The sequence below is a fragment of the Peromyscus eremicus genome, chromosome 1 (assembly GCF_949786415.1).
Source record: "Peromyscus eremicus chromosome 1, PerEre_H2_v1, whole genome shotgun sequence".
Lineage (NCBI taxonomy): Eukaryota > Metazoa > Chordata > Mammalia > Rodentia > Cricetidae > Peromyscus > Peromyscus eremicus.
The window spans coordinates 164913281-164985369 of NC_081416.1; the positions used below are offsets into that span (position 1 = coordinate 164913281).

The 72089-nt window shown below is 40.7% G+C and overlaps 1 protein-coding gene across 4 annotated transcripts; it reads right to left on the reverse strand.

Annotated features, from left to right (window-relative positions):
- Positions 1 to 19454: 19454 nt before the first annotated feature.
- On the reverse strand, positions 19455 to 52902 carry LOC131924101 (zinc finger protein 60-like). 4 transcript variants are annotated; one of them, XM_059279340.1, is made up of 6 exons: positions 52824 to 52902; positions 44315 to 44363; positions 41508 to 41634; positions 39356 to 39454; positions 21544 to 21629; positions 19455 to 21318 (listed from the first exon to the last, which is right to left on the reverse strand). In XM_059279340.1, the coding sequence occupies exons 2-6, from the start codon at positions 44345 to 44347 to the stop codon at positions 19765 to 19767; spliced, it is 1899 nt and encodes a 632-aa protein (XP_059135323.1). In that variant the 5' UTR covers positions 44348 to 44363; positions 52824 to 52902; the 3' UTR covers positions 19455 to 19764. The 4 variants fall into 4 exon arrangements, with proteins under 4 accessions (XP_059135323.1, XP_059135311.1, XP_059135328.1 ...); XM_059279328.1 differs by having other exon boundaries at positions 19455 to 21629; positions 52824 to 52901; XM_059279345.1 differs by lacking the exons at positions 39356 to 39454; positions 41508 to 41634; positions 44315 to 44363; positions 52824 to 52902 and adding an exon at positions 22635 to 22741.
- Positions 52903 to 72089: the final 19187 nt, after the last annotated feature.

The following is a 72089-nucleotide window of genomic DNA, read 5'->3' on the forward strand; positions in this document are numbered from 1 at the left end:
TCCAGAGGGTAACAACTTGTAACTCTTTAGATGATTAGAATTTCTGCTTGGAATAAATATATGTATTAATGGTAAAACATGCAGTTGAGGAGTTTTAAAGATGAGGAATTTCAAAGAGAAAACTTTTCCTCTTAGGGGTACCTATGGAATGTTAAATGCATGGTTTTAGCAGATGAGAGAAGGGGATTTTAGGTCAGGGAGAGGGAAGGTTCCCCTCTCCCACAGAGGAAAAAAAAAGAAAATTTGTAAGTGGGAGATATAAACTGTAGTCAGGTTACGATCCTCCTGGTCCTTCTTGGTTTGTGAGCACTGACGAATTTTGATCTCCTGAAGCTTATAAGAACCTTCTTAAAAGACAAAATCTTTAGACATATTAACAATATGATAACAGTGGTGAATTGTCAGAGCAAAATTATGAAACCTTGGAGTCTCAACAAAACAGCAGGATAGTCAGAGAATGAAATCTGAAATGTTTCATTTATATATATATGTGTGTGTGTGTGTGTGTGTGTGTGTGTGTGCGCGCATGCGTGCGTGTGTGTGTGTGTGTGTGTATGTGTGTATCAAATCTTGTTCATCTTTTGATCAGAATTAATAAAAATACATTTAGAATAGAATTATTATTCATAATTATATTCCTATAAGTTTTGATATCATTGATGACAGAGTTCATCAAAAGGATCTGGAATTATATCAATTCATTCATAAAGTCAATATTAAGAATCTATGAGTAATTAACAGCCTGTAATCAGACTGACAGCTATAGAGCACCTTTGTCCTGCAGCAGCCTAGTATATGATGTGACCAGGCAATCTAGGATTCATAAAGGCAGATTAGTGTCCTGTGAAGACATGTAAGCATATCTTCTTTCAGATGTTATGAAAACATCAGGACTTTTTCAAATACCAGTGAGGCTTAGGTTTAACTTTGTGGCTTGGCCTGGGGATAATAAGAATGCCTGTAGTGGGAGATATGAAAATTTAAGCATCAGTACTTAAGAGCTCTTGAAGTATATGTAAAGCTTTTCTCCAATTATGAGCTTTAGGCCTTCCTAAAATTGGAAAGCAGTGACAAAATATTGTATTACCTCTTATAACATGGCCATAAATCATAAGGTCCTGTAGACCTATCTGCCAATCTAGACTCATAAGTTTTATAGTTTGATATAAATATAATATCACCTATGCAATAAATGTATTGCAATATGTACATATGTACATATATATACACATGTATATTATTATTGGGTTGGGGGACTATGAGGGAGCTGCAATTGACAGTTAGTTCTGATTGTCTGATTGTTAATCTAAACATACACTGAGGAACTCTGCCCAATAAAATAAGTCCTGGATAAATAGAACTTGCAACTCCTACTCTGTATGTCAGCTTTTGATTTCCATTGTGTCAGGGTTAAAAGGCAAGCTAAAAGCGAAATGCTGACAATCTTTAGGGTAAGGAGGTATGGTAAAGAAGTAATCTTGTAATTTATGACAATTATTTTTTGATTTTTAGGGATGGCCATTGGAGATGGCAAGCCAGGCTGTGAGATTCCCCTTGGCTTCAATAAATTTTATTTAATTTCTTAAGTTCTTATGATAGTCTATAACCCTGATTTTTCTAAATAAAAATTATTGAGGTGATTTAAGTGTAGCTGAAGTTATCCTGTTCCTGCCCAGCTCCTGCAGCCCTCAGACCCAAGCAAAACACAGAGACTTATATTATTTATAAACTATATGGCCTAATGGCTCAGGCTTCTTGCTAGCTGTTCTTATATCTTAAATTAACCCATTTCTATTAATCTATAAGTTGCCACGTGGCTCGTGGCTTACCAGTATCTTAACATGTTGCTTCTCATCACGGCAGCTGGCAGCGTCTCTCTGACTCAGCCTTCTTCCACTCAGCATTCTCCTCTCTCTCTGTCCCACCTATCCTATACTTCCTGCCTGGCTACCGGCCAATCAGCATTTTATTTATCAATCAATCATAGCAACATATATTTACAGCATACAGAACATCCCACAGCATTTAAGGGCTGGTGGGGGGCTTTATATGCCCAATATTTAGGTTTTTTTTTCCACCAGACAGGTAGCAGTTACAATTCTCTCAGTATTTAAAGGTCATTGCTTAACCTAGATAAGAAGAACATCAGATCTCCAAGTAATGGGGTCAGCTTTGGACAGTGGCCCCTAGGATAAATTTTGATATCCAAGGCCATGTCTGTCACTTACAATTTCTGGAATAATGGGCTCAATTATGCCTTGGGCTTATATACTCAAGTTCTTTTAAGTTTAAAACCCATCTATAGCATTTGAGCTGATATTAGTTCATAGCAGAGTTTAATGATACATCCGATTGTTACAGTATGACTTTTTCTCACAGTGTGTTAGGTATGGAGGATGACATATGGGCAGAATATACCATAATTTTCTCCATCTGACCATCTTAATATTCTTGGGCTTCTGGCTATATTATTAGCTTGACCTAGGCCTATAAGAGATGAAGAAGTAGTAGCCATTTCAATTATTTGGCCAATCTTTTCCTGAAACATAAGAAATGTCCATGCTTATGTCTAGCAATTTAATTATTTTTTCCCTGTATTTTAAGCATTTAGTTAGTCTGGAATATTTAATTTCTGAACCCAGAAAGCCATAACACTTTAATCCAAACAGGCAGCTCCTAAGGGAGCTATATGGATCTGAATGGTTTTTGTAGGAGGTTTGCAATAATCTTAATTTTCGCAGTAAAGTCAGGATCAACCATTCCTGGGACAATTTTTATACCTTGTTCAACAGAGGAGCTATGGCCTATTATTAGCCCCAGTGTTTCTTCTGGGGGAGGTCTGTAGACTCTGTATTAAGGCATATATACGTCCATTCTTAAAAACTATATATGTCAGACCTCAATAAAAACTTTATCCATACATCTAATTTAGGCATACATTCTCAGTATCTCTAGGTTATTTATTGAGATTTGTGTATCAGTTATAACATATCTGGATGTTTATATGTTTATCTATCCCAATAATTGGCAATTTATATATCAAAAGTTATATTTTAAGTTTCCTAAATCTTCTCTATATCTAAGCTTTCATATCCTTAAAAACTTACATCTAGAAGCATTTGTACATTTGATTCCTCAGGAGACATAGGGGACTGGTTATTGATAACAGCCAAAGTAAAGTGAATCCCTTTACTCAAAGGGACAGTAAAAGATCATTTAGAAATCTGTTTGGTGAGCTATCTTTTATTTGAAGTTAGATAGCAAGGCAAATTATCTTTAGACCTGGTAAATGGGGATATAATCTAAATGATCTCAAACTACAATTTGGGCAAAACCCTGGCAGTAGAGGCATGGCAGTTTTGTCTAAAGTGGGAAGCTTAAACATTTTAAATGCCAGGGGCTAAGAAGTGAATTGAGAGCTTGCCCCCGACCCCATCCCTGGGCACCAGCCACTCCGGGGAAGACCTGCCCAACTTGGCCCCAGGTTCTGGTCCCCGGGCAGGTGCCCTTCTAGCCCCACCGGGAAGGATCCCCTTCTCCAAGACCCCTGGCAGACCCTGCAGTCTCCACGCCCTGCCCCCACGCCCATCCGCCTGAGCCCCAAGCCTCTTCCTGAGACTTAGAGGCCGGCCCCTCAGCTCCCATCTTGCCCCGGACTTCCCTTCTGAAGCACAGGTGAGTGCCCTAGCTTGCCCCCGACCCCATCCCTGGGCACCAGCCACTCCGGGGAAGACCTGCCCAACTTGGCCCCAGGTTCTGGTCCCCGGGCAGGTGCCCTTCTACCCCAACCGGGAAGGATCCCCTTCCCCAAGACCCTTGGCAGACCCTGCAGTCTCCACGCCCTGCCCCCACGCCCATCTGCCTGAGCCCCAAGCCTCTTCCTGAGACTTAGAGGCCGGCCCCCAGCTCCGATCTTGCCCCGGCCTTCCCTTCTGAAGCACAGGTGAATGCCCTAGCTTGCCCCCGACCCCATCCCTGGGCACCAGCCACTCCGGAGAAGACCTGCCCAACTTGGCCCCAGGTTCTGGTACCCGGGCAGGTGCCCTTCTACCCCAACCGGGAAGGATCCCCTTCCCCAAGACCCTTGGCAGACCCTGCAGTCTCCACGCCCTGCCCCCACGCCCATCTGCCTGAGCCCCAAGCCTCTTCCTGAGACTTAGAGGCCGGCCCCTCAGCTCCCATCTTGCCCCGGACTTCCCTTCTGAAGCACAGGTGAGTGCCCTAGCTTGCCCCCGACCCCATCCCTGGGCACCAACCACTCCGGGGAAGACCTGCCCAACTTGGCCCCAGGTTCTGGTACCCGGGCAGGTGCCCTTCTACCCCAACCGGGAAGGATCCCCTTCCCCAAGACCCTTGGCAGACCCTGCAGTCTCCACGCCCTGCCCCCACGCCCATCTGCCTGAGCCCCAAGCCTCTTCTTGAGACTTAGAGGCTGGCCCCCAGCTCCCATCTTGCCCTGGATTTTCCATCTGGAGGAGAGAGAGAGAGAGAGAGAGAGAGAGAGAGAGAGAGAGAGGAGAGGACCCATCCTCCCCCGGACTTCCCTTCTGAACAAGAATTCCCATCCTGCCCCGGACTTCCAATTTGGACAAGAGAGCTCCCATCTGGACAAGAGAGAGAGACTTCCTGAATCTGTCAGCTCTGTCTGAACCAAGTGTGCGGATAAGGCCAGGAACGAACCACAAGGAGATGGGCAGACGTCAAGGCAGAAACACATACAACAAAATGAATAGTAATACACCATCACCAGGCCCTAGCCCTCCTCCAACACCTAGACCTGAACATCAGAAATTGGAAGAAGCAGAAGAAAATAGCCTTATGAATGTCATCATGAAGAAGCTAGAGGCTCGTGTAGAGGAAAAGACAAAAAAATGTGAAGAACGCTGTAAACAACTAGAGGAAAGGGCAAACAAATTAGAAGAAATCAAAAAAGTCCTGGAAGAGAACAATAAAATACTGAAAGAAAATCAAGAAAAATCAATGAAACAAATGAAGGAAACAGTCCAAGACCTGAAAAGGGAAATAGAAAAAATGAAGAAGACACAAACAGAGGGAATGCTGGAAATAGAAAATCTGAGAAAACGATTGGGAACTTCAGATGCAAGTATAATCAACAGAATGCAAGAGATGGAAGAGAGGATCTCTAGCGTTGAAGATACAATAGAAGAAATAGATTCATCAGTCAAAGAAAACACTAAAGTCAACAAAGTCATGAACCAAAATGTCCAAGAAATTTGGGACACCATGAAAAGACCAAACCTACGAATAATAGGGGTAGAAGAAGGAGAAGAATACCAACTCAAGGGCACAGAAAATATATTCAACAAGATCATAGAAGAAAACTTTCCCAACTTAAAGAAGGAAATGCCTATGAAGATACAGGAAGCCTATAGAACACCAAACAGACTAGACCCCCCAAAAAAGTCCCCTCGCCACATAATAATTAAACAATTAAACGTACAGAATAAAGAAAGAATATTAAGAGCAGCAAAGGAAAAAGGCCAAGTGACATATAAAGGCAAACCTATCAGAATAACACCCGACTTCTCAATGGAGACTTTGAAAGCCAGAAGGTCCTGGACAGATGTAATGCAGACATTAAGAGACCATGGATGTCAGCCTAGACTAATATACCCAGCAAAACTTTCAATCCTCATAGATGGAGTGAACAAGACATTCCATGACAAAGCCAGATTTAAACAATATTTATCCACAAACCCAGGCCTACAGAAAGCACTAGAAGGAAAATTCCAACCTAAGGAAGTCAGATACAACCTCGAAAACACAGGCAATAGATAAAGCCACAGCAGTAGACCCCAACGAAGAAAAGTACACACACATCACCACCAAAAAATAACAGGAATGAACAATCACTGGACATTAATATCTCTCAATATCAATGGACTTAATTCACCTATAAAAAGACATAGGCTTACAGAATGGATACGAAAGCAGGACCCATCTTTCTGCTGCATACAAGAAACACATCTCAAATTCAAAGATAGACACTACCTAAAAATAAAAGGCTGGGAAAAGACTTTCCAATCAAACGGTCTTAAGAAACAAGCGGGTGTAGCCATCCTGATATCCAGCAAAATAGACTTCAAACTAAAATCAATCAAAAGAGATCAAGAAGGGCATTACATACTCATCACAGGAAAGATCCACCAAGATGAAGTCTCAATTCTGAACATTTATGCCCCAAACACAAGGGCACCCACATATGTAAAAAAAACATTATTAAAGCTTAAATCACATATAAAACCCCACACATTAATAGTGGGAGACCTCAACACCCCACTTTCACCACTGGACAGATCCCCCAAATCGAAACTTAACAGAGAAATAAAGGACTTAACTGATGTCATGACTCAAATGGACTTAATCGACATCTACAGAACATTCCATCCTAACAAAAAAGAATATACCTTCTTCTCAGCACCCCATGGAACCTTCTCTAAAATCGACCACATACTTGGTCACAAAGCAAATCTAAACAGATACAAAACAATTAGAATAACCTCCTGTGTTCTATCAGACCACCATGGTCTAAAGTTGGATTTCAACAACAACAAAAACTACAGAAAACCTACAATCTCATGGAAACTGAACAATATCCACCTGAATCACCAATGGGTTAAGGAAGAAATAAAGAAAGAAATTAAAGACTTCCTAGAGATCAACGAAAATGAAGACACCACATATCCAAACCTATGGGACACTATGAAAGCAGTACTAAGAGGGAAATTCATAGCACTAAACGCCCACATAAATAAGCTGGAGAAATCTCACACTAGTGACTTAACAGCACACCTGAAAGTTCTAGAACAGGAAGAAGCAAAGTCTCCCAGGAAAAATAGATGCCAGGAAATTATCAAAGTGAGAGCTGAAATCAATAAAATAGAAACAAAGAGAACAATACAAAAAATTAATGAAACAAAGAGTTGGTTCTTTGAGAAAATCAACAAGATAGACAAGCCCTTATCCAAACTAACCAAAAGACAGAGAGAGAGCATCCAAATCAACAAAATCAGAAATGAAAAGGGGGACATAACAACAGACATTGAGGAAATCCAGAGAATCATCAGGTCATACTTCAAAAACCTCTATTCCACAAAACTGGAAAACCTAAAAGAAATGAATAATTTTCTGAATAGGTACCACATACCTAAATTAAATCAAGACCAGATAAACTATTTAAATAGTCCAATAACCCCTAACGAAATAGAAACAGTCATTAAAAGTCTCCCAACCAAAAAAAGCCCAGGACCAGATGGTTTCAGTGCAGAATTCTACCAGATCTTCAAAGAAGAGTTAATACCAATACTCTCTAAATTGTTCCATACAATAGAAACAGAAGGAACATTACCAAACTCCTTCTATGAGGCTACAATTACCCTGATTCCCAAACCAAACAAGGATACAACAAAGAAAGAGAACTACAGACCGATCTCCCTCATGAACATTGATGCAAAAATACTCAATAAAATACTGGCAAACAGACTCCAAGAACACATCAAAACAATTATCCACCATGATCAAGTAGGATTCATTCCAGGGATGCAAGGATGGTTCAACATACGAAAGTCTGTCAATGTGATACACCATATAAACAAACTCAAAGAAAAAAACCACATGATCATCTCACTAGATGCTGAAAAGGCATTTGACAAAATCCAACACCCCTTCATGATAAAGGTCTTGGAGCGATCAGGAATACAGGGAACATACCTAAACATAATAAAGGCAATTTACAGCAAGCCAACAGCCAACATCAAATTAAATGGAGAGAAACTCAAAGCGATTCCACTAAAATCAGGAACGAGGCAAGGCTGTCCACTCTCCCCATACTTATTCAATATAGTACTTGAAGTTCTAGCCAGAGCAATAAGACAACATAAGGAGATTAAGGGGATACAAATTGGAAAGGAAGAAGTCAAGCTTTCCCTATTTGCAGATGACATGATAGTATACTTGAGCAACCCCAAAGATTCCACCAAGGAACTGATACAGCTTATAAACACCTTCAGCAACATAGCAGGATACAAGATCAACTCCAAAAAATCAGTAGCCCTCCTATATACAATGGACAAAAAAGCGGAGAAGGAAATCAGAGATACATCACCCTTTACTATAGCCACAAATGACATAAAATACCTTGGGGTAATACTAACCAAGCAAGTGAAGGACCTATATGACAAGAACTTTAAGTCCCTGAAAAAAGAAATTGAAGAAGATGTCAGAAAATGGAAAGATCTCCCATGCTCATGGATAGGCAGAACTAACATAGTAAAAATGGCAATCTTACCAAAAGCAATCTACAGATTCAATGCAATCCCCATCAAAATACCAACACAATTCTTCACAGACCTGGAAAGAATAATACTCAACTTCATATGGAAAAACAAAAAACCCAGGATAGCCAAAAGAATCCTGTACAATAAAACAACCTCTGGAGGCATCACGATCCCTGACTTCAAGCTCTACTATAGAGCTACAGTAATAAAAACAGCTTGGTACTGGCATAAAAACCGACATGTGGACCAATGGAATCGAATTGAAGACCCTGACATTAATCCGCACACCTATGAACAAATAATTTTTGACAAAGAAGCCAAAAGTGCACAATGGAAAAAAGAAAGCATCTTCAACAAATGGTGCTGGCAAAACTGGATATCAACATGTAGAAGGCTGCAAATAGATCCATATCTATCACCGTGCACAAAACTTAAGTCGAAGTGGATCAAGGACCTCAACATAAATCCAGCTACTCTGAACCTGCTAGAAGAGAAAGTAGGAAGTAGTCTTGAACACATTGGCATAGGAGACCACTTTCTAAATAGAACACCAGTAGCAGAGACACTGAGAGAAACAATCAATCAATGGGACCTCTTGAAACTGAGAAGCTTTTGTAGGGCAAAGGATACGGTCAACAAAGCAAAGCGACAGCCTACAGAATGGGAAAAGATCTTCACCAACCCCACATCTGACAGAGGACTGATATCCAGAATATATAAGGAACTCAAGAAATTAGACATCAAAATGCCCAACAGTCCAATTAAGAAATGGGCTATAGAACTAAACAGAGAATTCTCAACAGAGGAAACTCAAATGGCTGAAAGACATTTAAGGAATTGCTCAACATCCCTAATCATCAGGGAAATGCAAATCAAAACAACTCTGAGATACCACCTTACGCCTGTCAGAATGGCTAAGATCAAAAACACTGAAGACACCTGATGCTGGAGAGGATGTGGAGCTAGGGGAACTCTCCTCCACTGCTGGTGGGAATGCAAGCTTGTACAACCACTTTGGAAATCAATATGGCGCTTTCTTAGAAAGTTGGGAATCCATCTCCCCCAAGATCCAGCTATACCACTCTTGGGCATATACCCAAGGAATGCTCAACCACACCACAAGAGCACTTGTTCAGCTATGTTCATATCAGCGTTGTTTGTAATAGCCAGAACATGGAAACAACCTAGATGCCCTTCAACTGAAGAATGGATAAACAAAATGTGGTACATATACACAATGGAATACTACTCAGCAGAGAAAAACAATGACATCATGAGGTTTGCAGAAAAATGGATGGATCTAGAAAAAATCATCCTGAGTGAGGTATCCCAGACTCAGAAAGACAAACATGGTATGTACTCACTCATAACAGGATACTAGATGTGGAACAAGGATGACTGGACTGCTACTCACATCACCAGGCAGGCTACCTGGAAAACAGGACCCCAAGAAAGACACAGGGATCGCCCAACGACAGAGAAATGGAATGAGATCTACATGAACAGCCTGGACATGAGTGGGGGTAGTGAAGGGCGAGGGTCGAGGGAAAGAGAGCTTGGGTGAGTGGGAGATCCCAGCTGGATCAACAACAGAGAGGGAGAACAAGGAATAGGAGACCATGGTAAATGAAGACCACATGAGAACAGGAAGAAACAAAGTGCTAGAGAGGCCCACAGAAATCCACAAAGATACCCCCACAACAGACTGCTGGCAATGGTCGAGAGACAGTCCGAACTGACCTACTCTGGTGATGGGATGGCCAAACACCCTAATTGTCGTGCTAGAAACCTCATCCAACTACTGAGGGATCTGGATGCAGAGATCCATGACTAGGCCCCAGGTGGATCTCTGGGAGTCCAATTAGCGAGAATGAGGAGGGTTTATATGAGCGAGAATTGTTGAGACCAAGGTCGGATAAAGCACAGAGACAAATAGCCAAACAAACGGAAACACATGAAATATGAACCAATGGCTGAGGGGTCACCAACTGGATCAGGCCCTCTGAGTGGGTGAGACAGTTGATTGGCCTGATCTGTTTGGGAGGCATCCAGGCAGTGGGACCGGGTCCTGTGCTCATTGCATGAGTTGGCTGTTTGAAACCTGGGGCCTATGCAGGGTCCCTTGGCTCGGCATGGGAGGAGGGGACTGGACCTACCTGGACTGAGTCCACCAGGTTGATCCCAGTCTGTGGGGAAGGCTTTGCCCTGGAGGAGATTGGAATGGGGGGCGGGCTGGGGGGAAGGTGAGGGGGGCGGGAGGGGGGAGAACAAGGGAATCTGTGGCTGATATGTAGAACTGAATTGTATTGCAAAATAAAAATTAAAAAAAAAAAGAAGTGAATTGATTATATTCAGCATACTTAGCACATATATAATTATGATTTTATATACATTAGAGAATTTGATCATTACTAAGATGATCAAGTTTTAATTTGGATCTTAATGATTATCTTCAATAGTTTATAATTTAAGTCCAATTGATCCTTAATAGTTTACAGTTAAGTTGAGCAATAAGCAATAAGTTGTATTTCTTAATTATCTTTAATAGTTTATTAACATTTATTCTTAACAGTTTATAAGTTAGTTGTCCTTATAAACTTAGAACTTTAAGTTTTCTACCTGCAGGTTAGCCTTTAAAATACTAAGTTTGCTCGGAAGTTACTTTAATACAGAAACAAGAGCTCTTATACAGAAACATAGCATATAAGGAGAGTAACAATTTAATAAATCCTTTCTGGTGTATCATGAATTAAGATAAGCACGGTAAAAAACAAAATAATTGTTATATGAATTTTTAAAAAGGGAAGAGGGTCCCTTTCTTTTGTATTTTTATTTTATGTGCACTGGTGTCCTGCCTGCATGTATGTCTGTGTGGAATGTCGTATCTCTTGGAACTGGAGTTACAGACAGTTGTGAGCTGTCATATGGGTGCTGGGAATAGAACTCTTATATTTTTGGTTGTCAGCCTAACCTTTAACAGCTGAGCCATCTCTCCAGCCCCAAGAGGATCCATTAGTAAATGCTGCAGCCTGAATAACATTCACTGCCAGTCACCAGGAATGGCAAGTTCAGGGGAGGTGTGGAGATGTAGGCTGAAGTGAGCAGAGACATATACAGTGGGCGGTTAGATTCAGGGAGAAAAAGGAGGCAGATATTCAAAAAGAAATAAGCATTTATTTAGGTAGGAGTTCCCAGTTCCAGGCATCTCTGGATGTCCAAGGAAACCCGTAAGAATAGTGGGAAGGTGTCCCTTCCTACATATCTGATAGTGAGATAGAGGTTCTTAGACTTGGCCAAGACTTTTTGTAACTAAGAACTTTGTAAATACAGTCAACCAAAGGAAGAGGAAGAGGGAGAAAAGGACGGTTTTTTTTTTCTAAAGATTTATTTATTATGTATACAGTGCTCTGTCTGTATGTCTGTCTGCAGGCCAGAAGAGGACACCATATCTCATTACAGATGGCTGTGAGCCACCATGTGGTTACTGGGAATTGAACTCAGGACCTCTGGAAGAACAATCACTGCTCTTAACCGCTGAGCCATCTCTCCAGCCCCAAGGACGGTTTTTTAATACAGCGACAGGAGATGGCTGAAGAAAGTTCGCCATTAGTTTAAAACTGGCTTTGGTGGGGAGGCTTTTTTGTTATTTTAAAAGGTAGCCTGCAAGAGTACTCAGCAGGGAAAATTTCTCAGAGGTGGGTTTAAGCCAATAGAAATTCTATTAGCTCAACAACGACTACACTGGTGTTCAGGATCCAAGTGTAGCCCCGAGTCTTTCTCAGTGTGAGTTTTAAGCACCAAAACCATATCCAGTTAACAAGAACAGTTAGCCAGAAACAGAACTGCAGAAGCCAAAAGGCAAGGTTAGTCCATTTAGAGACTTTCCTAGAACTATGGACTTTGATGGATTAGGTCTTTGTTTTGGCAGGTTGTTCTGAGTTTTATGGCATGAATGGTCCTTCCATTATAGGGTCAGTTGTGCTAAGTTGGGGGCCTGTTACAATAATCACTTAGGGTTTTTTTTCCTACATCTGAGCCAAGGAGGTTTGTTTATCAGATGCAGCTGAAGAAGGGGGCGGTCAGAAAATCTCAGACATTGGTCTCTGTTGGGGCTCAGGCTGCAAACATCCAGGAGGAAGCTGAGGTCGACATTTTCTGTACACACTGTCAGTATCCACATATGGACCAGGGAAAGGCATTTCCCAGAGCCTAACCCAGAGAAGGCCCTGCCATTCCCATCGGTTTGAAGTACTGGGGTCCTTGAAGGGGCCATGCCCATGCTCATACCAACAGCAAACATTCATTAAAGATTGCATCTACTCCTTACACACTCACTTAAGGCTTCCTATACTCCTCACATTCAACACAGTTGGTAAAACTGAACTGCCTCTAGTGAGAGCACTTGTCTCCCTAAGACAACTCAAAGAGGGTTAAACAACCAACTGTCCTAACGCAGGGCCAGGTTTGTGGCTTTGCATTTGACTGTATTATCTCTCCTCCTCCTTACATCCCTGTACCTACACAACACATCCAATGCTACCCTACAGTGTTATTTATGAAAGTCTTTAGGAGAAATAAATAAATCAGGAGCTGAGATGGTACCATGATTAAGAGCACATGCCATTCTTGTGGCGGACCCGAGTTCACTTCCCAGTACATACATTAAATGACTCACAATTGCCTATAACTCAAGCTCCAGGGTGTCCAACAACCTCTTCTGAACTGCACAGGTACCTGCAATCATATGCACATATCCTCACACAGATTTACATGTGTACACATAATCAAAATAAAAATAGATCTTAAATCAGTAAACTTTACCTCATGTTTTTAACTTTACTTAAATATGCTTCACCTTTAGACCTTGTTGTAAACTGCATTATTTGAGCAATGTTTTATGTGTGTGTATATATATATATACACACACACACTGTCTTCCCCTCTCCTTTAACTTAATAAACTATTTTGCTTTATTCTAGCTCATCCTGAAAACCTTCTGTGGTGGAAACAAGGACTCAGCTTTATTTAGAGGTTCCTAAGGGAGAATGGATTCCTCTGGCTACTGGCAGTGTGGAGGGTTATCTCCCCAATACTGACGACAAAATGAAGCTTTTTAAACTTACAGAAAATTTAGAAAAGAGGTTTTGTTGTTGTTATGATTTTTTTAAAAAACACCTTTGACCCAGATTTTACAAATACTAAGCCATGTTAAAGAAAGTGTTCTAAAATTGGCAAAATACCTCCCATTGGCTGGCTATACCCAGCAGAACCTTAGAGGAACATATCTAATCAACTTCTGATAGCCATAGCCAACTGATAAATATTACTATTTTTGTAACTATGTAAGCAGAGTGTAATGAATATGGGGGAGAGCTCCTGGAAAAATAACAGTATTCACTGGGGAACCAAGGAGATCGTTTTCACTATGACTGATGCAAAGTAACTACAAGAGAAACCTAAAGACCATAACTGGTGCAGGAGATTGACTGACATGGAATGTGGTCCTGAGGATGAAAAGCACGGGTGCCTCACACCCCAAACCTGATGAGCACATGTGGAGAACAACTGGGCTGGCTTATGGTTGCTCTGAATTGTATGGAATATCAGCTTTCTGCCTACCATTGAATGGCTCTGTTTTAGAAAGCAAGAACCGTGACTGAATTACTCTATCTTGAGTTGTAAGTGCCATGAAGAAATGACTCTACACCTTACTGATATAAGTGAATAACCATCTGCCAGCACACCAGGAGGTACAAATTGATAATTTATTTGTACCAGTAATGACACTTGAAAATCTATCAAATTAGGTCAAACACATGAGCTTACCTAGGACCATAAAAGGACTACCTCACGACCAAAATGTGGCAGACATACTGACTAGTTACCTTGTCACTCATCATGAGCCCTATTCTCAGGAAATTACTACAATGAAAAACACCTGCCTCTACCACTCTAGGTTGAGTGCAGTTTCTCCTGTCCTTAACACTCAGCTCACTATAGACTGACCCTCAGGCAACCTGCCATATGGACTTGCATTTCACCTCTCTACTGAACAGCATCTGCACTCCCTAACATTTTTTCTGGTCTCTCCAGACTCTTTCATGGGCCTATATCATCTGTGTCTGGACTTCAGCACAGCCTCTTTAAACTCTGAAACCTCTCTATCCCTTTCTGAGACACTCTGTAACCTGCATATTTGTATATTATTGTGTGACATGTTAATGTGCAACTGAAGACTTCAAATTGACTTCAAGATTGGAATAAAATAACCTCTGGTTGCCAGTAAACAGCTATCAAGAAAAACTTGGATTACTTGATAAATTGTAACCAGCAAGACTGACAAAGGTTGTAAATTTATTGCTTATTCAATAACTCCTGACACTATGGTGTAGTGATATTTTATTTGTGCTCTGACAAATAAAGCTTGCCTGGAGATCAGAGGACAAAGCCAGCCACTATATTAAATATAGAGGTCAGGCAGTGGAAGCACAATCCTTTAATCCTAGCATTTGGGAGGCAGAGATTCATCTGGAATTCTGTGAGTTCAAGGCCACAATGGGAATAGAACCAGACGTGGTGGCACATGTCTTTAATCCAAGCACTAGTTAACCATAGAGGTCTGGAGGTCTGTACAGACAGGAAGTGATAGAGCTGAGCAGAAAGAGGAAGTGATGTAGCTGGGTGGAGAAAGGAAGTAAGATGGCAGTAAGGTATATAGGTGCGAGTATACAGGAAGTAGCTCTGGAGGCTGAGGAGTTGGTAAGGGGAGGTTGGATGTGGCTTGTTCTGCTTCTATGATCTTTCATCATTGACCCCAATATCTGGCTCTGGGTTTTTTATTAATAAGACCACTTAGCAATTTGTGTTACACTATGGGAACACATACACATCTATTTCCACATTGCACAGATGACCCACAGCAATCTGTATCATTATGTCCACCTATGCTTCTACATAACAGAAGCATGATCATACAGTGTCTTGCAAGGTGACAGATACCTTCTCTCCAGTCTTTTTGGTGGAAACAATAAAATGCTCAATATTACCCATTACTGAATTTTCTACTAGAAAAATCTCTTCACAATGATGAACTAGGAACATAGCAAACTCTCCCAAAGGGATCATTCACATGAAAATATTCCAGATAGGTGTTATTAAATAGGAGGAATTTTCCAGATGAAACCATAACAATATACTTTAGAATCCAGCAAAATACCAAATTCAAATGATAATAGAAACATAAATGGAGAAAAATCAATGTAAACTTATGATCTTGAAAAAATATTTTCTTTTTACATTACAATTATCATCATCAGGCCCGGAGAGATGGCTCAGCAGGTAAGAGCACTTGCTGTATTTTCTGGCAGAGGACCCATGTTCAGTCTCCATCACCCAAAGGGTGGTTCACAACTATTTTAACTCCAGTTCCATGGGGATATGGTGTCCTCTTCTGGGCACCTCAGGCACCAAGCACACAGCAAGTGCACTAACATACATGCAGGCAAGACACACATACACATAAAAGTCTTAAAACATGAAAATATTTACTATTAATCCTCACTTACTGCTGATGGCATCTTTATGTTGGTTTAGGGTTTATTCTGTTTCTTCTGTAGGTTCTTTACTTTAATGCTAAACTTTTTCAACTTTGTCAATTGCTCACATACTAGGGATAGGTGCAAGTACTTGTGACTAAAGTGCCAACAAAATCAAGGTTCCAGTCAAGTCTTGGCTTCCTGCTTCAACTGAATGGTACCAACTTTGTGCCGAGTCCAGCAATGGCTATACCACACGGCTTGAATTATGTTAATATTATTATGCTATTCATTCAGATTGATTTCAATTTTTAGTTATAGTTTACCTATGATTAGAATATCCATATCTATAAATACTTGGAAGTAATAGTCTCTCCACTAATTACTTACCCACAACAAACTAGACCATTGGAAGCTCTAGAAGCCATCATCTTACCCAAATGACCAAGCTTAATTTCATCAATACTACAATAGCTAACACCTGAGTGTTTCTGGACATGTTGCAACATGTTAGAGAATCTGCAATGTGCTCTTACCCAAAATGTTCCATCTGAACCTAACTTCTCTTAGACAGAAGATGCAATGGCTAAGGGCTGGGAGTGTAGCTTGGTGACTGAGCACATCTGTACCATGCACAGGGCACTGGGACCAATCAGCACTGAAAATTTAATAAAGAACAGAGCAAGGCTGAATCATATATATTAGATTTTCCTTAGGATACATACATTTGTAAAAAGTACAGTTTGAAGGCCAATGACAAATTTCTGAATGTTGGAAAATTCTGGATCATTTCCTCAATAATTATGGTACCATGGATAGTTGAGATTCCATCTTGGCTGATGTAGTAAGGGGTAAAATGTCATGTCTTCAGCTTTTTATTTTTATTTTTTTACTTCTTTTGAAAAAGGGTCTATGTACAGCCAAAAGTGGACATGAAGTCACTATGTAGCTAGGCTTGCCTCCAACTCTTGATCCTCTTGTCTCAGCTTTCCAATTACTGGGATTCATTCATGTAGTACTATGCCCAATGCTAAAACATATTCTTATTGATATAGCCCCAAATACCCATGTATACAGAAAAACTGGATCAACATTGTAAATTGTTAACAATTTTGATGATACAGAAGTGAGGATACAGAAGTGTGTTGTTGACTAGTCCAACTTTTCCATAAGTATGAAAAAATTCACACATGTATTTTTATAAGTGGCTTCAATTTGTCTATCTTTAATGTGTTATGACAAAACCACCAGAGAACACCACTCAGATACAGTTGATAATTAAAGTCCTTATTCCAGTTGGCTGGGACTACACTCAGGTATTCAGGACTTAACTGTAGCCTCAAGCTTTTAGAGCAAGGGGCTTTAAAAGCAAAAACCAGTTAGCTTGCTCAGCAGCTGCAGGGGGAGCTTTTACTCAAGCAGGCAGTTTAACAGAAGCCAAGATAAGCAGTTATCTGAAGATGTTTGTATATAAAGGCAGTTTAACAGGAGCCATATTAAATTATCAGGGACATCTTGACCTCAGGTTCCTAGAATAGAGTTGGGTAATTTCACACAAGATTCTCTATCAGAAGTCAAATTCTAGTCAAGCCAGAAATGGCCTTGAAAAAAACCGAAGATGGCGGAGATTCTATAATGTCTTGCCCTGTTGCAAATGCTTAGTTTATCTTAATGTCTTGGCAGAGGGCATAAATTATAGGTTTACCTTTTGAATTTTATGGGTTTAATCATTTAAAAAAGTACTTACTCATCTGAGTTTTTAACATCTCCACACAAAAAAACTTAAGGAATGGATTCTGAATGAGAATCCTTTCAAGTACTTCTCATCTGATTGTATACAGAATGAAGTTATTTAAAATTTAATAGTGGATGAATGCATGAGGTTATTCCAAACTATCTGTAATACAATTTGCTATTCATATTGGTTACAGTAATGCTAGTAAAAGTGAAAGCAAAGTAAAAGGTATTTTAAAGAACACAGGCATGGACCAAATACTTTCTCAAGAATTTTATTATCTATTACAACTCTGTGCCCACAGCTTTGGCTTGTATTGTGCTGGTGACAAATGAATTATCCAAAAGAAAGTAAACAGTCTAATGTCACAGGATCCATGGGATAAAAAAACAGTAAAATGGAAGGTTCCTTGTTCTAAGTTGACTGTACTGAGTGAGTAGTGTTTGGGGAATTATGTTTATAGAATCAACAAGATGAGAGTAAATGAAGAACATGATGGCTACCCAATTATTTCTGACATTCATAGACATTGCCAACAGAGTATCACCTATGAATAATAGACTTCTCACATTCTCATTCCCAAAGGATGTAATGGCTGCTTTTGTGTGTCAACTTGAGACAAGCTGGAGTTATCGGAGAGGAAGTAGCCTTATTTGAGGAAATGCCTCCATGAGATCCAGCTGGAAGGCATTCTCTCAATTAGTGATTAATGAGGAAGGCCCTGTTTTGGAATATTATTTTAACTAGGTAAAGATGTGTTACATTTTTAAACTGGGGATTATTACTTTAACTGTGTAAAGGTGTGTTACAGTTGTTTGTGCTGCATTTATTTAACAATGTAAGGATATGTGTTATATACAGATGTGTTGCATCTGTTTCACCTTGCCTAAGGAATCTAACTGGTCTAATAAAAAGCTGAACAGCCAATAGCTAGGCAGGAGAGGGACAGATGGGGCTGGCATGCAGAGAGATAAATAGGAGGAGAAATCTAGGCTCTAGAGAAGAGAGGAACAAGAGGAAGAAGAGAGGAGAGAATGAGGGGGTGAATGGGGCAAGAAGCCAGGTGGCCTCCAGCCAGCCAAACAGAGACAGCAGGATATGAAGAAAGTAAAAAAGGTAAAAAGCACCAAGGCAAAACACAGATGAAGAGAAACAAGTTAGGGTATAAGAGCTAGCAAAAGAGTTCTAAGCTAAGGGTGAGAATTCAATGCTAATAAGTCTCAGTGTCATAATTTGGGAGCTGGTTGATGGCCCAAAAGAAAAAGCCTGGTACAGGGTCTAGCCCGTCGTAGGTACCACCTCTGGGCTGGTGTTTGGGGGTTATATAAGAGAGCAGGCTGAGCAAGCCATGGGAAGCAAGCCAGTAAGCAGCACCCCTCCATGGCCTCTGCATCAGCTCCTGCCTCCAGGATCCTGACCTGTTTAGTTCCTGTCATGACTTCCTTGAGTGACAAACAGCAATATGGAAGTGTAAGCCAAATAAACCCTTTCCTTCCAAACTTGCTTTTTGGTCTTGGGGTTTCATTGCAGCAATAGAAACCCTAAGACAAAGGGGTTCTTGGTATGAAGAGTATATGAATACTCTGATGGTGGCCAAATACTAGATACTAGAGCAGATTAAAGTTTTTCCCAAATTCTTTTCAGCCACAATCTTGCCAAAATGAGTTCCCTGATGGTCACTAAAATTTTCATACAAAGGCTTATCCACTTGCCTAACATGCACAGGACTCCTGATGATCATGGATGTTGTGTAAGCTCACCATTTACAATAAATGCTTTCCCATGTGTTTCACATTCATAGGGTTTCAGACTTTTATGGACTCTGTGAAGAGCTTTAAGAGCTTGGCCAATTCTAAAAGTGTTCCCTTGCATTCATAGGGTTTCACCTAAGCATGGATTCCTTTATTTTGAAGGCCTGAGTTCCAACTGAAGGTATTTTCTCATTCTTTACATTGATAGGGTGTCACACCAGTATGAATTCTCTGTTATTCAGTGAAGGCTGAACTAAATCTAAACATTTTCCCACATTTCTTACATTCAATATGGTTTCTCACCAATACAAATTCTGATATACAGCTAGCTGAGCATTATTGCTAAAGGAACTTCCACATTCCTTATTTCCATAAGACTTCTTTCCAATATGAATTTTAGTGTGTCCGACCAAGTTTGATTTTTGACTAAAGGTCTTCCCACATTCTTAACATTGGTAAAGTTTCTCATCAGTGTGAATTCTTTGATGTACTTTAAGGTCTCTACCACAAGTAAAGCACTTCCCACATTCTTTACATTCATAAGGATTCTTGCCAGTATGAATTCTAAAATGTCCAAGAAATTGGTAATGATATTGAAAGCCTTCTCCACATTCCTTACATTGAAAGGGCTTCTCACCAGTATGGATTCTCTGGTGAATTTTAAGGAATGTACCACGAACAAAACCCTTTCCACATTCCTTGCACTGATAGGGTTTCACATCAGTATGAATTTTCTGATGTTGATTGAGTAGGGACTTAAGTCTGAAGGCTGACCCACACTGTTCACATTCAAATGATTTCTTTCCAGTATGAATGCTCTGGTGCCGAGTGAGCTGTGCCAGAACAATAAAGGCCTTTCCACATTCCTTGCACTGAAAGGGTCTTTCACCAGAATGAATTTTCTGATGTTGCTTGAGGTTTGAGCGATGATTAAAGGCTTTCCCACACTCATTACATTCATATGGTTTCACACCAGCATGAATAATTCTATGACCAACAAGACTGGAGACATGCTTGAAGGACTTCCCACACTCCTTGCAAGCAAATGGTTTTTGATTTGTATGAATGCTTTTATGGTAATTAAGCTGGCTGGAAAGATGAAATGCCTTTCCACATTCTTTGCATTCAAAAGGTCTCTCGCCACTATGAAATTTCTGATGTCGTATGAGGTGTATATTAAGTCTAAAGACTTTTCCACATTCCTTACAACCAAAGGGTTTCTTTCCAGTGTGAATACTCTGATGATCAGTAAAACCTGAACGCCGTCGAAAGGATTTCCCACATTCCTTGCACTGATAGGGTTTCACATCGGTATGAGTTCTCTGATGCTCACTAAGTTGGTCCTTACGTCGGAAGGCTGACCCACACAGCTTGCACTTGAAAGGTTTCTCATCAGTGTGAGTTTTCTTATGCTCAGAAAGGTATGACTGAAGCCTAAAAGTCTTTCCACATACTTTACACTCAAAGGGTTTCTCACCAGTATGAATACTCTGGTGCCGCAAAAGAAATGAACCAAAACTGAATATCTTCCCACACTCCTTACATTCAAATGATCTCTCTCCACTATGAATATTCTGATGCCGAGTGAGCTGTGCCAGAAAAGTGAAGGCTTTTCCACATTCCTTACACTGAAAGGGTCTCTCACCAGAATGAATTTTCTGATGCTGTGTAACATATGAGCGACGTTTAAAGGCTTTCCCACATTCCTTACATTCATATGGTTTCACACCAGCATGAACACTCCTATGTTCAACAAGGTGGAAGACACGCTTGAAGGACTTTCCACATTCCTCACATTCAAATGGTTTTGTACCTGTATGAATGGTTTTATGGTACTTAAGCAGGTTGGGGAGATGAAATGCCTTTCCACATTCATCACATTCATAAGGTCTCTCACCACTGTGAGATTTCTGATGCCTTGTAAGCTGTTGTTGGAGTCTGAAGGCCTTCCCACAATCCTTGCATTCATAGGCTTTCTCTCCAATATGAATAGTCTGATGCTGAAAAAGAGTTGAACTACAATCAAAGTACTTCCCACACTCTTTACATTCATATGCTTTTTCTATATTGTGAGTAATAGTTTGGCTGGCAAAAGTAGGTATTTTTTCCTTCTTGGTAATCTTTTGATCATCATTTCCTTCTTGACAACTCTGTAGTCCCTTGAATGTTCTATAGTTGAGGCCATTACTAAAACTGGAGCCCTGGAGGTCAAAAGTTTTACTTACATGCTTTATGCTCTCTTTGGGTAAATTTATATTATAAGTATGATTGTCTGGAGATAATTTTTGAGCTTCATAATTTGACTCCAAATCTGAAAGAAAAGGAGAAAGCAAGACTATTTTATTTCCCTGTGACACACACAGACAAAATGCATTCAATCAATGGCCCAACTCTAAAGTATTTTCTGAGAAGCTGAACAGGAGCAAGACGAGCAGCAATAATGAAAGTTTATGTAAGACAATACTCTTTTGGGAAGGCACATCTGCTTAATGAGATTAAAACAAACTAAACTGAAATAATATTATGTGCTTTTTTACATACTACTTGAAATACACATCCTTTGGTGAAGGTTTTTGAACCAAATCATGAGAAAAAAAAAATCAATGCACAGAAATACATAATAGGTGTCACAAAGAAAACTAGCCTGGAGTTGAAATTCTGGAAAATAAAACAGGGTAAAAATCTGTGATGGTGGAAGTGCACAATTATAATCCCATCAACAAGGAGCCAGCCATAACAGGGTCCTGAGTTCTAAGCCAGCTTGGACTAAATAATGAGACTCTTGTCTAAAAAACAAACAAACAAACAAAAAAACCCAAAAAAACGCTAAAAAGAAAACAGAAAGAAAGAGGAGAGATACCTGTGGTGGTGCACTGTAGAATATTCCTTTACACTAGGTGAATATATGTCACCGTGACTGGTTTACTAAAGAAACTGACTGACCAATAGCTGGACAGGGTAAGGTTAGGCAGGAGAATGAGACTAGAAAAATTCTAGGAAGAAGGGTGGAGTCAGAGGAGTCACCAGCCAGACACAGAGGAAGCAGGACATGTATGAAATGAGGTAACAAGCCATGAGCCATGTGGTAGAACTTAGATAAGAAATATGGGTTAAGTTGTAAGCTCTAGTTAGTAATTATTGCTTTGATTTTAACAGCTTCCTTGGGGGATGGGGTGAGAAGGTACATCATCAATGGCACAGATACCAGGAGTCCATTGAAGGCAAATAATGAGCTCATTTATTCAATAACAGGGAAGGCCTTATATACCCTCCTCCCAGCACCCAGTTTGGACATGATCAGGAACTCTGACAGCACCTGTTGTTAGGCCTTTAGGCAGACTCTGCATGATCAGGAACTCTGACAGTGACCAGGAACTCTCACAGTGACCAGGACCTCTGACAGTGACCATGAACTTTGACAGCTCCTGTTGCTAGGCCCTCAGGCAAACTCCAGGTTGGCTCATAAGGAGTACATTATGAGCATGCCTTGGCAACTGGTCTGAGCCAATTTCCTCAACCCTATGGGCCTGTCCTACTACAAGTAATAAGCTTGAGCTATCGACTGAGCATTTATAATTTATATTAAATCTTCCTGTCAGTCATTTGGAAACTGGCAGATGGGAAAGAAAGGTCTGCCTACAGTGCATACCTTTAATCCCAGCACTTTTGAGGCAGAGACAGGTAGATCTCTGAGTTCGAGACCAGCCTGGTCTACAGAGTGAGTTCCAGGCCAGCCAGGGCTACATAGAGAAACTGTCTTAAAAAAACAAACAGGGCCGGGCGGTGGTGGCGCACACCTTTAATCCCAGCACTCGGAAGGCAGAGCCAGGCGGATCTCTGTGAGTTCGAGGCCAGCCTGGGCTACCAAGTGAGTCCCAGGAAAGGCGCAAAGCTACACAGAGAAACCCTGTCTCGAAAAACCAAAAAAAAAAAAAAAAAAAAAAAAACCACACAAAAAAAAACAAAAAAACAAACAGACAAAGAACACCAACAAAAAAGGTGAGGGAGAGAATTCATTAGAATTTTTAAGAACACTAAGGATCACCAGCCAGGGAAGCAGGTAGGCTACCTGCAGCTCTTTACCAATTCCTCCTCTCCTCCAAATCCAATCCCACAATCTCATCCCTAGCTCTGTAGCAGACTACCTATTTTGGCTTCCCCTTTATCCCTGCCCTGGTCTCCAATCACACAGATCTACACCTCCAAACTCCCTTCTCCTGACTCAGACATTCTACCATAACACCAAATTTCAGCAGTATCTATCTACAAATGCAGCCCTTATGAAGGCACTAAAAGGTTAACCACACCCAAGAAGACAGAAGAAATAAATAATCTCAGACCACCATATCAAAAGGGAGGAAACACACACACCACCTCAACAAAATAACAGGAATTAACAAACAGGATCACTTATGTATACTGTCATATCACCTGCAAATAAAAATACTTTGACCTTTCCAATTTGTATGCCCTTGGTCTCCTTAGTGTCTTATTGCTCTAGCTAAGACTTCAAGTACTCTATTGAATCGGCGTGGAGAGAACGGACAACCTTGTCTTATTCTGGATTTTAGTGTAATTGCTTTCAGATTCTCTGTATTTAAGTTGATGCTGGCTATTGGCTTGCTGTACAGTGCCTTTATTATGTTGAGGTATGTCCCTTTTATCCATATTATCTCCAGGACTGTTACCATGAGTCAGTGTTGAATTTTGTCAGAGGCCTTTTCTGCAGATAATGAGATGATCCTGTGGCTTCTTTCTTTCATTTTGTTTACATGATAGATTACATTTATTGATTTATATATGTCGAACCATTGAAGCATCTCTAGGATAAAGCCTATTGATCATGGTGGATGATCTTTTTGATGTTTCCTTGGATTTGATTTCCAAATATTTTATTGAGAATATTTACATCTATTTTCATCAGGGAAATTGGTCTGTAGTTCTCTTTGTTGGGTCTTTATGTGGTTTGGGTATGAGGGTGACTAGCCTCATAAAAAGAATTGGGCAGTGTTCTTTCTGTTTCTATTTTGAGGAATAATTTGAGGGTATTGACATGAACTCTTCTTTGAAAGTCTGGTAGAATTCTGCTCTAAAACCATCTGGCTTGGGCTATTTATTTATTTATTTATGGTTGGGAGACTTAATTACTGATTCTATTTCACTAGGGGTTCTTGGTCTGTTTAAATTGCTTGTCTGATCTTGATTTATCTTTGTGGTAAGTGATATGTATTTTAAAAAATCACCCATTTCTTTTAGATTTCCAAATTTGTTGGAGCACAGGCTTTTAAAGTGTGTCCTTATGAATCCAAGCTCTATTTTGCTTGGCTTTTCTCTGTGTCTGCTATCACATCCCTTTCTCATCTCTAATGTTCTCATTTGGATATTCTCTCTCCGCCCTTCAGGTAATCTAGCTAAAGGTTTGTCAGTCTTACTGATTGTCCCAAAGAACCAACTGTTTGTTTCATTGATTCTTTGTATTTTCTTATTGTTGTTTCTATTTTATAGATTTCAACCCTGAGTTTATTTTTTGTCATCTACTCCTTTTGGGTGCAATTTTTGTCTTGTTGTTGTAGAGCCTTCAGGAATGGCATTATTTTGCTAGTATGAGATCTCTCCAATTTTTTTTTACATAGTTACATAGTGCTATGAACTTTCCTCTTAGATCCACCTTCATTGTGTTTCAGAGTTTGTGTGTGTTATGTCTTTATTTTCACTCAATTCTAGGAAGTCTTTAATTTCTTTCTTAATTTCTGTCTTGACCCATGTTTCCTTCAGTTGTGTGTTATTCTGCCTCAGTGAGTTTGTAGGTTTTTGTTTGTGTCTGTTAATTTCAAGTTTTAATATGTTGTCATTAGATAGATGCAAGGTGTTATTTGAATTTACTCCTATCTGTTGAGACTTGCTTTGTGTCCAAGTATGTGATCAGTTTTGGACAAAGTTCAATGAGGTGTTGAGAAGAAGGTATATTCTTTTGGGTTTGGATGCAGTGTTCTGTAAATATCTGTTAGGTCCATTTGATTTATAATGTCAGTTAGCTCCAGCATTTCTCTGTTTAGTTTTTGTCTAGATGACCTGTCTATTGGTGAGAGTGGGGTATTGCAGTCTCCCACTATCAGTGTGTGAAGGTGAATAAGCTGTAGTGTTGTTTATTTTACTAAATTGGGTGTCCTATGTTTGGTGCACACATATTAAAATGTTTACATCAGCTCTATTTGCTTGGAATTTGAAGATCATTTTCCATTCTTTTATTATGAGGTGATATCTATTCTTGGTATTATGGTGTATTTATTGGATGCAGCAGAAAGATGGCTCCTGTTTTCATAAACATTCTATTAGTTTGTATCTTTTTAATTGGAGGAGTGAAACCACTGATGTTGAGATACATGAAATACTTAGAATCAAGTGTCCTATTAGTGACTTACCATCAAACAGTCCAAAAAAGTGCTCAAACATATAGTTGTAGACAAACACAGAAAATGAGGCAAAGTGTTATCAATTAGTACATTTAGATGACAGAAGTTCTTTTCTGATGCTTTATTTGGGAAGGTTTTGTTGTTGCTGTTATTATTTGTCTGCATTTTTAAATTTTTTGGCTTATTTTCAATGATTCATTTATTTTCATTTTATGTGTTTTTGTGAGCATCTGCACGTATGTATGTATACAATTTGAATGCCTGGTGCCCAAGGAAGCCAAAAGAGATTACCAGATCCTTTGAAATTGGAGTTGTAGGTGGTTGCAAACCTCTGAGGGTGTTGGGTATTGGTAGCGAAAGCTGGGTCCTCTGTAAGAGTAGTAAGTGCTCTTAACCACTGCACCATCTTTCCAACCCCTCTGTTTTGAGATGGTCTCATGTAGCCAAGGCTGGCTTCAAACTCAGTATGTAGCTGAGGATAATCTTGAAGTTCTGATCTTCCTGCTTCCACCTGCCAAACCCTGGTATTACAGATACATCCCCTGTATTAGTCAGGGTTCTCTAGAGGAAGAAAACTGTTCATTCTATATATATGAGATTTATGAGAGTGGCTTACAGGGTCTGGTCCAGCTAGTCCAATAATGCCTGTCTAGCAACACAAAGTCCAAGAATCCAGAAGTTGTTCACTCCATGAGGCTGGATGTCTCAGCTGGTCTTCAACACATGCTAGAATCTCAAGAAGTAGGCTCTCATGCCAGTGAAGGAATGGACTTGCCAGCAGAGTGAGGGGAAGCAGACAAAAGGCAAGAGCTTCCTTCTTTCATATCCTTTTTACAGGATGTCACCAGAAGGCATATCTCAGATTTAAGGTGGACCTTCCTACCTCAAAAGAAATGGATTAAAGGTGGGTCTTCCCATTTCAAATGATTTAATTAAGAAAATTCTCTCACATGTATATCCAGCTGCTTGGGTTTTAGTTAGTTCCAGATGTAGTCAGGTTGACAACCAAGAAGAGCCATCACAGCCCACATGCCAAGCTAGGTAGAAGGCTGTGTTGTGTGTGTGCTCACATGTTGTTTCACTGGCTTATCCACCTGTTTTTTTGTTGTTTGTTTGTTTGTTTGTTTTTTAAGTCAGGGTCTCTCATGTGTCTGGAGCTTAACTGGAAGACGCCATGCTGTCACCCCTGGGAACGGTGCATAAATGTTTTGTTCCTTAAGACAAGGCCCTTTGGAGAATCCCATCCACCTGTCAAAGACCTGTGGAAGCGATGCTGCAGACCCCTGTGCTGATCCTAGGGAGCTCACGGGCTTCAGGCCTCTCTAACTTTCATTATGTTTACTCTTATAGTAATTCTTAGTTTCGTCAATTATGATTGTGGCTGAGTTTGCTGGGAACAAAAGCTGATAATTTTTCTAAAAATCCCTACCAAGAAATTAAGCCTCTTTGCAGCCATTCACAGAAACTGGTTTCTCCAGTCACTCCTGGCTACCTTTGCAGTCATTCTGAGTAAGCACAAGGAACTCACTAGGGCTAATGATTATTGCTTAACTATCCTAAAAAAAGAGATAACTGTATTCCAAAGAACTTAAGAACTTGGGAGACAGTTTCTTAAAGATGACACTAAAAACGTATAGGACTTCTTCCTTTCTAATTTGCCAGTGGCCATGTCAGAGGAGCAACAGGTGGCAATTGAAGTTCAAGGTGTCAGCCCACCAGGAGGTGGCTCCATAATGGGTGAATCTTGGATAGGCAAGGCCCCGAGATGACAGACCCTGGAATGTCTCTTGCTTCTGCTGTGCCTTCACATGTTTGCTGTTGCTGTCTTTCTCTGGTAACTGACATGGTGTGAATGGGTGTGGGGAGATCGCCACTGCCTGTAATGTGTTTATCTCATGGAAACATCCCATCTATTGGGCATTTTTACCTGTGGATTATTATGAAAACAATTTCTCCCTAAGCTGTACTGTCTAATTGATAATAATGTTAGTTTGTACAGTTTTGATTAATAAAAATAAATCCAAGTAAATGTTACACAGCTAGGGCCTATGAGTTTCACCTAAGGAACACAGTTCAAGTTGATGATTAAGAAAAACAAATGAGTCCCAGGAGCCAGGCTCAAATTCCTTTAATCTTAATGCTGAAAGATGCAGTCACAGGTTTACATGTGCATCATTAGCTGAAACAAAGTCTTAAAATAACTTCAGATTAGATCAGATGTCTTGATAATAGCTTTGAGATGAAAACCCCCCAAAATAATCTAAAGTTAACAAGGACACAGGCTGAGGTCAAAAATACAAAGCAGCCCAATTGTTATTAGCTGTCGTACTTCTTGCTAGGGTGGATGATGATCAAAGGTAATGATTAATTCCTTGTACTCGTTCCTGCCCTCAATCTCCTGATATAAGAAACTATTGATAGGTGGGTATGCACCTGAAAGATTTAAAGTATAGCTGACTATTGTTTAGGTATGAAATTTAGGTTTAGGATTCCTTATAAGATTACCTTTCAAGGTAAATAATAACGTGGTTGATTCTTTCTTTGTAACTGCAATATGATGCCTGCCAACAAAAGAGCTGGCTGAGAAAAAAATATCTTCTGGCTGTTCATATTCTATTAATCTGTAACAAGTTACTTAGAGGTAAATGTATGTATGTTATTGGAGTGGCTTTGTTTTAATCATGTAAGGGAGATGAAAAACCTGTATTCATTATCATCATTCATTTGAAAAATAGAATGTAATCACATTGTAATTCCTATATTGCCCAAAAGATTTTGTTGGAGTATATAAGCTGTAGAAAAAGGTGTACAATGGAAGAATAAAGAATAAAGAAAGAAACCAGCAAGAGAAAGTGTGAATGTCTTTTTCCCTAACCCTGTCAGATAGAAAAGTCTAGTAGGCACCAACTCTGTGGATTTCCCTTTGAGTCTTGTGCTGCTGGAGGCTGGTCCCCCAGACAATGATACCAATTTGTATCCTCTTGATCTCCTTTTGTTGTCTTATTGCTCTAGCTAGAACTTTGAGTACTATATTGAATAGCTACGGAGAGAGTGGACAGCCTTGTCTTGTTCCTGATTTTAGTGGAATTGCTTTTAGTTTCTCTCCATTTAATTTGATGTTGGCTGTCGGCTTGCTTTTAACATGTTTAGGTATGTTGCTTGTATCCCTGATTTCTCCAAGATCTTTATCATGAAGGGGTGTTCAATTTTGTAAAAGGCTTTTTCAGCATCTAATATCTATTCAATACAGTACTTGAAGTTCTAGCTAGAACAATAAGACAACTTAAAGAGATCAAAGGGATACAAATTGGAAAGGAAGAAGTCAAACTTTCACTATTTGCAGATGATATGATAGTATACATAAGTGACCCCAAAAATTCTACCAGGAAACTCCTATAGCTAATACACACCTTCAGTGCTGTGGCAGGATACAAGATTAACATACACATACACACACACACACAAAATCAGTAGCCCTCCTACATACAAATGATAAAAGGGCTGAGAAAGAAATCAGAGAAACAACACCCTTTACAATAACCACAAATAATATAAAATATCTTAGGGTAATTCTATAACCAAACAAGTGAAAGGCCTGTCTGACAAGAACTTTAAGTCTTTAAAGAAAGAAACTGAAGAAGGTGTCAGAAAATGGAAAGATCTCCCATGCTCATGGATAGGTAGGATTAACATAGTAAAAATTGGCAATCTTACCAAAAGCAATCTACAGATTCAATGCAATCCCCATCAAAATCCCAAAACAATACTCATAGACCTCAAATGAACAATACTCCACTTCATATGGAAAAACAAAAACCCAGGATAGCTAAAACAATCCAGTTCAATAAAGGAACTTCCATCCTGACTTCAAGTTCTACTATACAGCTATAGTAATAACAGCTTGATATTTGCATAAAAACAGACACGTGGATCAATGGAATTGAATTGAATTAATTCAATTATGACATTAATCCACACACCTATGAACACCTGATTTTTGACAAAGAAGCCAAAACTATACAAAGGAAAAAAGAAAATGTCTTCAACAAATAGTACTGACATAATTGGATGGCAATATGTAGAAGAATGCAAATAAATCCCTATTTATCACCCTGAACAAAACTCGTCTAAGTAGATCAAAGACTTCAACATAAATCCAGTTACACCAAACCTGATAGAAGAGAAAGTGGGAAGTAGCCTTGAACACATTGGCACAGGAGACTACTTCCCAAATATAACACCAGTAGCATAGACTTTGACATTGACAATTAATAAATAATACCTCCTGAAACTGAAACTCTTCTATAAAGTAAAGGACAAGGTCAATAAGACAAAACAGCTGCCTACAGAATAGGAAATGGTCTTCACCAACCCCACATCTGATAGAGGGGTTTATATATTTCCAAAATATATAAAGAACTAAAAAACTAGATATCAAAAAACCAAATAATCCAATTAAAAATGGGGTAGAGATAGAAACAGAATTCTCAACAAAAGAACCTCAAATGGCCAAAATACACTTAAGAATTATTCAATATCCTTAGTCATCAGGGAAATACACATCAAAAGGATTCTGAGATACCATCTTACACTTGTCAGAATGGCTAAAAATAAAAAACTCTGACAACAGCTTATGTTGGAGAGGATGTGGAGTAAGGGGAACACTTCTTCACTGCTGGTGGGAGTGTAAATGTATACAGCAACTTTGGAAATCAATATGTCAGTTTCTCAGAAAATTGGGAATCCATCTACTTCAAGTACCAATCTTGGGCATATAAACAAAGGATGCTCAATCATACCACAAGGACACTTGCTCAACTATGTTCATAGAAGCATTATTCATAATAGCCTGACCCTGGAAACAACCTAGATGCCCCTCAACCAAAGAATGGATAAGGAAAATGTGGTACATTTACATAATGGAGCTGTATATTTACATTACTCAGCTATAAAAAACAACAACCTCACAAAATTTGTAGGCAAATGGATGGAACTATAAAAATAATTCTGAGTGAGGTAATCCAGACCCAGAAAGACAAATATGGTATGTATTCACTCATAAGTGGATATTAGAAGTAAAGTACAGGCTAACCAACCTACAATCCACAGCCCCAGAGAGGCTAGATAACAAAGAGGGCCCAAAGAGGGATGCATGGATTTCCCTGGGAAGGGAAAATGTAAGAGATCTTCTGGGTAAACTGGGGATGGGGATGGGGAGATAGGAACTCAAGGGAGCAGGCTGGGTGGGCTGGGTGCAGGAGACAAGTTGGGGGCAGGATGGAATGGGAGAGTAATGAAAGAGACAACTTGATGGGGGGCCAACTTGGGGTTAGGGAGAAACCTGGTGTCAGGGAAACCCCCAGGAATCCACAAGGATGACTCCACCTAAGACTGCTAGCAATAGTGGAGAGGGTTCATGAGCTGGCCATCTTCTGTAATCACATTGGTGACTGACTACCCTAATCATCATCAGAGAGTCTTCATCCAGTAACTGATGGAAACAGATGCAGAGATCCACAGCCAAGCACTGGGCCGAGCTCCAGAAGTCCTCTTGAAGAAAGGGAGGAGCAACTGTACAAGCCAGGGGGGTCAAGGTCACGAGAGAGGAACCCACAGAGACAGCTAGCCTGAGCTCACAGGAGCTCATGGACTCTGAACCAACAGTTAGGGAGCCTGCATGGAGCCCACCTAGGCCCTCTGTATGTGAGTGACATTTGTGTAGCTTGGTCTCTTTGTTAGGGTCCTAACAGAGATCAGGACCTGTCCCTGGCATTTAGCTGGCTTCTGGGAACCTGTTCCCCATCCTGGATTACTTTGCCCAGCCTTTATGCAGGGGGAGGAGCTTGGTTTTGCCTCAACTTGATGTGCCATGCTTTGTTCAAGCCTCCTTTCTGAATGGAGATGGAGGAGTAGATGGGGGGGTCAATAGGAGGCAGAGGGGGGTACAGAAAGAGAGGAGGGAGGGGAAACTGTGTTGGATATGTAAAATAAATGAAAAATCTGTTTAAAATAAATTATAGAAACATATAAGGAAGAGATTAAATGACATGAAAGGACAGACATCTCTCTGGTGCAAGGACATGAACGGTTAGACATTTTTTTCAGTTAAAACTCCCACTTCCTTTGGAAGTAAAAAGTACACATAGAAACTGCCAGGAAGGAGGCAGAGCAGCCGCAGAGGCAGATGGAGCGGCGGCAGAGGCAGGCTGAGCAGTGGCAGAGACGCGGTCGTAATAAAGACCAGAAACTGAGCTATTATACGCTGAGGAGTTAGTGAAAACAAGGAGAATAAGAACCTGGAACAGGGACGCCTTTAAACCCAGAACCCGGGGAAGGAGCCATCTCTGTGAGACGTGACCAGAACAGATACACTCTGTCTGAGGCCAACCCAGGGCCCAGCTGCCAATCCTGTGAACCCGACAACTTGGAAGTGTTGGTGAGATTACCCTACTACATAATCTGCTCAGCTGAGATCCATTCGGGAGAGGATTCAGAATCCTACAGTCTGCAGTCTGAGGAAACAAGATCAGCTGAGGAGTTGACGAATGAGCAAAATGTGACCTGAGAACACAGAAGAAGGCGCTGACCAGAACCAGATCACCAGAATCATAGGCCTACACTACACAGACTGGGAACAGGTAAGCCCCCATCTCCGGACTGGCGGATCAGGTCTCTAGCCCCTAGGCCTTACCCACTGGAGTCCCAGGGACCAGACAGCTAACTTTCCCTGCTCCCCCACCAAAACAAAAACAAAAACAAAAAATGAAAAACCAACTCCTACGAACCTAACAACCACTGACAAATTTTGTGAGGTTGTTGTTTTTTACAGCTGAGTAATGTAAATATACAGCTCCATTATGTAAATGTACCACATTTTCCTTATCCATTCTTTGGTTGAGGGGCATCTAGGTTGTTTCCAGGTTCAGGCTATTACGAATAATGCTTCTATGAACCATAAGCACACCCTGTGCCAACTGGGAACAACTGCTTCCTGAGACAGAACCCACTAACACTGATTGGACTAAGCTTCTCCTGAAGAAACAGAGCCCAATAGCACCAATTTAACCAAGAACTCCTAGTGGACCAAGACTAACAATTAGAACAAGAGAGGCACCTTCAGACACAGACACCGCTTATACCGAGCAGAGGAAGAGATGAGTAGACACCAGTGCAAAAATACAGGCAACAACATAAAGAACTATATGACAACATCAGAACCTAGTGATTCTACACCTGCAAGACCTGAACATACCAAGGCTGAAAAAGCAGAAGAAATCAATCCTAAAAATGACTTTAAGAAGATGATAGAGACCCTTAAAGAGGAAATAAAAAACTCCATTAAAGAGGAAATAAAAAATTCCCTTAAAGAAATGGAAGAAAAAAAACAAACAAAAAATTGGACAAAAAAATCAAAGAAAGCCAAGAAAAAGTAATTAAACAGATGAAGGAAACAATTCAAGATTTGAAAATTGAAATTGAGAAAATAAAGAAAACACAAACTGAGGGAATGCTGGAAATAGAAATCCTGAATAAACGAACAGGAACTACAGAAGCAAGCATAACCAACCAAATGCAAGAGATGGAACAGAGAATCTCTGACACTGAAGACACAATAGAGAAAATAGATTCGTCAGTCAAAGAAAACACTAAAGACAAAAAAGTCATAACATAAAACGTCCAAGAAATTTGGGACACCATGAAAAGACCAAACCTAAGAATAATAGGGATAGAAGAAGGAGAATAATACCAACTCAAAGGCACAGAAAATATATTCAACAAAATCATAGAAGAAAACTTTCCTAACCTAAAGAAAGAAATGCCTATGAAGATACAAGAAGCTTACAGAACACCGAATAGGCTGGATCCAAAAAAAAAAAAAAAAAAAAAAAAGTCCCCCCACCACATAATAATCACAACATACAGAACAAAGAAAAAATGTTAAGAGCCGCAAAGGAAAAAGACAAGGTAACATATAAAGGCAGACCCATCAGAATAACACCAGACATCTCATTAGAGACTATGAAAGCTAGAAGGTCCTGGACAAATGTTATGCAGACACTAAGAGCCCATGGATGCCAACCCAGACTATTATACCCAGCAAAACTCAAACACCATAGACGGAGTAAACAAAATATTCCATGATAAAACCAGATTTAAACAATACCTACCCATAAATCCAGCCCTACAGAAAGCACTAGAAGGAAAAATCCAATCTAAAGAAGTTAAACACACCCATGAAAACCCAGGCAATAGATAATTCCAAAAACAAACAAACACCAAAGAAGGAAAATGCAATATGACCACAAAAAATACAGGAATTAACAATCACTGGTCATTAATATCCATCAATATCAATGGTCTCAACTCACCTATAAAAAGACACAGACTAACAGAATGGATAAGAAAACAGGATCCATCCTTCTGCTGCATACAAGAAACACACCTTAACTTCAAAGACAGACACTACCTCAGAGTAAAGGGCTGGGAAAAGGCTTTCCAAGCAAATGGACCTAAGAAGTAAGCTGGTGTTGCTATCCTAATATCTAATAAAATAGACTTCAAACTAAAATCAATTGAAAGAGATCAGGATGGACATTACATATTTATCACAGGAAAAATCTACCAAGATGAAGTTTCGATTCTGAATATTTATGCCCCAAATACAAAGGCACCCACATTCATAAAACATTACTAAAACTTAAAACGCACATCAAACCCCACACATTAGTAGTGGGAGATTTCAACACACCACTCTCACCAATGGACAGATCTACCAGACTGAAACTTAACAAAGAAATAAAAGACCTAACAGATGTTATGACTCAAATGGACTTAATAGATATCTACAGAACATTCCATCCTAACACAAAAGAATATACCTTCTTCTCAGAACCCCATGGAACCTTCTCAAAAATTGACCACATGCTTGGTCACAAAACAAATCTCAACAGATACAAAAACATTGGAATAACCTCCTGTATCTTATCAGACCACCAAGCCTTAAAGTTAGACTTCAACAACAACAAAAATTATAGAAAGCCTACAATCTCATGGAAACTGAATAATGCCCACCTGAAACATCAATGGGTCAAGGAAGAAATAAAGAGAGAAATTAAAGATTTCCTAGAATTCAATGAAAATCAAAGTACAACATACCCAAACTTATGGGACACTATGAAAGCAGTGCTAAGAGGAAAATTCATGGCTCTAAATGCACACATAAAGAAGATGGAGAAATCTCATACCAATGAATTAACAGCATAACTGAATGCTCTAGAACAAAAAGAAACAAACTCACCTAGGAGAAATAGATGCCAGGAAATAATCAAATTGAGGGCTGAAATCAATGAAATAGAAACCAAGAGAACAATACAAAAAAATCAATGAAACAAAGAGTTGGTTCTTTGAAAAAAATCAATAAGATAGACAAGCCCTTATCCAAACTAACCAAAAGGCGAAGAGAGCACATCCAAATTAACAAAATCAGAAATGAAAAGGGAGACATAACAACAGACAATGAGGAAATCCAGAGAATCATCAGGTCATATTTCAAAAACATGTACTCCACAAAATTGGAAAATCTAAAAGAAATGGACAATTTTCTGGATAGACACCACATACCAAAGTTAAATCAAGACCAGATAAACCATTTAAATAGACCAATAACCCCTAAAGAAATAGAAAAAGTCATCAAAAGTCTCCCAACCCAAAAAAGCCCAGGAAGAGATGGTTTCAGCACAGAATTCTACCAGACTTTCAAAGAAGAACTAATTCCAATACTCTTCAAATTGTTCCACACAATAGAATCAGAAGGAACATTACCAAACTCTTTTTATGAGGCTACAATTACCCTGATACCCAAACCACACAAAGATGCAAGAAAGAAAGAGAATTACAGACCAATCTCCCTCATGAACATTGATGCAAAAATACTCAACAAAATATTGGCAAACCGAATCCAAGAATACATCAAAAAAATTATCCATCATGACCAAGTAGGTTTCATCCCAGGGATGCAAGAATGGTTCAATATATGAAAATCTGTCAATGTACTGCACCATATAAACAAACTGAAAGAAAAAAACCACATGATCATCTCATTAGATGCTGAAAAAGCCTTTGACAAAATCCAACACTCCTTCATGATAAAGGTCTTAGAGAGATCAGGAATACAAGAAACATTCCTAAACATAATAAAGGCAATTTACAGCAAGCTGACAGCCACCATCAAATTAAATGGAGAGAAACTCAAAGCGATTCCACTAAAATCAGGAACAAGACAAGGCTATCTACTCTCCCCATATTTATTCAATATAGTACTTGAAGTTCTAGCTAGAACAATAAGATAACAAAAGGAGATCAAAGGGATACAAATTGGAAAGGAAGAAGTCAAACTTTCACTATTTTCGGATATGATAGTATACATAAGTGACCCCAAAAATTCTAGTGGCAGGATATAAGATCAACTCAAAAAAATCAGTAGCCCTCCTATACACAAATGATAAAAGGGCTGAGAAAGAAGTCAGAGAAACATCACCCTTTACAATAGCCACAAATAATATAAAATACCTTGGGGTAACATTAACTAAACAAGTGAAGGACCTTTTTGATAAGAACTTTAAATCTCTAAAGAAAGAAATTGAAGAAGATATCAGAAAATGGAAGGATCTCCCATGCTCATGGATAGGTAGGATTAACATAGTAAAAATGGCAATCTTACCAAAACCAATCTACAGATTCAATGCAATCCCCATCAAAATCCCAACACAATTCTTCACAGACTTGGAAAGAAAAATACTCAACTTCATATGGAAAAACAAAAGACTCAGGATAGCTAAAAGAATCCTGTGTGCAATCTCTGGAGGCATCACCATCCCTGACCTCAAGCTCTACAATAGAGCTATAGTAATAAAAACAGCTTGGTACTGGTATGAAAACCAACAAACAGACCAATGGAATCAAATTGAAGACCCTGACATTAATCCATGCACATATGAACACCTAATTTTTGACACAGAAGCCAAAACTATACAATGGAAAAAAGAAAGTATCTTCAACAAATGGTGCTGGCATAACTGGATGTCAATATGTAAAAGATTACAAATAGATCCATATCTGTCACCATGCACAAAACTCAAGTCCAAGTGGATCAAAGACTTCAACATAAATCCAGTTACACTAAACTTAATAGAAGAGAAAGTAGGAAGTACACTTGAATGCATTGGCACAGGAGATCACTTCCTAAATATAACACCAGCAGCACAAATACTGAGCACAACATTAATAAATGGGACCTCTTGAAACTGAGAAGCTTTTGTAGGGCAAAAGACACGGTCAATAAGACAAAAAGACAGCCAACAGAATGGGAAAAGACCTTTTTTTTTTTTTTTTTTTTTGGTTTTTTGAGACAGGGTTTCTCTGTGTAGCTTTGTGCCTTTCCTGGGACTCACTTGGTAGCCCAGGCTGGCCTCAAACTCACAGAGATCCGCCTGGCTCTGCCTCCTGAGTGCTGGGATTAAAGGCGTGCGCCACCACCGCCCGGCGGGAAAAGACCTTTACCAACCCCACATCTGACAGAGGACTGATCTCCAAAGCATATAAAGAACTCAAGAAACTAGACATCAAAATACTGAACAATCCAATTAAAAAATGGACTAAAGAGCTAAACAGAGAATTCACAAAATAAGAATCACAAATGGCTGAAAGACATTTAAAAAAATGCTCAACATCCTTAATCATCAGAGAAATGCAAATCAAAATGACTCTGAGATACCACCTTACACCTGTCAGAATGGCTATGATCAAAAACACTAATGACAGTCAATGTTGGAGAGGATGTGGAGCAAAGGGAACACTCCTCCATAGTTGGTGGGAATGCAAGCTTGTACAACCACTGTGGAAATCAGTATGACGGTTTCTCAGAAAATTGGGAATCAATCTACCTCAAGACCCAGCCATACCACTCTTGGGCATATACCCAAGGAATGCTCAATCATACCACAAAGATACATGCTCAACTATGTTCATAGCAGCAGTATTTGTAATAGCCAGAACCTGGAAACAACCTAGATGCCCGTCAACTGAAGAATGGATTAACAAAATGTGGCGCATATACACACTGGAGTACTACTCAGCAGAGAAAAACAATGACAGCATGAAATTTTCAGGCAAATGGATGGAACTAGAAAATATCATCCTGAGTGAGGTAACCCAAACCCAGAAGGACAAACATGGTATGTACTCACTCATAAGTGGATTCTATATATATATATAGCAAAGAACAATCAGACTGCAACCCACAGAACAAGGGGGGACCCTAGGATGACTGTGGCTTATAATAAGTTTTGGGTTTACTCAATCACTGGGCAAGCCTCAATCAAACATTTCACTATTAGGATAAGAATTTATACTGTATCAAGCTGATAATAGAAAGATAAATAAATTAATTAAAAAAAAGAAACTGTCAGGAAGAATATAAACTTGGTCCCATCATTTAAAGAGTTAGGTAATTATTACCATTTTGAGAATGTATAAAGAATAGGATTACAACTGTTGTTCACAAACAGATTATTCAGAAATTGACTTACACCTGAAAATAATATCGTAGGTATGGCATCATACATTCACCTGATTACAAAAAATATAAAAGTATCACATTGTTAAAAACTAATCCTAGGGTTTGAATCTCTCTTATTTTATAACTGCATGTTTGCTGTTGTCTAGGGCACAGTTAGGAAAAGATGTGCCTGGCTAGATATAATCATTTGGCTTCCAATATAAAAATTAATAATATGGGGTAAAGGTCAATGATGTCAAGGGAGTGGGAAAGAGGAAAAGAAACTGAATTATTAATGATTCTTGGAAAATGATTAAAGAGAAATGTATTCAAACTGTTCATGCTTGAATGCATCAGAACTTGTATAAATAAAGATAGCTTGAGCTATCCGGTGCCATCTGTTTGAAAGACAACCAGTGTTCTTTTTCACCAACTTCACACCTCTTTCCTGTGGATCAGAATCCCGCTGGAGCTGGATTCCGGCACTTGACAGGTAAAGTAGGCTGAGGTGTTAGCAAGACGAGGGATCAGCCTTTTCCACTTCCCCAGTGCTACAGTTAGAAGCATAGGTCACACCATCACACCTTGATTAGAGTGACTAGGAAGATATACAATTAAAATATTTGCTATGCCTCACTGTGCTCATGCATTCACTGGTGTTCAAAGTGTCTTATCATTGGATCAGCGGTTAAGGACACTGACTGCTCTTCCAGAGGACCTGGGTTCTAGTACTCCAGCCCCAGGGGATCTGATATTCTCTTATGGCCTCTTTGGGTGCCTGCACATCTGTGTGCACACACACAACCAATAAGATATGTTTAAAATGGTAGAAAGGGTAACTGCTCCAGTAAGAGGGAAGAAGGTGAGAACAACTTAGTGACTCATGAACTAGAAGCCCCTGTGACAGCCTTTGCTATGACCTTGACTTCCTTCCCAGGTCTCAGGCATGTTCTTCCACAGGCCTTGGCGAGTTGAAGAAAGTGTGTCAACCCAGTGTCAGCCATGAGGCGACTCTCCGACCATATGATGTGCCTGGCAATGCTGAAGACCTGCCTTCCTCTTACTCACCTGGGCTGGGCCTGTCTGTTTCTTCCTTCACAACCATCCAGGGCTCTCTCTCCTGCTCTAATAAGGCGATCAGATCGGGTTTGGAAACGGAACTTCCCACTTAAAAGAAAGAAGAAATGACACGTGGAGACTTTTTAAACTTGGTCCCTCTAGTTATCCCGGGATGACCTGGAACTCAATATGATGACCAGGCTGTCCTGGAACTTCCTTGATCTGCCTGCCCCTGCCTCCCAAATGCTGGGATTAAAAGCAAGTGCCACCATGAGCTGCCTGTGCAGATTTTGAAAACTACAGACTTATTTATTATGAAGGTCTATACAGTTTGGCATGGTGGACCATGCCTGTTAGTTCAGCAGGTGGGGAATGAGCCGGGCCAATCTGTGCTACAGAGCAAGAACCTTGTCTTGGAAAACAGATAAAAATTCTAAGAGACAAAATAATACTGAGGAAAGACTTCAGAGGAGAACCTGGGTGAGAAACCAGCTGTTGCAGAAAAGGGTTTAATCTCATTTAAATGCAGATAAGGGCTTGTCACTGAAGGGGAACGTATATATAGTGGGGAGAACATGAACCCTTAGGCTACACTGTCTAGTGTAAACCCCTTCTCTGCAGCTCACCAATAATGCCATTTATTTAGGATTCTACGGTCAATTTTCCCATTTAAAAACTGGGCATGATGGCATACACTTGAAATCACAACACTTGAAAAGTGGAAGCAGGCAGATGAGAAGTTCAAGGTCAGCCTTAGTGTCATAGCAACTCCAAAGCCAGCCTGAGCTACATGAGACCTGACCTCAAAAAAACAAATAATTTTATTATTATTTTTTATTATCATTATTATTATTGAAAGTACTCTAACAATGAGTTACATTCCAAGCCTTATATTATTATTATCAATTATCATTATTATTTAGATTGAGTTGATATCTATTGGATAGGGGTGATACTGATATTAAACACTATATTCAAAAACTTTGAATACTGTCTGACCTATACTAACACAAAATTATTATTGTTTTTAATTTCCATTTATTCACTTTATAATGATAGAGATTGAACTAGGGCCTTGAACTTGCTGGGTAAGTGCTCTACCACAGTTATTATCCCCAGCCACGAAAACTGTTATCAGTATTACTATTTATGTTGCCTTCTTTTACAGTTATAATTCCATCTTATAGATTTGCTCAATGAAAGTGACAAGCTTCACAGCCTGAAACTTCCACAACAAACCAAGCAAAGAAAGTATTCACTGAAGAAAATAGAATGTGACCGCTTCTGTTTTAAATCAATTCTATTGATTCATTAGTAAGTGAATCCTATTGACTCTTCTACTCAGTGGTGTATGTGCGCACATATGGTGTATATATGTGTTCATAAGAGTGTGTGTACAAGTACGAGCAGGTATTCATTTATGTGTGTGTGTAGAGGCCAAAGACCAGTGTAAAATGGTCACATAGACTGCTCTCTAGTTTAGTTTTTGAGACAGGGTCTCTCACTGAAACTCGAGCTCAATGAGAGGATCTCCAAGGGGTGTGGAAATGGCAGATGCTTCATGAAGCTCCTATTTTCAACCCAACAAATCTCTAATTGCTAATTTGAGAAGAAAAACTCAGCTACTTCTTTTAAAATTTTATTGATTAAAACCTAATTTAAGTGTATGTGAGTGTCTGTCTGCATGTATGTCTGAGCACTACATGTGTGCATGGTGCCCATCAAGGCCAGAAGAGGCCATCAGATGCCTTGGAACTGGAGTTATCGATGGTTTTTGATGTACCTTATATATGGTAGGAATTGAACCCAGGCTCTTGCAAGAGCAACCAGTTGTCTTAACCAACCTATCTCTCTAGTTACTAATTCTATTTATTTGTCTCCTTAGTTATTTCATTTAGTTTGTTGTTTAGTTTTGTTTTTGTTTTAAACCGGGCCTCACCCTGTAGATTAGGCTACCCTAGAACTCACTATGTACCTGAGGGTGACCTTGAACTCACAGAAACCATCCTGCCTCAGTTTTCTGAGTAAAGGAATGACAGCCATGGGCCACCAAGACCAGCTTCAGCTACCACAGAAAAATGGCCCTGTCTTTTCATTCAGAGAGAGGAAAGCCAACAGTGTAGAGAGCACATCCCCCTTTCATGGGGACAGATGGCCTTACCCACTGTGACGAGGTTGCTGTAGGTCTCCAACATCAAGTCCCTGTATAAGACCCTCTGAGTAGCATCTAGGCAGGCCCATTCCTCCTGAGAGAAGTCAACAGCCACATCCCTGAATGTCACTGACCCCTGAAACCACAAACACAAGTAGAGTGAAACTGGGGAAGAATTCAAGATGGAAAATCAGAGGGGAAAGGACTCAAGAACAGGAAGAAGACACGGAAATGCTCAAAGTACCTGACCGCACGAGCTCCCCCAGTAAAGGATGACAGTACGCACTCTACACATCTAATAAATGTGTATTTCCATTCCATCCACACCCTTCAAGTTATAGCCCACAAGAGAGAAATGTCACCTGGTTTCAGTGTAAACTACTAAGAAATAGTGTGAGTCCTTGAGTTTATTATGGTATCAGATGATATCAGTAAGATTTTTTTTTTTTTTGTCACAAGAATGATTTTTGCAACTATGTAAGAGTCTGTAAACTATGTAAGGGTTCATATTACTGGCATATTAGGTTTAAGGGGTTTTCCTTAAAAACAAAAAACAAAACTTTCAAGGTGAACAGTGTGTCTCAGGTCTTCCTGGACTGTGGAGACGACAGCCCCCTCCCAATCACAGCCTGGATGACCTTTCCCTCTCATCACTGAACTCTCTCTTAAAGCCCCTCAGGCAGGTCATCTCATCACACACATGCACCGAGGCCATTCACTCTCAAACCCTGTGTCATCAGCCTGAAAACACCAAAGATGTCAATCAGGAGTCCCAGTGCAGTCAAAGGAGACCATCACCTCAACGTTCTGAAACCCCCAAAGACCCTGCTTCCCTGTGGACTGTCACCTCCTCTGCAATGACAGTCCTCTCTGACCACAGACCAAGCAGAAAGCAGATGTGCAGGGATGCATTCAAAGAAAACTCCAGAACCAGCAGGAAAGAGCCACAGACAGGTGCTGTGGGATGGTCTGTATGTCAAATTACTCTGATTGGTCAATAAATAAAACACTGATTGGCCAGTGGCTAGGCAGGAAGTATAGGCGGGACTAACAGAGAGGAGAAAAGAAAGAACAGGAAGGTGGAAGGAGTTGCTGCCAGCCGCCGCCATATGAAGATGCTGGTAAGCCACGAGCAACGTGGCAAGGTATAGATTTATAGAAATGGATTAATTTAAGATATAAGAACAGTTAGCAAGAAGCCTGCCATGGCCATACAGTTTGTAAGCAATATAAGTCTCTGTGTTTACTTGGTTGGGTCTGAGCGGCTGTGGGACTGGCGGGTGACAAACATTTGTCCCGACTGTGGGCAAGGCAGGAAAACTCTAGCTACAAATGGCGCCCAACGTTTTGGCAAGAGTTTCCACCTAAAACCTGAGAAAAAGATTCTAAAACGAAGCTAAAAACAGTTCCTAGTTGTTTCTCTCAAGTTAGCGGCAGCCTGCCGGTTTGTGCTACTATGGCAGGTTCCTGGCATGTGTGCTCGACCTGCAGTATGGCGGGAATGAGGCCTCTGCAAGTGGCACATTAAGCTACGTGGTGGATTTAGCCTTTGCTAGTACAAAACAAAATGAGGTTTCTGGGCTACATGCTGCTTTGATAGAAGCATAGACCCACTATTTCTGAGAGTTGATGGCTCCCAGAGCTGGCGGAAAATGTACCACCGCCATGTTGGGAAGCTAAAGTGGGTGGAGCCAGCAGCCACAGCACCATTTCAGTCTTAGAATGGTGCAGTTTAAAGCAATAGGCTCAAGGTAATATAAAAAATAAGCCACGTAAAGATGGCTACCACACAGAGAATCTGGATTATGTTCTCTTTGATATTCGTAACTGAAGAAAAACATTTGATTACAAAAGCTGTTGAGTTATGCCAAAATGTGTATTTTAAAGGTACCTTGACTTCAAAATTTGGATGTAAGGATATGTTGCTTTGGAAAGGAGGCTCTGCTTTTGTTCCCACAGAAAGCCAGAGGCTATGGATTTGTTCCAGATTAAGATACATCAGTTTGACCAGCCAAGACCCCCTGAAAGGTCTCCAATGACACCAAGGCTCAGATGATCCAACATCCAGAACCGTTTCAAGGCAACTGGCTCAGATGATACACCCTCATGGACTACTCCATAATCCTAAAATTTTCTTTGTGTTCCCATAAGATACAGCGCCCCCCCCCCCCTCCAGCAGGAAGTAGTAAGAGAAGCTATGCCCAAATTCCCAAATATACCAAGCTGGCTTTGGAGATGTGTAAAAGTTAAAACCTTCCTCTTTTAAAAATAAAAAAGAAAAGGGGAAGTGATGTGGGATGGTCTGTATGTCAAATTACTCTGATTGGTCAATAAATAAAACACTGATTGGCCAGTGGCTAGGCAGGAAGTACAGGCGAGACTAACAGAGAGGAGAAAAGAAAGAACAGGAAGGCGGAAGGAGTCACTGCCAGCCGCCGCCATGTGAAGATGCTGGTAAGCCACGAGCAATGTGGCAAGGTATAGATTTGTAGAAATAGATTAATTTAAGATATAAGAATAGTTAGCAAGAAGCCTGCCACAGCCATACAGTTTGCAAGCAATATAAGTCTCTGTGTTTACTTGGTTGGGTCTGAGCGGCTGTGGGACTGGCAGGTGACAAAGATTTGTCCCGACTGTGGGCAAGGCAGGAAAACTCTAGCTACAGACAGGAAGTGTTCTGGTCTTCCAGCCCTCACTGTAATGGGGCAGACTGGGCTGGAGGATTTCAGGTCCTTGAGAAACTTCAGGAAACAAAGAGAGTAAAGAGTCACCTAACTTGAAAGTCACCCTATATAAAGAGACAAAGGTCAACTTACACAGACCATGTCTTGAGAACTAGAGCTGGCCATTCTTCAGGATCCTCCCCTGGGGGACAAAAAGAAAGCCTTTCAATGGATTGTGACTTGATGTTCCCAGACTGACTTAGGTCAGCATGATTTCATTGACTACTTTTATTTCTCAAGCATCCCCACTCACACACTCCTCTCCCACTGCTCATAGCATCCCACACACAAATTAGAAGCAGACAGGAGTCTACACAAAGATGATTCTGTCCTAACCCCAGACAACCCATTGCATGAGGGCTCAATGTGGATGTACAGAGAATAAGCGTAACTGTCTTTAGTTCCTCCAGAAGATGCCAGCAGAAGGGATCCCATCTTCCATCCTGAGATCCAGCTAGCCCTAGACTGGGCCCCTCCTTCTACTGTAAGCAGATCTTCCTACTGGAATCCCATCTTTCAGGGCTGACGGGGTAACAGCATCCAAACTATAACTCCTTTGAAAACTCGGGGCTGAGTGAGACACAGCAAAGCTGGAGGGTCTGCAGCTGCAATCCTCAGGCAGTGTTCAGCACTCCAAACCCACTTTGAGTGAATGGGATAGCACACCATGGAACACTTTCCTGAGTGTTTTCCCTCAGATATGATTATGGCTTCCATTGTATCAATTAAACTGTAATTGTCTTTTAAAAATTTTTATTAAAAAAATTTTATTAATAATTTTTTTATTAATCAATTCATTAATTTCTTAGCCCAATCATAGTTTCCCTCCTCCTCCTTCCTCTCCTTCCAGTCCTTCCCTGAATCTCCCCCACATGCCCCCATCCACTCCTTTTCCCTTCCCTTCAGAAACATTTAGGCCTCCCATGTACATGAGCCAGCCATGGCATATCAACTTACATCAAGACTAGGCACCGCCTCTCCTATTAAGGCTAGATGAGGCAACCCAGTAGAAGAAAGGGTCCCGGGGCTGGAGAGATGGCTCAGAGGTTAAGAGCACTGACTGCTCTTCCAAAGGTCCTGAGTTCAATTCCCAGCAACCACATGGTAGCTCACAACCATCTGTATTGAGATCTGGTGCCCTCTTCTGGCCTGCAGGGATATGTGCAGACAGAACACTGTATACATAATAAATAAATAAATCTTTAAAAAAAAAAAAAGAAAAAGAAAGGGTCCCAAGAGCAGGCAACAGAGTCAGAGACAGCCTCTGCCAGGATTCCCACAAGAAGACCAAGCCACACAACTGCAGAGGGCCCAGGTTAGCCATGCAAGTTTTCTGGTTAGTGGTTCAGTGTCTGTGAGCCCCATGAGACCAGAACAATTGACTATGCGTGTTTTCCCATGGTGCCCTTGGTCCCTCTGGCTCCCACAATCCTTCTTCCACCTCTTCCATAGGATTTGCCAAGGTATGCCCACTGTTTGTCTGTGGGTCTCTGTATCTGTTTTCATCCATTGCTGGGTGAAGCCTCTCTGATGACAGTTGGTCTAGGCAACGATCTATGAGTACAGCAGAACATCATTAGGAATCATTTCTTTGACTTTTTTTCTTTTTTGGCAGTCATGTTTGGTTCTACCTTAGGTACCTGGGCTATCCAGCCTCTGGGTTCTGGCCCTTCAGGTAGTGTCAGGTGTGAGCTCCCTCTCTTAGTATGGGTCTCAAGCTGGACCACTCATTGGGTGGCCACTCCCATAATTTCTGTACCACCTTTGTCCCAGCGTATCTTGTAGGCAGGACAAATTGTAGGTCAGAGGTAATGTGGTTGGGTTGGGGTTCCATTCCCTCCACTGGAAGTCTTGCCTGGTTACAGGAGATGGCTGGTTCAGGCTCTGTATGTCTCATTGCTAAGAGTCTTAGCTAGGGTCACCCTCATAGATTCCTGGGAGTTTCCATTGCACTAGGTTTTGAGCTCATCCCAGAGATGCCCCTGATTCTAGTTGTCTTTTCCAGTACTCTCTCCCTCCATCCTCCCCTGATCTCTCCTGGTCCCATGCCCACCTCCCCATCCAGACCAGAAGAAAAAGTGGGGAATACCCTTGAACGCACTGGCAAAGGAGACAACTTCCTGGACAGAACACCAATTGTTCAGGCACTAACATCAACAATAAATAAATGGGACCTCACGAAACTGAAAAGCTTCTGTAAGGCAAAAGACACTGTCAATAGGACAAAATGGCAACCTACAGAATGGGAAAAGATTTTCACTAACCCCACATCTGACAGAGGGTTGATTTTCCAAAATATATCAAGGACTCACAAAACTAGACACCAACAAACCAAATGATCCAATTAGAAAACAGGGTATAGATCTAAATAGAGAATTCTCAACAGAAGAATCTCAAATGGCAGAGAAACACTTGAGATGTTCAACATTCTTAGCCATCAGGGAAATGTAAATAAACGACTATAAGATTCCATCTTATACCTGTCAGAATGGCTAAGATCAAAAACGCAAGTGACAGCTCATGCTGGAGAGGATTTGGAGCAAGGGAAACACTCTTCTACCTCCACTCCTGGTGGGAGTTCAAACTTGTGTGGCTGTACACCTTAGAAATCAATATGGTGGTTTCTCTGAAAACTGGAACTCGATCTACCTTAAGACCCAGCTACACCACTATTGATCATATACCCAAAGGATGCTCTACCTTACCACAAGGATACTTTATCATCTTCACAGAAGCTTTATTTGTAATAGCAAGAACCTGGAAAAATCTAGATGTCCATCAGCCAAAGAATGGATAAAGAAAATGTGGTACATTTACACAATGGAGTATTACTCAGCTGTTAAAAGCAATGGCATCATGAAATTTGCAGACAAATGGATGGAACTAGAAAATATCACCCTGAGTGAGGTAACCCAGACTCCCAAAGATAAACATAGCATGTACTCACTTAAATAAAGTCACAAAATAAAGGATAACCATACTACAATCCACAGACCCATGATTTTTATGAAGATAATTAGGTACAAAACACTCTGTCACAGGATGTGAGTATGATTTGTTTCATTTTTTCCATAATTATGGGATATTGTAGATGTAACCAACCTTCTTATTAAATAAGAAACACAGAACCAATGCAAAGAAGAAAGTCAAGAGGTCAGAGCTAAGAGCGAAAACCTTACCCTTCCTCCTGCAGTGGTCCTACCTCTCCGAACCAGAGCTACCCCTGTGTTAAAGCCTTTATATAGAGTTCCTGTTCTGCCTTCTCATTGGTTGTAAACCCAACCACATGACCGCCTCATCACGGCCTGTCTGTATAGACCTCCAGGTTTTCTATGATTGGTATTGAGATTAAAGGTGTGTGTATCCAATACTGGCTGTATCCCTGAACACACAGACTTACCTAGCTCTGCCTACCAAGTGCTGGGATTACAAGTGTATGCCACCACTGCCCTGCTTTCCTATGGCTTGCTAATAGCTCTGACCCCCGGGCAACTTTATTTATTAACATACAAATAACATTTTAATACAAATAAAATATCACCATAGGATATTTTGCCCAAAATAATATTAAATTCATTCCAGGTGTCCTAAGTCTTAATTCTGTAATTGGGTTTCTCAATCTCAGCATGTTGACATAATTATTCTGTGTTGGGGTGTGCAGGAGGATTATCTTGTGCTCTGTACAACCTTCAGCAGCATCAACCTCTACTCACAAGATCCGAGAAGCACACACATCCTCAGAACTCCCTACAACGTTGGCCTAGGGAACAGCCATCACCAAATGGGGAACCAGTGCTCTAGATCAACAGGTCTAAGCCTTGGTTTAATACACTTTGAAACTGTTTGCTTCCTCCATTTCCCATGCTGAGATTACAGGCATGCACCACCATGCCCAACTCTCAAGTACACATTTGATAATCTTACAAAATTAAACATTTTTTGTCTCCCCACAAAATTCACGTACAAATTTTCCTTCTTTCTTAATTCTTCCTTCCCTCTTGACTCTGGATACACCAGGTTAGCTAGCCTTTCAGGGATTCTCTTGTCTCTCCCTCCCATCTTGCAGTGGTAGGGCTGGGATTAGAGACATGCATTGCTGCATCTGGCATTGCATAGTTTCATGCTTGCAAGCACTGTACCCACTGAGCCATCACCCCAGCCCACATGTCTGTGATAGTTCAGTGTGTGACCTCATGACATTTACAACTGTCTATGTTTCATGAAGCTTGTGATCCTGAAGGCCAGTAGGAAGCCTCCTAGTGGTGGTGACATAGGTCTATATTTCCAGCACTGGGCACACAGAAGAAGGAGGCTTGCTCAAAGTCCCAGGCTAGCCTCTAACCAGTGGTACTGGCAAAACTGAATATTAACATTCAGGAGAAGGACACTAGACCTTCAGTCACACCACATGCAAAGTCAACTCAAAACAGATTAAAATTTAAGAACTGAAACTGACACTACTAGAAAAAAATATACAGGAAAGACTCCATGACACTGAACGTTTTGGGTAGCACTGAAAAAAAAAGTAACAAAAGGAAAATGGACAAATCAAACTAAAAACCTTACACAGCAGAGTAAACAACCAGGAGTAGAGCGATAATGTAGAGAATGGGAGAGGATATTTGCAAACTACACATCTGATAAGGAGTTAACATCTAAACTCCTTCACAGCAAAGGAATGCAGAAAATTCAGGGACAAGGACACATGCTAATTAAGAAACAGGAGAACACGGAAATAGACATTTCCCCACATGGAATATCAATGTGGCCTATTAGAGGTACATGAAAAATAAGCATAGGAGAGATACACATTAAAATCACAATGAGAGGCCTCCTCATGCCTGATCAGTGTGTCAATTACGGGGTGGGGGTGGGGCAGCTAGAGAGATAGATGGCCTAGTGGTTTAGAAGACTTGTTGCTCTTGCAGAGGACCTGGGTTCAATTCCCAGCACCCACATGGTGGCTCATAACTGTCACTACAGGGGATTTAACATCCTCTTCTGGCCTCCTTGGGTAGCAGACATGCACATGGTGCACATACTGACATTCAGGCAAAACACTCACAAGTATTAAAAAATGAATTAAATAAATCTTTTAAAAGAAGTGTCCATTATTAGAAAGAAAAGATAATGGGGGGGCAGGGGGGAGGAATGTGGTGGAAAAAGCATATTACTGGAGGGAATGTAAATTAATACAGTCATTATAGAAAACAATACCGTGGATCATCAAACAATTATAATTAGAACTGTGACACGATCCATCCTTCCTATTACTGAGTAGAGACATACAAGGGTAATCAAATCAGTACCTCAAAGAGACATTTACACTCTCACATTTATTCCAGAATAATTTACATATCTGTGATATGCCATCCTACCAAAGGATGAATGGACAAAGCAAATCCAGAATGAGGTTCACAGACACAGTGCAACAACATCCAACCGTTTACTACAATATGGGTGAACATGGAGGAAAACAAGGGAAATAAGCTAAAGACAAAAGGACAAATGGTGGGGCTGGAGAGATGGCTCAGAGGCTAAGAGCTGGTATGGCTTTTCCAGAGGTCAGGAGTTCAATTCCCTGACAGCTCACAATGCCTGTAACTCCAGCTCCAGTGGATCCTTTACATCTGGTCTCCAAGGGTACCTGTGCTCATGTACGTATAACCCCACACACAGAACTTAGAAAAATATTTAATCTTTAACAAAAAGACAAATATCTACCATCTCACTCATGCTGAATCTGAAAATGTTCTATCACAAGAACAAGTTAAATGGTGGGTAATGGGGATGTGAGTGGCTGAGGTAATGGGGATGTGAGTGGCTGAGGTAATGGAGGTGTGAGTGGCTGAGGTAATAGAGGTGTGAGTGGCTGAGGTAATGGGGGTGTGAGTGGCTGAGGTAATGGAGGTGTGAGTGGCTGAGGTAATGGAGTGTGAGTGGCTGAGGTAATGGAGGTGTGAGTGGCTGAGGTAATGGGAGTGTGAGTGGCTGAGGTAATGGAGGTGTGAGTGGCTGAGGTAATGGGGGTGTGAGTGGCTGAGGTAAGGGAGGTGTGAGTGGCTGAGGTAAGGGGGGTGTGAGTGGCTGAGGTAATGGGGGTGTGAGTGGCTGAGGTAATGGGGGTGTGAGTGGCTGAGGTAAGGGAGGTGTGAGTAGCTGAGGTAAGGGGGGTGTGAGTGGCTGAGGTAATGGGGGTGTGAGTGGCTGAGGTAATGGAGGTGTGAGTAGCTGAGGTAAGGGGGGTGTGAGTGGCTGAGGTAATGGGGGTGTGAGTAGCTGAGGTAAGGGGGGTGTGAGTGGCTGAGGTAATGGAGGTGTGAGTGGCTGAGGTAATGGAGGTATGAGTGGCTGAGGTAATAGGGGTGTGAGTGGCTGAGGTAATGGAGGTATGAGTGGCTGAGGTAATGGAGGTTGAGTAGCTGAGGTAATGGGGGTGTGAGTGGCTGAGGTAATAGGGGTGTGAGTGGCTGAGGTAATGGAGGTGTGAGTGGCTGAGGTAATGGAGTGTGAGTGACTGAGGTAATGGAGGTGTGAGTGGCTGAGGCGGGATGTGCAACATCGTGGTTGAGAGTGGGAGATGTAGATCCATAAGGGAGTTGTGAAGATGCTGATCAAGGACTACTCAAGTACAGCTCCACAACCCAAGTTCCAGATACATTGTGCAACACAGTGACTATGATTAATGGTTCTGAAAGACTCAGAGAGTAGACATTAAGTGTGCTCACTAAAAAATGTGACAGGTAGATTTAGACATGCCAAAGGACATAAAGACTCCAAAGTATGTATCATTGCCACAAAATTCAAAACATTTAATCTGAAAATTAAAAGAATTCTTCTGTACGTTAGTACATTCACTTTCTTTTACTTTTTTTTTTTTTTTTTTTTTTTTTTAGTTTTTCGAGACAAGGTTTCTCTGTGTAGTACTTCTTATTTTTGAGACAAGGTCTCACTGTGTAGCCCTGCTAGCTTGGAACTTGCTACGTGGACCAAATTGACTGTGAACTCACAGAGGTCCTGCTGCTTTGGCTTCTCAAGTGCTCAGATTCAAGGGTATACCAGAAAGCCTTTTTTTTTTTTTTTTTTTGATCATTGTTTTAAAAATACAACCAGTAATCACGTTATTTCTAACACTCCCTTTTACTACAGAAAACCCAAAATAACCACATAAAGCAACAACTAAAACACATCAGGCCCTTATTATACAGCTAGCATTGCACTAACAGGCTTTACAACAGTCACCCTAAGGTACATGACAAGCATAGATATAGCCTTAAGAGGACAGAATCAAGACTCCAACCCGGATACCACAGATCCACATCCCCACATTCAACCACAGCATTGCTCGTCGGGATCTGGCCAATATTACCCGTTTCCACACATTGACACCCTGAAAATCACTAGCTCTCAAAGATACCAAGTTTAGTGCTATCACTTTCCCACTCCTGAAATCCTCATGAGTGAACAGAAATCACCTACCACCCCCATTCCTCCCCTGCTTTGAAAGGAAGGCCTTTAAAGATCAATGGCCACTTAGTCTGTGATGTCATCAAAACAGCAATTTAGGAACTCAGGGTTTGAAAGCGCTAATGTTAACTCTGGAGGGTCCCATCTATAACATCAGGGAGTGATTTGTACAGAGAAGATGTTAGTGATCTCTAACAGAATTATGTGACTATTAAGTGGAAAGAGAAGGGATAGTGTAAGGACCAAAATGGTGAAGTTATCAATTGGCATGTTCCTCCCATTTAAGACAGTTCTATATTCTTTTTTAAAAAATTCTTCCCTCATATATTATATATCAACCGCGGTTTCCACTTCCTCCTACCCTGCCGGTCCCTGCGTCCCAACCTCCCACCCACTCCTCTTCTCCCTTCAGAAAAGGCAGGCCTCCCGGGGAAATCAATCAAACATGGCATATCAAGTTGCAATAAGACTAGACACCTCTCTTCGAATTAAAGTGGACAGGACGAGGAGATAATTCTATATTCCAAAACTACAACCTCGTTTCTCAAACCGAACGAAAGAGCAAACTCACTCTCCAATCTTAGATGTGTAGCAGTAATGTTCGCATTCTTCTCCAGACCCTCATTTGAATAACGGCAGACTCGGGAGCCCGAGCAAGCACGAGACCCCAGGCTGTGCATCCGAGTGAGCACTCTCCTTCACTTCCCACAACACTCACGATGGCTAGAGCTCTGAGAAAGTTCTGGACTCAACAAGCAGCTGCCCTCCTAGGCGACCCTCGGAGGCGCTTCCGGCCTCAAATGCTCGCCCCAAGCTCAAGTCTGGACCTCAGGGAACGCTTCCCTCAGACTCCGTCCCTGACCTCTCGTTACTGAAGCCTGGTCCTCTGCTTCAGCCCCTGTGGCGGTGAGAGAAAGCAGGAGCAGAAAGCGACTAGCACAGTGACCCAGACAATGCAGAGTGCTCGAGGTGTACACACACGCACACACACGCACACATACACACACACACGCACACACACACACACACGCACGCACACACACGCACGTCACTGTCTCTACACACTCACACACATGATGCTGATCCACCCACCCCACCCCACGGTCCACACCCAGCCCGCTGTCTCCTGCCTTACTCGGTGGAGAATTACGCCAAACAGCAATTTCTTACTCCCACCAGAAAGCTATGAGCTTCCGCAGTAGCGAGACCATCAGTTACTTCCGGTGCGGTGGACCCTGGGAAATAGAGTCTTTTGAGGCATTATCCCGGGAAACCCTACCGCTCCAGAGAAATCTCAGCATGCAGCTTGGGCAGGCCATCTGGGAGCTGCGCCCAGTGGTTTCTAGGAGTTCCCACGGGTTGCGCGCTTAAAGCGTAAGCTCCCGGGTGTTCTCCAAACGTGCTTCCGGGTTCTTCGCGTAATGTATTTTCTCTCCTATGGAATGTACAGACGAGCCTAAGGGTTTGTTTTTTTTGAGACAGAATTTCTTTGTGTAGCCCTGGCTGTCCTGGAACTCCCTTTGTAGACCAGGCTGGTCTCGAACTCACGTAGATCTACCTGCTGCTGCCTCCTGAGTGCTGAGATTAAAGTTGTGAGCCACCAACGCCCGGCTGAACCCAAGTTGAAAGTGCAGAATTGGAATAAAATCAGATCGAGACATAACTGCTTTGATCACGCTTTCCCTGAGACCCACTACAGAAGGATTCCACCTCTCTGTGCGATGGTAGGGACTATGATACATTTCAAAAGACAGAACTACAGAATTGTTTGGTTTTAAACGTGGAGAGGACGGGCAGGTTACATCAGAGACTTCAGAGAGCCATGTGTGCTGGACCCTTCCTGGGTTCACTGTCCCTGCTGTCTAGATTAAAAATGTGACTGAGGACCACATCGATTTCTATTGATAGAACAGTCCATTAGACAGTTCTGTCGAACCTCCCATGTTGAAGGATGAGTGAGTGACTAGCACGTGAAGGTGTCCTAAACCATTAGACAGTTCTGTCGAACCTCCCATGTTGAAGGATGAATGAGTGACTAGCACGTGAAGGTGTCCTAAACACATACAAACGTTCACTTCGCTTTTGTAGAAATAAACCTACTTCTGTTGTAAGGTGACATGAACGAACTTTCAAAATCTCTTTTGTTGTTTCTTATATTTACACAAACTTCTTTTTATTCCAGAACGTGATAGAAAACGAATGTCAAGGGAATAGAGGATCCTTGTAATACCACTAATCGAATTAAATGTATCATAAATGATCTCAACCTAAAGTATAAAGTATAGATTGTCCGATTAGGTTTGAAAATAAGCAGACTCAACCACGTGTTAACTACAGAAAATATGTTAAAGGTAAGCACTCTAGCAGATTAAAGTGACCATCCTCACAATAGTCAAAAGAAGACTTAATCAAAAAGGCAGGCCAGGCAGTGGTGGTGCATACCTTTAATCCCAGCACTCAGGAGACAGAGGCGGGTGATTGGGTGGCTCTCTGTGAGTTCAAGCATAGCCTGGTCTACAGAGTGAGTTCCAGGACAGCCAGAGCTGTTACACAGAGAAACCCTGTCTCTAAAAACAAAATAAAACAAACAAAAAAATCAAGGCAGATTCAGGGACAAAGAACATTGCCAGTGATAATGAAGAGGGCAATTCATCTAGTGAAAATAAACTTGACTGGGCGTGCCACTTATTCCAGGCAATGGGGAAGCAGAGACAGGTGGATGTCTTTGAGACGGAGGCCACGTAGGACTGTCTACTGAAATCCTATCTAAAAAACTAAAATAAACCTATAGTGTAATCCTAACAGCAAAGCTTCAAAACATGAAGGAGTAAAAATGCCTGCTATAGTAATAAGGAATGATAGCTAACTCCATAATCACATTCAAATGATTTCATTCTCAATAATTGATAGATCAAAACCAGAAAGCATATCAACTGTGAATGCTGTCAGAATCAAAATTGAGACAATTAAATTTTATTGGAATTAGGGGGCCTTGAAGGGAGCCCTTTCTTGTACACACAACTATGGCAGAGATGCCCATTACCTGGAGATAATTCTGTTGAAAGCTTAGGCTTTTTTGAGAAACACTAATACTTTCTATATTTCTATACTGTTTTTTTTTGGGGGGGGGGAGGCTTTTCGAGACAGAGTTTTTCCATGTAGTTTTGGTGCCTGTCCTGGAGCTCTCTCTGTAGACCAGGCTGGCCTTAAACTCACAGAGATCCACCTGGCTCTGCCTCCGAGTGTTGGGATTAAAGGCGTGCGCCACTGCCACCCGGCCACCAATTTTAAAAATTAAAGACTGCATCTATTTTAAGATATTCCATGGGCTGATTGTTTGAGTAGAGACTGCAGGTAGGGGGGAGTCCCTATCCAGACCCAGCTGACTGTTTCTGCAAAGCTTTCTGTTTTGCTCTTTCACTGGATTTGGGGTCATTTATAAACATTCTTAGTTTCCTGTCAAGCCAGTGTCTCCCAGTCTTCCTTTCTCTCTACAGAGTCATTTCGGTTGGTCTGGTTCATCTTTCTGTGTTCACAGTCTTTCCTTACTGCTATCACATGTCGCTCATGGAAAAATTAGATAATTGCCTCCCCTTTTCTCTACAGCTGCTGTGTGCAATTTGGGGGAGCTGAATACATAACAATGAAGATTAGTGTGTGCCATAAATATTTCATTCCCGCTGTGGTTCTGCCCGCCAGCTCCCGTCTCAGCTCTCAGCTCTCAGCCCCTTTGTCTCCCGTTCTGTGTGTGCACGTCGTCAGTTCTCTTCAAACAAAGATGCATCTGTATCTCTTTTCAAATATTCTTCTCTCCTGCTCTACAGGCGGTCATAGCCTTGTGTTGAGAAGTCCCTCCATTCCCTTCCACTTTCCTGATGGGTTCTCACTTCACACCTACCCTCTTCTAGATCTCTGTTGGTGAGTGAGCCCCCTCTCTCCACAGGATCATTGACTTCCATACTTGTCATATTCTTATGTGGGTTCTGTTGTTTGTTTTTGTGTGGTTTTTATTTGGTTTGCTTTGGTTGTTTTGTTTTGTTTTTTGAGACAAGTTTTTCCTGTGTGGACCTGGCTGTCCTGGAAGTTATTCTGTAGACCAGGCTCAACTTGAACTCAGAGATCAGCCTGCCTCTATCTCGAGTGCTGTGATTAAAGGCGTGCACCACCACCTCCCAGCTGCATCTTCTGTTTTGAATAATGTCAGGCAGCAATCTAGTGAATATTGAGCATGCCTGCTGTAACTGATGAGCCTGAGTTGCTGCCTTTCTTCCCGTCAGTGCTGAACTCTTTCTGAGTCCCCTGACGTTCTGGACAGCCTGCCAGGGGCTTTACTGAGTGCTTCATTCTCTTTCTTTCTTCTTTCTTTTCAGTTTTCATGTGTGTACAGTGTTTACCTATGTGTGAGGAGTGGTGTGCATGCAGATGAGCACAAGCAAGAGACCAATAATACAAGGAAAAAAATCTCCAAACAATGCAAAACAAAACAAAAAGTTCACAAAAATACCATTGAATTTATTTTGTGTTAGCCAGCTACTTCTGGGCATGTGGACTGCCCTGGGGTATGGTTGGTATACCCAGTGAGACTCCATTGGTGAAAACTGATTTTTCCTTTGCCAACAGGTATCAATTATAGATAGTTCATTGGTTAGGGGTGGGAGTCTGTGTCCACTTTTCTCTATCAGTGTTGAGATGAGGTCTGGTTGAACCTATGAAGGCCGTGTGTGTGTGTTGCACGGACTCAGTCCTGTTGTGTCTGGAGGACACTGTTTCCTTGGAGCCACCCATTCCGTTCGGCTACAGTCCTTCTGCCTCCTCTCCTGCATAGATCCATGAGCCTTGAGGGTTTCTTGTGTTTTTGTTTGCTTATTTTGCTTTTCCCAGGCTAGCCTGGAACTCATGATGTATAACCCAGGCTTGCCTTAACTTTCTGGAAATTCTCCTGCCTCAGCCTCTCAGCTTCTGGAATTAGAGGCAAAAGCCACCACACCTAGCTTCAAACTTTAAAAGAAAGGGGTCTCTGAATTGTATTGGCATCCAGAACTTTTCTTCTGGACACCAGCCCCCGCAGGGCTCTGTCGTTGCTGCTGCTGGAACAAAGGCAGAGTCAGGTGCATCATCTCAAGTCCTCCCATTTTAACTCTCAGTGTCCTGGGCCCCAACCCCTGTAGGGAGTCCAGGACAACTTTCCTTCCAGTCACTTCTGGCAGCATCCTGGGGCAGACTCTGGAAACTCAGTTCACTTGGACAATTAGTGTGCTGAGAAAAAGTTGTCAGGGGACTTTTCTTGTGGACCTTGTCACTGAGAGCAGAAATAACACAATGATCACAGGTCCAGAGAGACAAAGTTGGGGAAGCAGTACCTATAACCGAGGGCTCATCATTCCCTCCAGTGATGAGTCTCGTAGCCCAGGCCTGGCTGCCTGGAACAGAGGTGTGTTCAGATTTGTGGGGGAGCATGCTTGTAACCCCAGTGCTCGGGAGGTCCAGGTGATAAGATCAGTAGCTCAAAGTCATTCTCATCTACATAACACATTGGAGAGCCTGCATTACAGGATTATAACCTTAAAGGAAGGAAGGAAGGAAGGAAGGAAGGAAGGAAGGAAGGAAGGAAGGAAGGAAGGAAGGAAGGAAGGAAGGAAAGAAGGAAAGAAGGAATGAGGGAAAGACAGGAAGAGAGATATACTTACAGACAGACAGACAGACAGACAGAGGAATAGTCTGGAAAGGAAAGTTTGACACCCAGAGATGAGCATTTGCACAGTGTCCTGACCTCAGTGCATCTCAGAAGACTCTGCGGGAGTCCTAGTAGTGCCTGGCTCTGATGCTCTGGGAAGTTCTCCAAAATGGCAGAGCCTCTTCTTAGCAATTCACCTGCAATGTCTCCTTGGTTCCTTCCCCGTGTTAGTTGCCTGTGAAATCTTTGATTTGTTCTTAGACATTCTTAACTCATGTAATCAAGATGAACTCAACACAAAGTAGGAAGAATTGTAGGGCCCGTGTCCAGAATATCTGTTTCTTTTTTTATTACCTTTATTTTGTGTATGTGTGTGGCAGGGGAGTGTATAGCATTTGGCTATCAGAAGACAACTTGTGGGAATCAGAGCTTATGTTCCACCATGTGGGTCTGGGGATCCAACTCAGTTGGTCAGGCATGGCACCAAGACTATTTAGCTGCTGAGCCATATCCCAGCCCCAGAATATCTTAAATACATATTAAGGTCTTCTGCTTCCACTGGCCCTTACCTGGATGATGATACATAAAGTGTGGAGACATGCCCCAGATGTCCATGAACCTGAATTCAATAAGCCTTGCCATTCATTTATATGTAAAAGTTCTGTGTGGGCCAGGAGTGAAAATTTGTGAAGCTTCCTTAGAGTCAATGGCCTGGGGAATGTCAGGGGATGTCACATTATTCTCGATTCTGATTCAAATCAGTGTAACAGCCCCTGGAATAAATGCAGGCCTCCTTACCATAAATGCATGTGTGCTTTTTGGCATCATCCGATCTCAGACCTATTTTGCAATAGTATTCTTAGGTCTAAGTGTGGGACCCTGATATTTGACACTGGCTGGATACCAGCTACTATTAAACATATGCACCTGGCCATGGACACTGTGTTCCAGAGAGTCTAAAAGTCCTGAAACAAAGAGATTGGAACAGGATAGAGCTGGCATAGGGTCAGTGGTTTGCACAGGATCACTGGGCAGCCCAGAGTAAGTGGCTGGCACAGGCTACTGGCCAGCACAGCATCAAAGGGTGTAGTGATTTACTAAAATCTCGAAGAACTGAGTTTGTGGACATTGGGGAGGTGTCTCCACATTCTCTACAGCAGCCCATTCAAGGTCTGTCACCAGCCACAGAGCCCTCCTGTCCAGCTCATGGCTGCTGCTGTTCCTCTGTGTAGAAGAATATGGATCCTGCTTCTCCTTTTTTTTCTGTGTGTTGTTTTGGTTTTGCCTTGAAACTCTTTATAAGGTTTGACTTAGAATTCTCTTTATTCTTCCCAAATCATTCAAGTCACTTGACAGTTGTTTCATTTTTCCTACTGAATGTTATGGGTCTGGGCTTGTTCAGAGATTCACCAGCCTGAACATTAAAGTTTTTTTAAATAAATAAGAGGCTTTATTAAAGTTACTTAACAATGCCACATCAGAGACTCAGAATTCTCTGGATGTGGCCCCAATCCATACAGGATTAATAAAGGAACAAACATGAAGTTGCACAGTTACAGCATATTGGGGTCCCAGTTAGGGAGTCATATCTTGCCTTTGTGTGAGCAGTGCCTAACTTCTACAGCAGACATCTTGTAGATGCCTTGATCATCTGCAGCAAGTAAGCAGTTTTACAAAAGCAAAACTAGAGATAAGTTCCCAGGACCTATTATCTTGCAAGAAAATAGAGTCAAAGCTTCCAAGAGACCCCTCTTTCTCATGCAGGATTTTTTAAAATCAGTTTTTATGGGCTCCACAACCTTTTATCTACCATCAATCCCATCTTAACACTTTTCCTAGATTCCATTTTGATGTTAAAACATCTTTATAATATACTGGCTGACCCAAATTAGCAGTTTTTTTTTCCACAATTCAATGTCTTTTCAGCAGCTGTTATCCCTGTTTCAAAGCATTTACAAAATTTGAAGTTAGTAAACATTATGCAGTCTATCTTTGGAGAGCTTCATATACCCCTTCTGCTTAGCAAGCATCTTCTTTAATATGCAATTAGATCTTTCAACAATTGCTTGTCCTGTAGGACTATATGGTATCCCTGTAATGTATTTTATGTTGTAATGTGCAAAAAAAAAGTTTCACTTTATTGGAAACATAATCAGGAGCATTATCAGTAGAGAAAATGGAAAGAGAAAGAATTAAAAAGGAAAAATTTCCAATAGAAAAAGAGGAAAGAAAAGAAATTTTCCAATAGAAGAAAGGAAAATGATTAATTGTGGACCTATGGTACTGCCCTATGATGGAATTGAGGAATGGTTACCTAAGGTCATAAGGACACCCCCACAGGTGTTCCCAATCACTATGCAGCAAATGCCTGCCAATAATCCATATCCTCAAGATTATGTCCAGATTAATTGGAGACCTATAGACATGGCAGATCTGAAAAGATTTAAAGAAGCAGTGGTGGCATATGGGATGCATTCACCCTATGTAAGACAGGTTTGAAATAACCGGGTTACTCAGAATAGAGTTATTCCACAAGACTGGAAGGACCTCATGACAGCTATACCAGAAGCTGGTCCTCAATTGCAATGGCTTGCTTGGTGGAGAGAGGAAGCAACAGCCATAGAACAGTGTAACCATTCTAGAGGAGTGAATATAATAAAGGATCAATTATTAGGGAGGGTCTGTAAATAAATTGGTTGTGACTCTATGGGTTTGGTTCCGGTTTCAGCACCAAAAATGTAAGTAAATTTGTTGCAACAACTCTGGGGAAAGGTGTCCTGACTACCTGGGGAGTCAGGCAACACCTTGAGCTGCTTAGGACTGCTCTGACAGCTGGAACTGCAAGGAGACAGTTCAGCCCTGGAGGGCGAGGTATCCCAGACACCTTGAGCTGCTCAGAACAACAGCTCTGCCCTGAAGGTGTCCCAGACACCTGGAGCTGTTCAGCATAGCTCTGATGGCTGGAACTGCAAAGAAGCAGCCCAACCCTGGAAGGAAAATTTTTCTGACTTCTCGTGAAAGTCAGGCCTGGAACTCCTTCAGCAGGGAATGGTATCCTGACTGTTCAAGAAAGTCAGGGTATACCTGGGTGTGGTGGACGATGGTCTCCGTGCAGGATATAGGAATCCTGCTCCTCTCCTGGAGAGGTGCTACAGCTGAGCTTTGCTCAGCCCCCACTTAAGGGAGCTTCCTAGCAGAGCTCTGCTTCTCTGGCCTAAGATGTTGCTTCGTTTGCTTCACTCTGCAAAAGGGGAAACCCCTGCAGAAATGTACAATCTCCTCTGGCTCTTTTTCAGTTCTCTCTTGCTCTGTCCACTGAGGGACATCTCAGCAAAGATCTTCTGTTCAGCTCCTTCTTGCTCTGCTCTTTCAGCTCCCCCTTGTTTTGTCCACTGAGGGATGTCTCAGCAAGGATCTTCTCTATGCCAGTGAATGAAGATCTTCACACTCAAAACTCTTTTGAGAAGTCCAGGAGAGTAACTACCTCTACAGACTTTTTTAAAAAAACTGACCAGGCAGGGTGGTTTACAGAGGATGCCCTGGGGGATGGAGTCAACCAGAGGTTGACTTGGAGCCCAGGGTTCTACTGTCCTGCTCTGCGATTGGTTGATTTCACAAGTCAGTTGGCCAGGGCCAGAGATAGCTCTGATCTGACTGAGCCAAACTATGTTTCTTTCTGCCCTGATCTGAGCCATCTTTCCCTAGTTCTGGGCTCCAGGGACAGGGTGTGTTTCTTCAGCCAGCCCCTTTTCCCTACAGGGTCAGTATGCTGATTTACAAAGACAGGTACAGTTTGATAATGCCATTATTGTGCGGTGTTGTTTAGTGGCTTTAGTGGGATACAGGAGTCAGGGAAAAGAACTACCTCCTTCACAAAAATCACACAAAGTGCAGGGAAGCCTACACTGACTTTTTTGCAAAGATTAACTTCAGCAGTGCACAGAGCAGTAGTTGATGCTGATGTCAGAAAGGTTTTAATTGAGTCTTTGACTTTTGAGAATGCTAATACAGAGTGTTAAAAGGCTGTAAGGCCTTTGAAGACTCAGGAAGCTCCATTAGAGGAATGGATCAGAGCTACTGCTGATATTGGATGCACAGAATATAATGTTAATAAAACTGGACAAGCTTTAGCTAAAGGTCTTAGATCTCAGAATACAAGATTCTTTAACTGTGGCAAGTTGGGACATTTAAGGAAAAATTGTTATTATTCTGTTACTAAAAGGGATACCTCTTTGGAGAATAATCAGAATAGGAAGCCTCAAAACCCCCTTCCTTCCTTCCTTCCTTCCTTCCTTCCTTTTTTTTTTTTTTTTTTTGGTGAAAGGGTCCTTACTGAAGGGCTTTCGTGTTAGCATTCAGACCCACCCAGCATCCTGATGTCATCTTACATAAAGTCCTCTTTAAGAGAAAACCTGTCCTCCTTCTCTCTCTCTCCCTTCCTCTCTCTCTTCCTTCCTTTCTCACCATGAGGTAGTGCATGCCTTCTGCCTTCCTTTTCTCTCTCTTTTTCTTCTCCTCTCCTCAGACCCTGCCTGCTTTCTCTTTCTTCCCCCTCATTTCTATTAATAAAATTTCCCACGTAGGTGCCACGTTTTCATAGTATGAAGTCTCCTACTATTAATGTGTGAGGTTTGATGTATGATGTAAGCTTTAGTAATGCTTCTTTTACAAATGTGGGTGCTCTCGAATTTGGGGCATAGATGTTCAGAATTGAGACATTATCTTGGTGGATTTTTCCTTTGATGAGTATGAAATGTCCTTCTATCTCTTTTGATTATTTTTGGTTTGAAGTCTATTTTGTTAGATATTAGGATAGCTACACCAACTTGCTTCTTAGGTCCATTTTCTGACGTTTTACTCTGAGGTAATGTCTATCTTTGACATTGAGGTATGTTCCTTGTATGCAGCAGAAGGATAGATCCTGATTTTATACACATTCTGCTACCCTATGTCTTATTGAATTGAGTTAATTGATATTGATACTAATAACCAGTGATTGTTAATTCCTGTTATTTTTCAGAAATTTTTTATTCATTTTACATACCAATCATAGATCTCCCTCTTCCCTCCTCCCACCCCTCCAGCCTCTCCCCCAACCCACCACCCATTCCCACCTCCTTGTCATACAAGTCTTTCACTTGCTTAGAGTTACCCCAAGGTATTTTATATTATTTATGGCTATTGTAAAGGGTGATGTTTTTCTGATTTCTTTCTCAGCCCATTTATTATTTATATATAGGACTACTGATTTTTTGAGTTAATCTTGTATCCTGCTACATTACTGAAGGTGTTTATCAGCTGTAGGAGTTACCTTGTAGAATTTTTGGGGTCACTTATGTATACTATCATATCATCTGCAAATAGTGAAAGTTTGACTTCTTCCTTTCCAATTTGTATCCCTTTGATCTTTTGTTTTATTATTGTTCTAGCTAGAATTTCAAGTACTATATTGAATAAATATGGGGAGAGTGGACAGCCTTGTCTTGTTCCTGATTTTAGTGGAATCGCTTTGAGTTTCTCTCCATTTAGTTTGATGGTGGCTGTCAGCTTGCTGTAAATTGCCTTTATTATGTTTAGGTATGTTCCTTGTATTCCTGATCTCTCTAAGACCTTTATCATGAAGGGGTGTTGGATTTTGTCAAAGGCTTTTTCAGCATCTAATGAGATGATCATGTATTTTTTTCTTTCAATTTGTTTATATGGTGTATTACATTGACAGATTTTCATATGTTGAACCATTCTTGCATCTCTGGGATGAAGCCTACTTGGTCATGTTCTTGGATTTGGTTTGCCAGTATTTTGTTGAGTATTTTTGCCATCAATGTTCATGAGGGAGATTGGTCTGTAATTCTCTTTCTTCGTTGCATCTTTGTGTGGTTTGGATATCAGGGTAACTGTAGCCTCATAAAAAGAGTTTGGTAATGTTCCTTCTGTTTCTATTGTGTGGAATGTGGGGCGTTTACCCAACCACCCCCACAGTTCCTCAGAGTTTTCTTGAGTGCGAGCAGCAGGAAATATTAGATAGAAGGATTTATTGCGGAGAATCTTGCGGAGATAAACAGATAGAAAATAAAGGATAGCCTCGAGAGGGCCTGGAACCTATTCCAACGGGCCTCGACTGTCTCTGCCCCAGGGTTTTTATAGAGACGCCAAGGGGTGGAGCAAAAGACCTCCTCCCCCAGCAAAGCCAAGTGCAGACCATCTCAGACACCTGCACTCAGGCCTGTGGTCCTAATCATCCTCTATTCGGACCTGCTGGGTAAAGCCACGAGGAACCCGAGAACGGGCTCCCACAGGTCCCCCTTTCTTAATATATAAAAAAATAACTATTAATGGCTTACAGCAATCTCCATAGCTGTTACACCTTCCAATATGGGAGTAGAGGATGATAAAGATGGCATTTCTCTTTTGAATTAGGTCCAAGGTGACTACAGTAGTCTTAGTTGCCTTAAGCCCTTTCTAAACTAAAAACCCTTAAATCGACTACAAATTTAAAGAATCCCTTAGCTTCATCATTACCATTAACAGGTTAACATAAATATTGCTATACATAGCCACAATTCTCTCAATCTTACAACTCAAAGCAAACTCTTAACAGAACCATTTGAATTAGCATATATGGTGCTATATTTAGTTAACAATTTTCTCCGTCTTACAACTTTAACTCAATCATTTGAATTTTCTTGCTAACAGAACATAGGAAAAACTTCAATGTATTCACATCAAACTTAAATATTTCCTTAACTCCACAAAACCAGGGTGCATTAATATCAATAGGTTTCTGCAAACATAATTCAATCTCATAACTCCTTTTCTTTATAATTTTTTAAACAAAATCTCAAACCTAGTTAGAGAAACCCAAACTTATACAATTTCTACAGACCCATATTGAAAATCAATATTTTCAATCTAACCATGAACACTTTGAAAACTTTTAGCAAAACATCCAAAAGCAGTTTCTTAAAACTCTTTACACACTTTAAAAGTAGTCTCTTAGTATACCCCATTTGCATTTCTTACTAACAAAAACATGACATTAATCCTCTCAAACAACTTTTGAAATCAGACTAAGGAATATTAACTCTCCCCCTTTTCTTTATAATTTAAGCAAAATCTCAAGCCTGGTTAGAAAACACAAACTTTTCCATTTAAACAGTTCCATTTGTAATACAAAACCAGTTCTGTAAGTAATTTCATTTTTACATAAACAGTTCCACAAAACAATTCATGAATCACCAATTAATAAAGCATATATGCATACACAAAACTGCATCTTGATTCTAGGTAGAAATAAATTTCATTTAAACAGTTCCATTTTTAACCCAATTCCAGAAAACAGTTCCTAGGTCATTACTATAAGTAAACTCAAAATTGTCCCATTGCAATGAAATCTCTACTGTTCATTTCATTTCTTAAGTCCCAAAATTCAAATGATAAATTCTGGTACGAGCCTTCCAAATATGAAGAAATCCATAACCAAAATCTTTTTGTAGTTTTATCTCATTTTAAGTTCAAAAAGTTCAAACAAGAAATAAATTCTGGTATCAGGCTTTCACTTCAAAATATGAAGAGACGTTTTTCAACCAAAATTTTTTGCAGTTAACAATTTTTGTTCAAACAAGCGTCTCTGAACTTATTTTTTTTTAGGTACAGTAGTATTCCGAACTGCACTGTTTTTGATGTTAGCTCAGGTTTTTCTGTGTTGCGAAGATTTTCCACGGATCTCAGCTGCGGATGTCTTGTTGTGCTGGTTCTGGCGTCCGCCATTAGCTTCTTAGCGGCTTCTGGAACTGTTGAAAACCGCTCAGACTGCCTGCTTTGCAGTCTGCTAGGACACTAACTTCTATCTCTCAGGTTTTTTCATCATACACATTAAGCATAGACTCACATTTAACATTTACAATTTTTTACAAACTCACATATAATATTTTTTGGAAAGCATTTAGACTCACATTCAACATTTACATGTTTTTATAAACTCACATATAACATATTAACATCTATTTATATTCCTTAAGGAACTATAGAACTACTTTAGCAAATATATTTCTTATTACTTCTTATATACTTCTTATCTTATTTCTTATTTAAACTTACATTTACAACTAGTATCTTTACTTCTTACAAGCTTATTACTACATGTCTTAAGATTACCTTAGATATTTCTTGTAAGCTTATATTCTTAAAGGAACTCTATAGACATATTTTACAAACTTATATAGGGCTACCATTAGCATATATTTAACTTAGCAAACACCTAAAGATTTCTTAACACAGATTTAACAAGATAAAATTTTTACAAACTCACATATCTTATTCTCATCTTTTTTTACTTCTTACTCTTAATTATTATCACTATCTCTATTAGAAAGTTTTTTTTAACTAGACAGGAAGTATGTACATCATTGCTAAAGTTTAGAGTTTATAGTCAGCTTTGCTATAAAGCACTGGGATTTAGTGAGTGTTGTTGTTATGGAATTATGATAGTTGTTGCTAGGGGACTGTAACCTTCCCAAGATGACACCACACTCCAAAGTTGCCAGTTCTCTCAGCCATTCCGGACTGGCAGAGATGCACTGTCAGCGGTAGACAGTTTTTAACTAGAGGCTGTTTCTTCACCCAAATTCATAATAGTTCCCCTAAGTGCTTCAATTCAGACAAACGTTTCTATTACAGCAGTACTTTTGGTTTGTTCTACTGAAAAACTTCACTTCACGCTGAGGGTGAAATTACCATATTTAGCTGCTGTAAAGCTCTTCACCAAAACTGCACAGCTATTAGGTGATATAAAGTATTTTTCTAAAGGAGCTAGTAAAGCCAAAAGCGGCACAGCTCCGAACTGTATTTAGTATTTTCACTTCATTAGCTTTAACTCCTGATGTTATTAGCAGCTGTAATATTTAGCATTGATTTTTTATAAGGAACTTTCAGGTGAAGCAACTCTTTTGTAAGACAGCTAGATTTTCTGAAGTTTGTTTCCCATCTATAAAGCAGTCATTTCTTTTTGAATGCCTGTTTCCTTGTCTCCTTATTAGATTTGCAAAGGAATTACTCATTGCAGGCAGTTTGTTCAAAAGGCAAAGAACTTATTTAATTTCAACATAAGTTTCTTCATATCTAAGACAATGTTCAGTGTATAAACTGCTTTCCCTTGTTTTAAGGATTTTAAAGTGGCTTGTTTGCTCTTATAGGTAGCTTTCTGTCATCCAGCTACCGTAAAAACTTTGCACAGCAATTAGGGTAAATAAGGCATTTTACCAACGGAGCCCCAAACCGTGAAGCACCTAGTTCCATATCCTTTCAATTTTTCCAATGGATCTGACACTTAAACTCTTAGACGATTTTCCTCCTTATTCTTTTAAAAGCTGTATATTAAGTTTACCATGAACGCATTTTCGAGCTGACAAAGTGTTTCAGGGCAATGTCGCCATCTTTAGCGGAAAAACTACCTTTCCCAGAATGCATTTCCCTTATATCAGTCCATAATAAGATCAGTCCCATATTAGTCCCTTATATCAGTCATTTCCCATAGTTCTTTTTGGGTCTGAGAGTCAACTGGTTCTTTTACCAGACTTGCTTACAAATTCTTGCCCGGGAGGTTTGAACAAGCGTTTTACATTTTCAATTATAGCACATTGGGAGATTCCTATTCTCTCCTCAGCTGGCTTTAACAGGTGTCTCTCCTTCATTTGACACTGGCCCCCCGCATCAGAACTGCACCTGCCTCGTTAGCGCGCATTGAGGTGGGCAATTTCTGATAGCAACTTTCCTAGGGGCTTGTGTTTGTCTTAGCCAGTCAGTGAAAAACATTCACAACAGAGCTTTTCCATAGCTCCTTTGGAGAGATTTTCTCCCACTGATCTGTCTCATTTTGCTTGTTCCTCCCCCCGCAGATGCAGAGCTTCAGGTATCTGTCTGTGGCTCTGTACCTCTGCTAGCTGCCTTTGGAGGTAGGGGTCTTTTTTTTTCTCCCCCCGAATCTGCCTCAAATTCTAGCAGCTTTTTCAGGTCATGCATTTTCTGGGGAGGATTATGTCCCTTCTCTGTTTCTTCGGAGTCTTTTTCCCAGACAGTTCCCAGTTTGGTCTCAGTTTATCCGCTCTACCCCAGAAACAGTGTCCGACACTACAGTGGCGGCTTTCCCTGCTCCTGAAGGTAGGGGCTTTTTTTTGTCTGTTTTCGGGGTCTGTGTGGTTTGTGTACAGACTGAAAATCTAACAAGGGAGGTTTTTGCCATTTCTCAACTCCCATTAGGACAGGTGTTTTGTCTCATCAGGCCTTCACCTGACCCAGTCCCCCAGTGGGTTGTGTTTGCTTGTCTGGGTGCTCAAGGACAGAGCTTATTCCAGAGGCAATCACCCCTTAGGGCTACACTCCCCCTCATCTCAGGGAGTCAGTTGAAACAAAGCTTTTTCTCAAAGAGGTGCTTTCTCGGATAGAAAAGAAAGCTTTACTCCTGGATAGTTCTGTTCTGCCCTGTCTAGGCTCTTTCCCCAGATAGCGTTCTGACTCAGCAGCACAACTGCTTCAGACACAGTTCAGCTTTACTGTTTTCCCAGAAAGGTCCTTTCTCTGATAGGAAAGCTTTTCTCAGATTTCTTTTTTTCAGCTGTGGACCTATAAACCCGGGACTTGTAGGAAAGCAGGCAACTGTGCTGTTCCCGCTGGCTTTAGTTTTGTTCATTAGCAGTTTTCCCCTGTGTCCTGCACCTTCCTGCCTCAGCTCTGTGCTCCAGGAAGTTTACCTCTGCAGGAACCCTAGTATCCCCGAAGTGCACCCCAACTCAGAGACGCTGGCCAGTCGCCTCTGGGTTTTTGGTCAGAAGCTAGGATACAATGCTAACAGAGTTTGCAATGCTTCAGGGGATCTTTGTGTAGGACGATTAGGAGCACCTTTTCATTCTGAAATGCTCAAACAAAACCCTTGATGCCTCAGCTCAGCTGTAACGGAAAAGCTAGGCTTTTTTGCTTTTCTCAGGTAAAGTTTCCCGCCCTTTTGAGCTCTCTGTAGCTCTTCACCCACACTCTCCCAAGCGTTTCCCTCGGGGGACTCTGACCCACTGTCTTTTACTAGCTTGAAGAGACAGAGCTTAGAAGTTTTTAGGAACTCCACCCCTGCCTCCTGCATTGCAGGGAGGATTTTTAAAGCTTGAAAGAGAACTTAGGTTTTGCTGTCTTAAGAGGTTTGTTGTTTTCCCTCATTGCTAATCACAGGTGGTCCCTATACTAATATCTTCAGGTGATTCTAATTTTTGCCCTTTTGAGAAAGTTAAAGGCTTTAGTTTTTAAGAGCTTTTGAGAAAGATGAAGGCTTTTTAGAGAGATTTCCCCCCAAGTTTTCCAAGAAAAACTTTTAGTTTAAGAGAAAGATTTTTTTCCCGAGAGAAAGACCAACTTTTCCCAAAACTTCCCAACTTTAAACTTTTTGGCTTTTTACACCCCCATTTTTGCCTCAGGGAGAAAACACTTTCTCCTGCTGCTTGGACTTAGCATTTCAGCTGTCCCCAGGTCAAAAGCTTCCATAGGAAACTTTTTCTTCCCCATAAGCTCAAAGAAGAGCTTTTTTACTACCCGTAAAGCCCAAAGAAAGATTTTTTTCCCAGTTTGCATTCATAGCCCCCAAAATTAGAAAATTGAAGAGTCTTTCTGTCTAGTTGCCTTACTTATTCTTTCCTACACAATCTTACACTTCTAAGTTTTTCCTTCACTATATTACTATCCTATGCCTTATACTTTTTCACAGATAGAAATTGAGACAGGGATAGAAGATAGAAAATTTTGACAGAAGAGAATTTCGTTGCAGCATCAGACATCCTTCCAGTCCGCTTTCCTTTTCTCTCGAGAATAAAACCCCTGCCTCTCAATATATATAAAAAATATATATTTTCCATAACACCGGCATGCCTTATCCACTGGCAGGGCTGAACTCAGCACTTTCGCCAAAAACTCTGTAATAAAACTATTATTTTCCTTTATCTTTAGTCCCTATTACTTTGTCTTTAGTCCCTATTCATTTGTCTTTAGTCCCCCCTTTTCTTAGTCCCCCCTTTATTTAGTCCTCTTTTTTTCTTTTTTCTTTAGTCCCTGTTCATGGCGCCATTCTGTGGGGCGTTTACCCAACCACCCCACAGTTCCTCAGAGTTTTCTTGAGTGCGAGCAGCAGGAAATATTAGATAGAAGGATTTATTGTGGAGAATCTTGCGGAGATAAACAGATAGAAAATAAAGGATAGCCTCGAGAGGGCCTGGAACCTTTTCCAACGGGCCTCGACTGTCTCTGCCCCAGGGTTTTTATAGAGACGCCAAGGGGTAGAGCAAAAGACCTCCTCCCCCAGCAAAGCCAAGTGCAGACCATCTCAGACACCTGCACTCAGGCCCGTGGTCCTAATCATCCTCTATTCGGACCTGCTGGGTAAAGCCACGAGGAACCCGAGAACGGGCTCCCACAGTGGAACAATTTGAAGAGTATTGGTATTAGCTCTTCTTTGAAATTTTGGTAGAATTCTGCACTGAATCCGTCTGGTCCTGGGCTTTTTTTGGTTGGGAGACTTTTAACGACTGATTCTATTTCCTTAGGGGTTATTGGTCTATTTAAATGGTTTATCTGGTCTTGATTTAACTTTGGTATGTGGTACTTATCCAGAAAATTATCCATTTCTTTTAGATTTTCCAATTTTGTGGAGTACAGGTTTTTGAAGTATGACTTGATGATTCTCTGGATTTCTTCATTGTCTGTTGTTATGTCTCCCTTTTAATTTCTGATTTTGTTAATTTGGATGTGCTCTCTCTGCCTTTTGGTTAGTATGGATAAGGGCTTGTCTATTTTGTTGATTTTCTCAAGGAACCAAGTCTTTGTTTCATTGATTTTTTTTTGTATTATTCTCTTTGTTTCTATTTTATTGATTTCAGCCCTCAATTTGATTATTTCCTGGCATCTATTCCTCCTGAATGAGTTTGCTTCTTTTTGTTCTAGAGCTTTTAGGTGTGCTGTTAAGTTGCTAGTGTGAGATTTCTCCATCTTCTTTATGTAGGCATTTAGTGCTATGAATTTTCCTCTTAGCAATGCTTTCATAGTGTCCCATAAGTTTCGGTATGTAGTACATTCATTTTCATTGAATTTTAGGAGATCTTTAATTTCTTTATTTCTTCCTTAACCCATTGGTGATTCATTTGGGCATTATTCAGTTTCCATGTGATTGTAGGCTTTCTGTAATTTTTGTTGTTGTTGAAATCTAACTTTAAGCCATCATGGTCCAATAAAAAACAGGTTATTCCAATTTTTTGTATCTGTTGAGATTTGCTCTGCGATCGAGTATGTGGTTGATTTTTGAGAAGGTTCCATGGGGTGCTGAGAAGAAGGCATATTCTTTTGTGTTAGGGTGGAATGTTCTGTAGATATCTATTAAGTCCATTTGAGTCATAACACCTGTTAGATCCCTTATTTCTCTATTAAGTTTCTGTCTAGCAGTTCTGTCCATTGGTGATAGTGGGGTGTTGACGTCTCTCACTATTAATGTGTGGGGTTTGATGTGTGATTTAAGCTTTAGTAATATTTCTTTTACATATGTGAGTGTCCTTGTATTTGAGTAATAAATGTTTAGAATAGAGACTTCATCTTGGTTTATTTTTCCTGTGATGAATATGTAATGTCCTTCCCGATCTCTTTTGATTGATTTTAGCTTGAAATCTATTTTGTTACATATTGAGATAGCTACACCAGCTTGCTTCTTAAGTCCAATAGTTTGGAAAGTCTCTTCCTAGCCTTTTACTCTAAGGTAGTATCTGTCTTTGATGTTGAGGTGTGTTTCTTGTATGCAGCAGAAGGATGGATCCTGATTTCTTATCCATTCTGTTAGCCTGTGTCTTTTTATAGGTGAATTGAGTCCATTGATATTAAGAAATATTAATGACCAGTGATTGTTAATTCCTGTTATCTTTTGGTGGTAGTGTGTGTGTATTTCTCTTCTTTGGGAATTGCTGCAGTGGGGTTATCTATTGCCTGTGTTTTCGTGGTGCATCTGACTTCCTTAGGTTGAAGTTTTTCTTCTAGTGCTTTCTGTAGGGCCAGATTTGTAGATAGATATTGTTTAAATCTGGTTTTATCTTGGAATGTCTTGTTTATTCTGTCTATGGTGATTGAAAGTTTTGCTTGATATAGTAGTCTGGGATGGCATCTGTGGTCTCTTAGTGTCTGCATTGCATTTGTCCAGGACCTTCTGGCTTTCAAAAGTCTCCATTGAGAAGTCGGGTGTTATTTTGATGGGTCTGCCTTTATAGGTCACTTGGCCTTTTTCCTTTGCTTCTTTTAATAATATTTCTTTATTCTGCATGTTTAGTGATTTAATTATTATGTGGCAAGGGGACTTATTTTGGGGGGTCTAGTCTATTTGGTGCTCTATAAGCTTCTTGTATCTTAGTAGGTATTTCCTTCTTTAGGTTGGGAAAGTTTTCTTCTATGATTTTTTTGAATATATTTTCTGTGGCTTTGAGTTGGTATTCTTCTTCTATTCCTATTATTCTTAGTTGGCCTTTTCATGATGTCCCAGATTTTTCTTTTGTGTTATGACTTTTTTGGCTTTGGTGTTTTCTTTGACTGACAAACCTATTTCCTCTATTGTATCTTCTATGCTAGTGATTCTCTCTTCCATCTCTTGTATTCTGTTGGTTATGCTTGCATTTGTAGTTCCTGTTTGTTTATTCAGATTTTTTATTTCCAGCATTCCCTCAG

Bases quoted from the DNA above. Each gene is read 5' to 3' on its own strand.
- LOC131924101 (XM_059279328.1), bottom strand. From the start codon at position 44,347: ATGGCCAGCTCTAGTTCTCAAGACATGGTCTGT. The intron at 41,635-44,314 runs GTAAGTTGACCT...TTGTGGTTTCAG, and splicing joins GTTCTCAAGACATGGTCTGT to GGGTCAGTGACATTCAGGGA. The intron at 39,455-41,507 runs GTAAGGCCATCT...CTTTCTTTTAAG, and splicing joins CAGCAACCTCGTCACAGTGG to TGGGAAGTTCCGTTTCCAAA.